The sequence below is a fragment of the Pseudorca crassidens genome, chromosome 12, assembly GCF_039906515.1.
Source record: "Pseudorca crassidens isolate mPseCra1 chromosome 12, mPseCra1.hap1, whole genome shotgun sequence".
Lineage (NCBI taxonomy): Eukaryota > Metazoa > Chordata > Mammalia > Artiodactyla > Delphinidae > Pseudorca > Pseudorca crassidens.
Window position 1 is genome coordinate 67,726,922 of NC_090307.1, and position 69,333 is coordinate 67,796,254.

A 69,333-nucleotide genomic window follows, 5' to 3' on the forward strand; every position below is an offset into this window, starting at 1 on the left:
ATTTTTGATGTTATATCAGGTTATGGCACTTCAGTATGCTTTCTTTAGTGAACTTCATTTTTGTTCTAATTCAGTGACTCTGTTGCATTAGGAGTGGAAATACAAATAATTCTTGCCAGTGAGGAGTTGTTAGAAGCCCTCCCTATCTCCAAGAATCTGTATGCAGAGGGCTGTAAAGGCAGTGGGAGGGAAAGTTTCAGATGTAATCTAGGTGGTGAGGATGGAAGGGAGAGTGAAGGAGGAGGAGGGAGGGAGGAGGGGAGAGAGAGGGAGACCAGGGTATGAGCTGTCACCCCTGGAACTGGTTTAAGAAAGAATGAGCCCCTGCTTAGAAAAAGCTCCTGGGCTTCAGCCTGAAGACCTACAATGAGGACCCCGGGAGTCCCATGGGTGCTGAGTCTTCAAGTGCAGACCACTTGGGAGTGAGCCCTGCCCCCTGGATCCCCCAGGGACAGGAGGAGAGCAGGGGTTTGCTCTCTGCAGATGGAGAATTTTCTGGCGTTGGAAAAGGACCTCTGTCCTTTCAGGTTCCTGACCTCAGCCTGGGTTCTGTTGGAATATCTGTGTGGACCACATTCCCCTGCCCCTGCTGATCCCCAATAGCTTAAAATGCAGGTAAATTAGAGATGAGGTGGTGAGCCTGTGGACGCCAGAGAGAGGAGTGGGGACTCCTGCCATGGGGACCAGGAAGGCAGCTTCTGGGCCTGGCCCTGAAGCCCCACCCACATTCTTTCCTTTCACTGGCAATTTGGGTGAAAGGTTTCTAGCTGAATATCCAATCAGGATAAACTGGTTCAGGGACATGATTGGAGCCCTGTTTGGATGCTAGGGATTGGATTATAATGGGCTTCAAAAGGCATGGAATCTTCTGATTCAGCGTCACTGAGGAGAGCCAGGTAGGAGTTCCAGGAACAGAGGACTCAGGAAGTAGCGCTGGTGAACTTGAGAGAAATCTCTCCTGGATATGGAGACCAGGACGTTCCAGCTTCACCCTTCGCTCGGGCTCAGAGTTCACTGAATCATCTGGACTTCAGGAGCTGGTGAGCTATGGAGTTTGGTATGCTCCATTTTGTTCTCTGAAGCCATGAGTCTGCAAACTTTCTCCGTAAAGGGCTAGATAGTAACTAGGCATTAAGGGCCATGTGGTCTCTTGCAGTGGCTTGACTCTGCCCTAGTAGTGCAAAACAGCCTCCAGCAACAGCAAGTGATCGTGGCTGTGTTCCAGTAAACTTTATTTGTGGACACTGAAATTTGAATATCATGTAATTTTCACATGTCACAAAATATTCCTTTGTTTTTTTTCCCCCAAATTAAAAAAAAAAATTAAATATATTCTTAAAAGTTAAAAAAAAACCTTAAAAAATATAAAAAACATTCTTAGCTTGGTGGCTGGGCAATAAAAAAACAAAAACAAAAACAGGGGGCAAGCCAATTTGCCAATCCCTGTTTAAACCATTTGCCTATAGAATGCAGCTAGCATCCCATTAGTGACTTGTGAAGTCAATTTAGTAGGCTGGATTCAGCTTATGAAAAGAAATAGAATTTTTCATTGAATCTAAGATGCCATCAACTGTAAGATACAACATTATTTCTGATACCACTATAAAATATATATATATATATATATATATATAGCCAAACAAACTTATAAAGTGCTACTGATGAAATGCAAGATAACAGAAATGGTCAAATGTCAACATTAGAATGTCCCTTAGTGTCAATGCATGTGTTAATGGCATGGAAGCTATCAGCAAATCTATTGTAGGGAGAGAACTACGTTACAAAACTTTTATTTCAATAGTCACCCCTCCCCACACCCAACTACATACAGGCTGATTTCCTCCCTTGTATGATGCTGTTAAATCATTAGGATTTGGATTTAATTAAATGCTTGGAAAATCACTTCTCAGCCTTTTGGCTAAGATCAAGTGTAAGTGCTTGGGGAGCCTGGAATTGGTGGGTTCGGGCCTGTTGTACAGGTAAATGATCATATTACTAACAGTTACTTTATATTTATGTAGCAAACATGTAGCATTGACAGCATGCCAGATGTTGCTCTAGAAACAGAATACAGCAGTGAACAAAATACAACTCTCTGCCCTCGTGTGTGTAGCTCATAGTCTAGTGGGTGGAGACAAAAGAAGCAAGATGTATTTTATACTTGTGTGTTAGGCAGGTGATAAACGCTGTTGAAAAATAGCTTCGGAGTTGAATATAGCATGTGAGTTGGGGGAGGTTGTGATTTTTGAAAGTGTGGTCAGGGAAGTCTTGCAGAGAAGCTGTGGACCTGAAGCAGGTCAGGAGCTGGGATGAGGGTACCTGAGAAAGAGCATCCAAATCAGGGGGAGCAACAGAAGTCCTGAGAAAGTACCGTCCTTCCTCGGTATCCGTGGGAGATTGGACTCCCCACCCCGAAGATACCAAAAGCCATGGATGCCCGAGTCCCTTATATAAAATGGTGTAGTATTTGCATATAAACTGAGTAGATCCTCCCATATGCTTTAAATCATCTCTGGATTCATTATAATACCTAATACAATGTTGATGCTGTGTAAATAGTTCTAAGTACAGTGTAATGCTATATATATAGTTGCCAGCACAAGGCAACTTCAAGTTTTGCTTTTAAGATCTTCCTGGAATTTAAAAAAAAAATTTGATCCGAGGCCTTCTCTGATGGTCCAATGGTTAAGACTTCCACTGCAGGAGACGAGGGTTCCGTCCCTGGTCGGTGAACTAAGATCCGGCATGCCACGCAGTGCAACCAAAATAAAAATTTTTTTTTGATCGGTGTACAGGATCTGGTGCCTTCCACACTCACAGAGTGGAGGGAGGGAGGGGCATCCCGGGCGATAGCCTAGGGCTCTTTTGGACCTTTCATGTTGGTTGGCATTTCTGAGTGAGATTGGAGATCTATAAGCAAAAGGGTGCATGCCAGCTCTCCTGCAGAGTTTAATGGGAGCATTGGGGCCGCCCTGGGGAGATAAGGCAAAAGTGGGGGCTGGGGGCCAGAGAGGTAAGTTTACAATTATCATGTTACTTAACTGGGTTTGAGCCTGTTTCCTCACGTATAAAATAAGGCTGTTAATAGTTATCTCAATGTTTCAGCTGATGATTAAATAAGGCACCAATTTTGTCTTTTGAAATAAATACAATAGTCCCCCCTTATCCACGATGGGGAGGGGGGGATGCGTTCCAAGACCCTCAGTGGATGTCTGCTACCATGGATAGTATCAAACCCTATATACACAATGTTTTTTCCTATGCAAACGTACCTACGATGCAGTTTAATTTATAAAAGCACAGTAAGAGGGCTTCCCTGGTGGCTCGGTGGTTGGGAGTCCGCCTGCCGATGCAGGGGACACGGGTTCGTGCCCCGGTCCGGGAGGATCCCACGTGCTGCCGAGCGGCTGGGCCCGTGAGCCATGGCCGCTGAGCCTGCGTGTCCGGAGCCTGTGCTCCACGGCGGGAGAGGCCACAGCAGTGAGAGGCCCGCGTACCGCAAAAAAAAAAAAAAAAAAAAAAAAAAAGCACAGTAAGAGATTGACAACAGTAACTAAGAATAAAATAGAACAATTATAACAATACACTGTTATAAAAGTTTTGTGAATGTGGTCTCTGTGTCAAAAATATTATTGTACTAATTTGATGTTTCTTCCGTCTCAGCTAAGCACTTACCATGCACTGAGGCCATAACTTTTGCAGTTTGAAATGTGACAGCAATACGAGCATAGATTCGTTTCCTTCTTCACAATTTCCCAGATAGAAGATTCATTCTTACCATAGACCTTAGCAACATCAGCGTACAATTTTTTCTTCTGTTTTTTTAATCAAACTGAGAACTTTTGCCTTTTTACCTAAAGGTAGCATTTTATGGATTCTCTCTGTCCTATTTGAATTGCCAGCATCACTCTGCTTGTGCTTTGGGGCCATTATTAAGTAAAATAAGCATGACTTGGACATGAGCACTGTGATACCTTGACAATCTGATAACTGAGTGTCCCAGGTGGGAGGAAGCAGGATGGTGCGAGACTCCCATCACACTCCTCAGAATGGTGTGCAATTTAAAACTTATGAGTTATTTATTTCTGGAATTTTCCATTTAATATTTTCAGTTAACAACCGAGAGTTCACTGAAACCCCAGAGAGTGAAAACTCGGATCTGGGGGGACAACTGTACTGACCGTGTCATGTGGTTGCCTTTAGGTGGGAGTTTGCCAAAAGAAAGCAGTAGAAGAAGGGACCACTTCAAGCAAAAAGCGGTTGTAAAATGGCACACGCCTTTCTGCGTGAGGAAGCACAAGCACCAGAACGACCAGAGAAGAAGATGGGAGGGTCCAGACCCAGAGACGAGGACGATGACAGTGCTGAGGTGATCTTTGTTGGAGTGGAGCATGTCAATGAAGATGCTGAAACCCTCTTTGTCAGAGTGATTTCAAATTCAAAGCCGGTCATTTCTAACATTTTGAACAGAGTGACCAGGGACTCATCCTCAACAAGAAAGAAGGGTCACGTGAGTCAAGATCCGACTTACACATTGCAGCCTTCAAATTGCAGGACCCCGATGTCAAAGGCAGCAGCCATTTCACCGGCTTTTCAATCTGAATGGGGAGACGCAGATAGTCCTATTATTTTTGAGCCTTCGTCTAAACCTGATTATAAAATGAGCTCTCTGCAAGTCGTGCTTCACAATTCCTCAGAGTTGCTCTCTCCATGGCCTCATTGTCTACCTGGAGCTGCATTCTCGGTAGGAGGCAAGGATAAAAGTCCTCGTGATTCAAAGCAACGTCCCACTTCAGATATGGATATATACAGTGGGAATCCCAAAAGACCTAAAGTCAGCCATGGAATCCCAGGGGGACAGGCCTTAGCTGTGGCCTCTCCAGGTATCCTTCCTACAAAGAACACGAGTATGACCCCGGAAGGTGTCCCGACCTCGTCAAGCCATGTTCACAATGGGGCATCATTTCCATGGGCTCATGCATATAACCAGGCACGTTACCATGTTATGGATCCAGATGGAGCACGTAGCTTGGAAAGGCTGGCAAAAACAGACTATTCGAGTCTAGCAACTCAAAACAAGACTGTTGATCCCAAGAAAGGAAATCTGATCATGTTACTTGATGATTTTTACTACGGACGGCATCCAGGAGACAGGCAGCCAGAATGGAAGACCCACGCAGCCTTCAAATGCCTCAGCTGCTTGAAAGTCCTAAAAAATATCAAGTTTATGACCCACGTGAAGAACCATTTGGAATTTGAGAAGCAGAGGGATGACGGCTGGGAAATCCACACCACCTGCCGGCACTGCCACCGCCAGTTTCCCACCCCCTTCCAGCTGCAGTGTCACATTGAAAGTGTCCACACTTCCCAGGAGGCCTCTGTGGTCTGTAAAATCTGTGAATTGTCCTTCGAAACAGATCAGGTTCTCTTACAGCACATGAAGGTCAATCATAAACCTGGCGAAATGCCCTATGTGTGCCAGGTTTGCAATTACAGATCGTCAGCCTTTGCTGATGTGGAAGCACATTTCAGAACATGGCATGAAAACACAAACAGTTTGCTTTGTCTGTTTTGCCTCAAAATTTTCAAAGTGACGACATCCTACGTAAATCATGCTTGGAGGCACTGGAACAAGAGGGTCTTTCAATGTTCCAAGTGCCGGCTACAGTTTTTGACTTTGAAGGAGAAAATGGAGCACCAAACCAAGAATCATCAACCATTTAAAAAACCAGAGCAACTGGAAGGGCTGCCTCCTGAAACAGAGGTCAAGATCCAAACTTCAGTTCAACCAGGACCAAGAGAGGCAGCATCCATGGTTGTGACCAGCACTGAATCCCGAGTGTCACCTGAAAAAACTACCAAGAGGGTGGCTATGAACACGAGATATTCCAGACGTATTGCAGCAGGGGTTCTGGCTAAAAATTATGTTCTACCTACCTCCAGAAATCCCAAAAAGCTGAATTGAGGCTAGGCCAGCTGTACGTAGTGGCTCGTAGATGCCAGCAAGCAGTGTCAGCGCCTGTCTGGCTTTACAGTGACTGAGGTTGTACCTGCTTCATCTCTCCACTGTCAAGTAACTCCGAAGTCTCCATGCTCCTTCCCAGCCACCCTCTCCTTCCCAAAGTAACCACTTTTCTGCCTTCAACCACCAGGGATTAGTTTTTCCTGTTTCTAAATTTTAAGTAAATAGAATCACACAATAGATTCTTTTTGGTCTGGTCTTTGTTTTCTTTTAAATAAGTGAGATACATTCTTGTTGTGTGTCGCTGTGGCACATTCTTTTTCATTGCCGAGTAGAATTCCCTTGAATGAATATGGCACAGTTTATGTATCCATTTTATTGTTCCTGAACTTTGAGGCTCATAATTTTGCTATTTTGCATAAAGCTGCTATGAGCGTGTGTCTGTCTTTCATAGTAATTTCTTTAGGATATCTATATCTATACATCTAAATATAGATATGAGAAGCTCTGAAACTGCATAGATTTAGCTTTCTGGCCAAACACTTTTTCAAAGTGATTGAAACAATGTGTATTTCCACCAACAGTACTGTGAATTCCATTTCTACAGCTCCAACACTTGGTACTGTCAGTCCTTTTCAGTATATAACTGAGCAGGACCCTGCAGGGCCTTCCCAGGGACAGACCCCCCCCCCACCCCCATGTCCCTGCCTCTTATTTGTAGAAAAGCTTTAGGTCCTAGGCCTTCCCCATGTTCCAAAGAGCGAATTTAACTAGAGAAGTGAGAAAATGCAGAAACAAAAGAAAACAATCAAGCAAGCAAGACAAAACAATAATAGTTTAGCCATAAAACAAAGTCAAGGATCTTTAATTTCTCCTCAGGGGCTACAGATAATATCCTGAGCCATATCCTTGAGTTGTTTTGCAGAAACTAAAACCCCCAGAAGACAGAAGAAGTTAACTGTATGCTGCCCACCAGCATGTAGACCCCAGACCAGCTGGAACCAGAAGGTTGATGATGTTGACTCCTGAAATACAACCTTGGTTACCTCACCACCAACCAATGGTCATAATAATTGTGCATGAGCCGATCACACACCCTGCCACCCTCTCCCTCACGTTGTATTTAAAAACCCTTCCCTGAAAGCCATCCCAGAGTTTGGGTCTTTTGAATTTTTTTCACATGCTTATTGTCCACTCGAATATTACTCTCTTTTATTAAGTGCCTATTCAAGTCTTGCTCCTCCTCTTAAAAAACAAAACAAAACTATAGACTGTCAACTGGGAAGGGCATTAGGGAACTTCTGGGACCCTGAAAACGTCCCTTATTTTGGCCTCGATGGTGATTTCATGGGTGTACATATGTACAAAGAGTGGTGCTTCATGGAATGTTCTGTTTAAGAAAATTGTCTGCCAAGGACATATTCCTCTCATGTTTTCTTCTGGAAATTTTACGGTATAGCTTTTCACAGTTAGGTCTGATCTAGCTCAAATGTATTTTTTTTTTATTTATGGTGTGATAAATCAAGGTATCAATGTTAGTTTTTTCATATGTGTATTCAAATGAACCACCATTTACTAAAAAGACCATGCCAGTGTATTGCAGTGGAAGCTCTGTGTAAATCAGGGAGATGGCTGTACATGTATTTCTGGACTCCATTCCATTTGTCCAGTGCTCTAGTCTTGTGCTAATGCCACAATTATTATAGCTCTTAATTACTGGGGTTCTGCCTAAGTTTGTGTGATGGTTAATTTTTTTTATCGACTTGATTGGGCTAAGGGATGCTCAGATAGCTAGTGAAACATTATTTCTGGGTATATCTGTGAGGTGTTTTCAGAAGAGATTAGCATTTGAATCAGTAGAATGAGTAAAAATATAAATCCTCAGCAATGTGGGTTGGCATCATCCAGGAGAATGTGGATGATCCCTAAGATGGGATGTGGGTTCATTGCTAAGAGAACAAAGGGGAAGGAAGGGACATCCATCTCTCCTTTGGACATCAAGGCTCCTGGTTCTTGGGCTTTCAGATTGGGACTGAGTTATATCACTGGCTTTCCTGGTTCTCCAGTTTGCAGGCAGCATATGGTGGGACTTAACATAAGCCAATTCCCGTAACATACATCCTCATGTATATATCCTATTGGTTGCATTTCTCTGGAGAACCCTAACACAGATATCTGGGAGTTTAAGTTCTCCAGCTTTGGTGTTGAAATTATCTTGGCTATTCCAGGTGTTTTGTTGTACTGCAGTGGTTATAGTGAACATTCTTATCTTGTTCTCAAGACACTGTAGTTCATTGTGTACTGTAGTTCATCAATTGTGACATGAGTTATAGGGCTTTTTGTAACTACCCACTGATTGCAGGAAGATTGAGCTGCAAATCAATAACAGAAAGATATGGGAATTCCTGGCAGTCCAGTGGTTAGGACTTGGCACTTTCACTGCTGAGGGCTAGGGTTCAATCCCTGGTCAGGGAACTAAGATCCCAAAAGTCTTGAGGCATGGCCAAAACCAAAACAAAACAACAAACAAAAAAACCAACCAGAAAGATAATTAAGGAAAAAAACCCCAAAATTTTGAAATGAAGCAATATAATGAAGCAAACAGGGCTGGGGCCAGAGTAAGTGTTGCCAGGAGCCCAAAGCGCAAACGTGCCATGCCTGTGTTTCACAAGCCTCTTTAATGTTGTGGTCTGAGGCTCACCCTAGTCCTGGTTCTGATTCTAAATAACTTGTGGCTCCTATGAGAAATCACTATGGAAAAAATGAAAATATTTGAATTGAATGATATTGAAAACAGCAAAATTTATGGGACAGAGCTAAAGCAGTTCTTAGAAGAAATTCATATGTTTAAGTGCATTATGTTTTAAAAGAAGAATGATCTAAGTCAGTGCTGTCCACAGAAGTTTCTGCAGTGATGGAATTTTTTTTAATGTTATTGTTACATTTATTTCCTAAAATGTAATGTAACATTTATTTCCTAATAAGGATGATCAGCTTTTCACATGTATAAATGTGTATTTTTCTCTTCTGTGAGGTGACCTGTTCATATCATTTGCCCATTTTTTGGTTGGAGTATTCATCTTGTAGAATTTTCTTTTTGGCCATGCTGCGAGGCTTGTGGGATCTTAGCTCCCTGACCAGGGATCGAATCTGTACTTCCTGCAGTGGAAGTGTGGAGTCCTAACCACTGGAAATTTCAGATGGAAATGTTCTGTATCTGCTCCGTCCAATATGCCACATGTGACTACGGAGCTGGTGAAATGTAGCTAGTGTGTAGACTGAGATATTAAATTTTTAATTTTATTCAATTTGATTAATTTAAAATTAAAAGGTAAAGCTAGAAGAAACAGATCTTCCTTACAAATGAGTTCCAATTAATTTGTGTACTTGATAATTTGTGTTTCTCATAGATGTTTCCCCTCAATGAGCTTCCTTGCCCCTCCCTAAGTGTAGTTTGGATTTAGTGACTTGTTTCCAATGAATAGAATATGGCTGGGGGAGAAAAGTAACTTTACAGTGGAGAAACTAGTGGTAAGTCATATTGATAGTATGTATTCCTGATGGGAAGTGATGAGAAGGATACCTCACCTCTGCGGTATAGTTCTAAAAACCTATAAACCCGTGTAACCGGGAGAAACACATCAAACTCAAACCGAGAATCATTTGGCAAAATACCCGACACTTAAGGATTCCTGAAAATTGTCAAAAGTCATGAAAAGCAAGGAAAGTTTAAGAAACTGCCATAGACCAGAGTAAGCTAAGGAGGTGCTACAATTAAATGTGATTCGGTATCCTATATGGCAATCTGGAACAGAAAAAGGACATTTGTGGGAAAACTAGTGAAATTTGAATAAAGCCTGGAGCTTAGTTGATGGTAGTTTACTGAAAGGTATTGGAGTAATTGTGAGGCCTAAAGGAGGTCATTTCACATATACACATTTTAGACATTGCAAATATTTTCTCTACATTACATCCTCTTCATTTTGACTATGGTATACTTCACTGAATGGAAATCTTCAAAGGATCAATAATATTTAAACTGTGTGATCTGACCATAATGCAACAAAATGAGAAATTCATAAAGAAACAGCTTTTAAAATCCCATAGATTTGGAAAATAAATATATTAGTATATAATACATAATCCTTGTTTTAAGAAGAGAATATTAGGATATTAGGATATACATGGAAATTAGGATATACTTGGAAGTGAATGATAATGAACAAACACATTATTAAGCAAAAATTGTGGGACACAGTTAAATCTGTACTTTAGTAAATTAAGGTAAATTTATAGCATTACATACAAGAGAAATCAGTTACAAATAAATGAGTTAGGCATTTATCTCAAAAAGTTGTAAAGGAGAGCAACAGAACAAACCTATAGTAATAAGAAGGAAGGAAATAATAAAGAATGGAAAATGAATATAATAGAGAAGAAAATAGCATTATAGATTAAACCAAAAACTTTTTTTTTTTCAAACGATTACTAGGAGATTCCAGCAAAACAGGGCACTTAAAAAAGATTCTGTAGGGGCTTCCCTGGTGGCACAGTGGTTGAGAATCTGCCTGCCAATGCAGTGGACACGGGTGCGAGCCCTGGTCTGGGAAGATCCCATATACCGCGGAGCAACTGGGCCCGTGAGCCACCATTACTGAGCCTGCGCGTCTGGAGCCTGTGCTCCGCAACAAGAGAGGCCGCGATAGTGAGAGGCCCGCGCACCGCGATGAAGAGTGGCCTCCGCTTGCCACAACTAGAGAAAGCCCTCGCACAGAAACGAAGACCCAATACAGCCATAAATAAATTAATTTTCAAAAAAAAGATTCTGTAAAGGACCAAATAATACTTTAGGCTTGCGAATATGATCTCTGGCAATTAATCTACTTTGCAGCCATAGATGATAACTAAAGGAACAAGCAAGTCCCTGTTCCAACTTTAAGGACTCTGATAATTGAATTTCATATAATTTTCACTTGTCACAAAATAATATTCTCTTTGTGGTTTTCCCCAGCCATTAAAAAATGTAAAGCTCTAAAATAAAAAGAATTTTTTTTTATTGTAAAGCTCTTTTTTTAGCTCGCTGCAGGCTGTACAAAAACAGGAGGCAGGCTGCACTGGATTGGCCCCAAATGCAAGTCCAAGAAGACGGGCTTCAACACCCAGTTGCAAAGTTCCTTAAGCAAGGGGCCGGCAGATAGTGCTTTTATGGGAGAGGGATCACACCTGAGGATTGCAAGAGCTGGACTCCCCTGAGGGACTGGGAGCCCGCTCTTTACCCTGAGCCCTGGCGAACTCTGGCGTCTTGCCAGCCCAAGACCTTTGAGACACAGGTTCAGCCTGACCCCGCTCCCAACGGTTGCAACTGCCGGGGCGCTAGAGAGCGCGCATGCGCCCACCCGGACTCGCTGCCAATCAGACCACAGCGCCCGACCTCGCGCCGGCACCTGGCAGCCAATCACAGGTGACAGCGGGCGCGCGAGCTGGGGCGTGGGCGTTGGCGGCGTCTGCGGCGCCCGGGGCCTGAGGAGGCGTAGTCGCCTCAGGCTTCGCCAGGGGAGCGCCTCGGGGCCGGTGAGCCGCCGGACTTTCTGGCCCCTCCGTCGACGGGGACCGTGGCGCGGCCGGAGCGGTCCCTGAGGGCCGAGGGGAGGGTTTCTCGGGTCCTCACGAGCGCCGGGCCTGGCACGGCCCTGGCGGCCTGTGTGGGGCCGCGGGCCCTCAGGAGGGAGGGTGAGGCCCAGGCCCTGACATCCCTTTCACCCTCTCCCTTCCCCAATCTGGGCGGGCGCCGCTCTCCGTCAGCCTCCCTCCCCCAGGGGTGGGCCGAGCTGGCCTCGGGGGAAGGGCGTATCAGGCCCCCGGCCCCCGCCGAGGTCTCCTAATACGTTACAGCACAAAACAACGTCAGGGCAGTTCCGTGACGCAGGCCCGGCGGGGTTCTGGAGAGCCGTGGGTCCAGGCGCTGTCAGGAGGGCGCAGCTAAAAAAAACCAAAAAACAAATCGATCTGGTGGCTTCTCCCCTGCCGCTGCGCCTGGGCCCCCTGTGGCAGCCCCCCTGGGCGCCCGAGGTCCAGGCTTTTGGTTTGGGCAGGTGGCAGATGAGGTGGTTTTTACTGAGAGAGGGGAGGTTGGAGGAGGAGGCTTGTTCGCGATTCTGTTCTCTGGTTCAGTGTGAGACGCCTGGTAAACATGCTCAGGGCAGGACCGGCTAGGGCCTGGGGGATAGGATTATCCTGTAACACGTGACTCACCCTCACCCTTTTCTCTGCTGGTCTCTAGGATGCGACCTGCTCCTGCCTGGAAAATCTCAAGCCCCCAGGTTTTCAGTGCGCGCCTGAGGTAAGGTGACAGACGTCTTTCTAATGAGAACCAGAGTGGTATCTATCTATCTATCTATCTATCTATTTATGGCTGTGTTGGGTCTTTGTTGCTGCACATGGGCCTTCTCTTGTTGTGGCGAGCGAGGGCTACTCTTCGTTATGGTGCGCGGGCTTCTCATTGCGGTGGCCTCTCGTTGTGGAGCACGGGCTCTAGGGTGCACGGGCTTCAGTAGTTGCAGCGCACGGGCTCAGTAGCTGTGGCTTTCGGTCCCTAGAGCACAGACTCAGTAGCTGTGGCGCACGGGCATAGTTGCTCCGTGGCATGTGGGATCTTCCTGGATCGGGGCTCGAACCCGTGTCTCCTGCATTGGCAGGCGGATTCTTAACCACTGCACCACCAGAGAAGCCCCCAGAGTGGTATCTTTTTTACCCTTAGCGTTTTTCTTCTCTCCCGGGCTAACACGTTGCTGCCCAGAGAGCGTTCTCCTGCGCGGGTGGGAGCCGACCCAGAATGTGTGTGACGACTTCAGGGCACTCATTGGTTCAGCTCATTCTGGAGACCTCTAAGTTGCGGCCTTAAAAAGGGGCAGGGGGCTGGGGGCCGGCTTTCACCTGCTGTTTTGAAAGGGAAAAAAGTAAGAGCACCATGGATTTTTAAGTTGTGTAAAGCTGACTTCTACCACGCAGTGAGGCTAATGTGGGCTGATGCACGTGGCCTAAGGTTTCAGCTAATGTATTAAAATAATAAAGTGATGGGAGCCCCCTGGTGGCCTCCGGGTTAGGATTCTGGACTTGCACTGCAGTAGCCCGGGTTCAGTCCCTGTTCGAGGAACTGGGATCCCACAAGCCACGTGGCACGGCCAAATAAATAAATAAATAAAGTGGTTCATTCAGAGTAAATGTGTTGTGATTTAACATGATTCCATGGGATTAGTTTGTTCATTTCTGTACCCTTTTCCTTAAGGGTTTTATTTCATGAAGTAATTGAATGTGACTGGATGGGCGGGGTATCTGTGTTCACTTCATGTCAGTAAACAAGTTTTTATGCCCAGCAACTTGTGCATACAGCTCTGTTGTATAGTTACTTATCTGTCGCTGGTACAACTTTGAGTCCTTGGCTTGACTATACAAGTTTGATTTGACTATACAAGCTTCATGGCATGTCAATTTTGCCATGTTTTGTTTTGTTTTGGCTGCGCCGCGTGGCTTATGGGATTTTAGTTCCCCAACTAGGGATTGAACCTGGGGCGCCAGCAGTCAGAGTGCTAAGTCCTAACCACTGGACTGCCAGGGAATTCCCGTTTTGTTTTTTTCGTTTGCTTGTTTTTTAAATTTTGCTGTACTTATAGGAGAGCTATTCTGTGTATGACAGTTCAGAGTTGCAAGTACGACATGTGAGTGATATGGTAACTTGAAATATCTGTGTTGTACACATTATGTCACAACTTAATAGCTTGAAAAAACATATTATCTCATGGTCTAGAATCCAAGAGTGGCTTAGCTGGGTGGTTTTGCCTCAGGGTCTCTCCATGACTTTTGTTGAATCTAACTTCACTCACTTGGCTGTTAGCAAGGGGCCTCAGTTCCTGCCTCTCTGAGTCTCTCCATGGGGCTGCTCATGTCATGGCTGCTGGCTTCCCCCAGAGCGAGTGATTCAGGAGAGAATTTGCACCCAAGATGAAGTGCAGAGTCTTTTTCAGAAGTTACACACCTTCACTTCTGTCTTTGCTTAGTCTCACAGTCAACCCTGTGATAGTGTGAGGGAGAGCTACACAGGATTGGGAATACCAGGAGGCGGGATTCATTTGGGGCCATCTTGGAGGCTGGCTACCATACTCATTAATCCACCATGCCAGCCTTTCTTCATATGGTCTCAGGTCTGTTACTATGAGTGAATTATTTGGCTTGTGTACACTTCTTGTATACTAGATCCAATCAATTCCTGTTTGTTCAAGGATATTCTAGCAAGTCTCTTCTTCGGATTAAGTTTTCTGTTTATCTGGACGGTTCCCATCAGCAGACAGGCTGATTATAATGTCACCTCTCATTAAAAAATCCATCTTTTGATGGCACATCCCCCTTCTGCTTGTTTTATTTCATACTTGCTAGTTATAGGAAAACTTCTACAGAGTTGGCCATACTTGTTATCTCCAAGTCTCTTGTTTTCTTTTAAATCCACTCTTGTCAAGATCACTAATGAATTCCACAATGTTTAACTCAATGGTCAATTTTTAGTTTTTATTTTATTTGATTTATTGGCAGCATTTATCAAAGTAGTTCATTTCCTCCTCCCTGAAAAAAATTTTCATTTAGATTACAGGATGCTTCTCTTTCTTGATTCTCCTCTACATACAATTCTCTCACATACAATATGTGACCTTTGGTGTCTGGCTTTATTCAATTAGCATGTTTTCAGGTTCATCCATGTCATAGATACACAGCAGTGCTTTGTTTTTATGGCTGAATGGTATTCCATTGTAAGCATACACCACAGTTTTGTTTATCCATTCATCAGTTAGTGGACATTTGGATTGTGTGCTCTTTGTGGCTATTGTGAGGAATGCTGCTGTTAACATTGTTTTTGCGTGGACTTAATGTTTTCAGTTTTTATGGGTATATATCTAAGAGTGAAGTTGCTGGATCATATGGTAACTCTATATTTAATTTTTGAGGTATTGCCAAACTGTTTTCCAAAGTGGTTGTAGCACTTTGTAGCAATTGCACCAGCAATATATGAGGATTCCAATTTCTCCACATCCTCTGCAGCACTTGTTATTGTTTCTCTTTTTGATTATAGCCAATCTAGTGAGTGTGAAGGAGTATCTCATTGTGATTGATTTACATTTTCCTAATCATGTTAAGCAGTATTTCCTGTGCTTATTGGACATTTGTATAGCATCTTCTTTGGTGAAATGTCTCTTCGAATCCTTTGCCTGTTTAAAAAAGGTTTTTTTATTGTTGTAAAAAACATATAACATAAATTTTACCATCTTAACCATTTTTTAAAAATTCATTTATTTTATTTTTGGCTGCGTTGGGTCTTTGTTGCTGGGCACATGCTTTCTCTAGTTGCAGCTAATGGGGCTACTCTTTGTTGTGGTGTGTGGGCTTCTCACTGCAGTGGCTTCTCTTGTTGCGGAGCACGGGCTCTAGGCACGTGGGCTTCAGTAGTTGTGGCTCACGGGCTTTAGAGCGCAGGCTCAGTAGCTGTGGCACACGGGCTTAGTTGCTCTGTGGCATGTGGGATCTTCCCAGATCAGGGCTCGAACCGTGTTTTCTGCATTGGCAGGCAGATTCTTAGCCACTGCACCACCAGGGAAGCCCCATCTTAACCATTTTTAAGTGTTAAGTATATTCACATTGTTTTTTTCTTTTTTGTTTTTTTGTTTTTGCCACGCTGCACGGCTTGCAGGATAGTTCCCGACCAGGGATCGAACCCAGGCTCCCTGCAGTAAAAGTGCCTAACAACTGGACTGTCAGGGAATTCCCCATTTACATTGTTTTGAAATGATCTCTAGACTTTTAGATCTCTAGACTTTTTCATCTTGCAAAATTGAAACTACCCATCCCATTAAACAACAAACTTTTCCCTCTCCTGCTAGACCATAGTATCCACCATTCTCCTTTATGTTTCTTTTCTATTGCTTTGACTACTTTGGATACTTCACATAAGTGGAAGCATGCAGTATTTGTATGTAAGCAAGCTCTGTGATGTCTCTTCTTGGCACTAATCCAGTCATGAGGGCCCTCATGACCTTATCTTTATGACTGGCTATTTCATTTAGCATGATGTATGATGTCTTCAAGGATCATGCGTATTGTAGCATGTGGCAGAATTTCTTTTTTATGGCTAAATAATGTTCCGTTGTATGTGTATATCACATTTTAAAAATTCATTCATCAGTTGATGGACATTTAGGTTGCTTCCACCTCTTAGTTATTGTGAATAGTGCTGCTGTGAGCATGGATGTGCACATACCTCTTAGAGACCCCACTTTCATTTCTTTTGGATCTATATCCAAAAGTGGAATTGCTGGATCATATGGTAGTTCTATTTTTAACTTTTTGAGGAGCGTTTATACTGTTTTCTACAGCATTTGCACTATTTACAATCCATCCATAGCACACAAGGATACAGTTTGTGTACATGCTTGCCAACAGTTTCCCTCCCCTCCCCTCCCCTTCCTTTCTCCTGCCTTCCTTCCCTCCTTCCCTCCCTTTCTTCCTTCCTTCCTTCCTTCCTTCCTTATAGTAGCCATCCTGATGGGTGTTAGGTGATCTTTCACTGTGGTTTACATTCACATTTCTCTGATGATTAGTATGTTGAGCATCTTTTCATATACTTGCTAGCCATTTTATATCATCTTTGGAGAATTATCTATTCAGGTCCTCTGCTGATTTTTTAATTGAGTTGTTTTTTTATTCTTCTGTTATAAAAGATCTTTATATATTCTTTTATCACATATGTTAGTATCTATATGTGTCCCTTGTAACATATCAATGTATATGTATCATATATATATGTGTTCCTAGTCACATATATGATTTACAGATATTTTTCTCCCATTCTGTGAGTTATCTTTTTACTTTCATGACGGTGTCCTTTGAAGTCCAAAAGTTGTCAATTTGATGAAGTCCTGTTATTTTTTCCTTTGTCATTTATTCTTTTGGTGTCTTCTCTAAGAAACCATTTACTCCAATTTTCTTTAAAGAGTTTTTTTTAGTTTTAGCTGTACTTTTAGTTTCACAATCCATTTTGAGTTATTTTTTATATGTATGGTGTGAGCAGGGGCCCAACTTCATTCATTCTTTGACATATGGATGTCCAGTTGTTCCATCAACATTTGTTGAAAAGATTTATCTGTTCCCCACTGATTATTTTGGTAATCTTGCTGAAAATCAGTTCACCATTAATGCATGGGTTTTTTTCTGGACTCTTGAATTCTATTCCATTGATCTATTCCATTGATCTGTTTCTATCCTTATGCCAGTGCCACATTTCTTGATTACTATAGCTTTGTAGTAAGTTTTGAAATCAGAAAGTCTGAATCTTTCAGTTTTTTCTTTTTCAAGATTGTTTTGGTTATTCTGAGTTCCTTGAATTTTCATATGAGTTTCAATTCTGTGAGAAGGCTAGCCAAGATTTTGATAGATCAGTTGTGGGAGTCTTGCCATTTTAACAATATTAAATCTTCTGATCCATGAATGTGGGATGTCTTTACATTTATTTAGGTCTTTAATTGCTTGAACAATGTATTTAGTATAATTCAATGTTTTCAGAATAAAAAGGTGCTGCATTTCTATTAAATTTATTCCTAAGTATTCTTTTTTCAAAAATTTATTTTATTGAAGTATAGTTGATCTACAGTGTTGTGTTAATTTCCTCTGTACAGCAGAGTGATTCAGTTGTACATATACATTCTTTTTCATATTCTTTTCCATTATGGTTTATCACAAGATATTGAATATAGTTCCCTGTGCTATACAGTAGGATCTTGTTGTTTATCCGTTCTATATGTAATAGTTTGCATCTGCTAATCCCAAACTCCCAATCCATCCCTCCCCACAATCCTTGGCAACCACAAGTCTGTTTTCTGTGTCTGTGAGTCTGTTTCTGTTTCATAGATAAGTTCAATTGTGTCTTTTTTAGATTCCACATATAAGTAATATCATAATGATATTTGTCTTTCTCTTTCTGATAAGTATTCTTTGTAACTGTGTAAATGGAAGTGTTTATTTACGTTCATTTTCAGAACATTTATTGCTACTATATAGAAACATAATTGATTTTTTTATATTGATCTTGTATTCTGCAACCTTTTAATTCTAATACTTGTTATGTGGATTCCTCAGGATTTTGTATATACAAAATCATGTCATCTCCAATATAGTTTTACTTTTTCCTTTTCCATTCTGAATGCTGCTACTTCTTTTTTTTTTTTTTTTTTAACTCCTTTTTCTTGCCTGATTGTCCTGGTTATAGAACTTCAGGTATAATATTGATTCAAAGTGCAGTAGTAGACATCCTTGTCTTGTTCCCAATCTTAGAGGGAAAGCTTTCAGTCTTTCACGACTAAGTATGATGCTAGCTGTGGGTGTTTTACAGGTACCCTTTGCTTGAGAAAGTTCTCTTCTGTTCCTAATTGTTGAGGGTTTTTTGTTTGTTTGTTTTTCATCATGAAAAAGTGCTAGATTTAGTCAAATGCTTTTTCTGCAGGCAGGTGTCTTTTTTTTTTTTTTTTTTTTTTTTTTTGCGGTACACGGGCCTCTCACTGTTGTGGCCTCTCCCGTTGCGGAGCACAGGCTCCGGACGCGCAGGCTCAGCGGCCATGGCTCACGGGCCCAGCCACTCCATGGCACGTGGGATCTTCCTGGACTGGGGCACGAACCCGTGTCCCCTGCATCAACAGGCGGACTCTCAACCACTGCGCCAACAGGGAAGCCCCATTTTTTTTTTAAGGTGTCTTTTTTGTGGTCCTCCACAGCCCCTCTCTTTATATCATTCTCCACTCACCTGATACTTCCAAACCCTCTCCAAATTCTTAGTCTTAGTGAAAGGAATTGCCTCAGAACTAACAGGCCACTTTTAGGTTGAACTCCTACCCTGCTCATATCTCCTTTGTGGATTCTTCTAAGATGCTGCTCTTGGGAGGAAAGGAAGGAAAAGGGAAAGTGGCTGAATTTCTCTCCTGCCTGCCTGGGTGAAATGTAGTACTCTAACCATACTGTTCTAAGAAAAGGCTTCCCCAAACTGTTGGTCCCCATGATGAGATCTGGCCAGTCATCCTCCTGAATCCCAGGATTGCAGGGCTCTCACATTTGGTATAACAGTGCACCTCAGTGGCTCCCAGACTTGAAGAAAATTGGTTATATCCCAAGTTTGAACATTTCCTACCTTTTCCATCACCCTACCTTCTTTTGTTGAATTATTTTTATCCCCTGCGAGATAATTATTTTCTTTTAATGAATATTTGAGTGCTTATTGTATGCCAGGACTGCTTTTGGCCCTTGGGAGAAATCAGTGAACAAAACAGACAAAAACAAACTAAAAAACAAAACAGAATTTCTCCCGTGGAAGGAACTAACAGTTCAGTGGAAGAAGAAAGATAGTATTATAAATATGTACATTCTCTTGTGAAATAAAAGGTGATGTTATGAAATTAGGAAAAATATAATAGAGTAGGGTCATAGGATTGAATGTTGGGTAGGTAGGAGTGTTGTGATTTTAGATAAGGTGGTCAGAGTAAGTCTCTTGGAATAGGTAGGTTTGGACATGGACTTGAAGGAGGTAGAAGTGTTAGCCATGGGGATATCTGGAAGACAAGAATTTCAGGTGGAGACTTCGAAGGGAGCAGCAAGGAAGCCACTGTAGCTGGATTGGAGTGAATGAATGTTAGAGTAGAGAGAGGAGAGGTCAGAGAGGTAGCAAGAGTGGAAATGGTGGGACTTCCCTGGTGGCACAGTGGTTAAGTAATCCACCTGCCAATGCAGGGGACACGGGTTCGAACTCTGGTTCGGGAAGATCCCACATGCCACGGAGCAACTAAGCCTGTGCGCCACAACTACTGAGCCTGTGCTCTAGAGCCCGTGAGCCACAACTCCTGAGCCCGCATGCCACAACTACTGAAGCCCGCGCTCCTAGAGCCCATGCTCCGCAACAAGAGAAGCTACCGCAATGAAGAGCATGTGCACCGCAACGAAGAGTAGCCCCCGCTCACGGCAACTAGAGAAAGCCTGTGTGCAGCAATGAAGACCCAACACAGCCATAAATAAATAAAATTTTTGAAAGAGAGAAGCCCTCAGGCGAAGGAAGGGGTTTATGTCAGGGCGACCTCAAAAATAAAGTAAAAAAAGAAGAGTGGAAGTGGTGGTGAGGGTCTGTAAATCCTTACTTTTTCTCTCAGTCCATTCTATAGAAATAGTCTTGTTTTTTTGACCATGAACAACCTTGGCTTAATAGTTGTTCTCCTCCTCGACTCCCAGGCTAGATTAGACTCTATTTTTGCATTCCTTTATCATCCTGAGCTTATTTGTGAAAAAATATTTGTTAAAAAATATTTATGAAAAAATTACTTTTGTTTTGCTCAGTTGCCCTAGGATAGAATCCAAATGTTTATGGCAGTTTTAAGGATCCTGTGAAACCCCCATTTCCCCCAAGGGTCTGTGTTTAATGGATGTTAAATTCTAAGGCAGCAACTGTGTGGGGTTAATGGAGTAGCGGGAAGAAGGAGTGGTGGAGAAGGGACTTGAGTGCTGTGGTGGAGAGAGAGTGACAGGGTTGGGACAAGAATCTGGAGGAGCAGTAATGGGTGAAAAGAGTCACGGGCAAGGGAAAATGGTGAGGATAGGTACCAGAGGAGTCCTAGTGGTGTAATCTCAGGAAGTTACTTAAGAGGGACTGATGCCTGAAAAAATCTGTTGTGTGGCTATAACAAAACCCATTTAAAGGGCCGTTGTTGAAATGCACAGGAATAACCTGGGAGGTGGGTCATCACCCACTGTTCTCTCAGCTATTTTTGGAGTGAAACCTCTCATTGGCTCCTTGGACAGCCCTTGGCAACTTTGTTGGTGGGGGAAATGAAGTGATTTTTGAGGACTCATCCCTTAGATCTAGCAGGTCTTGGCATGTCCAACCTCCCTACCCCGAATTCTCAAGTTTCTGGTAATTGTAGAAAATAAGGACACTAGAGGAGAAGTGATAAGAAAATTCCCATGGTCTGTTGTTACTCTTGTTCTAAATGAACGCATTCATTAACTTGTTTTTTTTATGTATCATTCTTTCTCCACTCTTAATTAACTTTTCATCTCGGATGATTGGTTGGATGAAAAGTTAATCAGTATGGTCAACAGCTAAAAATTCTACGAAGATCAGTTAGGTGAAAGTTCAACAATGTTATTGGAACCCAGTTTATTTTTATTTTTTAAAAACAACAAATTTATTCCCACAGTTTTGAAGGCTGGAAAGTCCAAGATCAAGGTGCTGGCTGATTTGGTTGCCCACTGAGGGCTCTCTTTCACCTTCTTCCTGTGTCTTCACATTTGGGGGGGTGTTGGGGGAAATAGAGAGGAAGCAAGCTCTGTGATGTCTCTTCTAGGCACTAGTCCAGTCATGAGGGCCCTCATGACCTTATCTAAACCTAATTATCCCCCAAAGACCCCATCTTCAAATACCATCACATTGGGGGTTAGGGCTTCAACACGTGAATTTCTGATTCAGACAAGGTTCTCAGAGTAAATTGATAGAAAACATGGAATTAATGGAGCACACTCTGCTCTACAAATAAAGGTTCATATTGATGAGAGTTACTATTTATTAATTCATTTAACAAATTCTGTATTTGTTGAGCTCCCATGCTATGCTAGGCAATGTTCTTTGTGCTGGTGATCCAGCAGTCAACAAAAGACAATTCCTGCCCTTTGGAGTTTACATTTTACTGGATAGACAATAGAAAATAATCAAGATAAATAATGTTTATAATATATTAGGTGGTGATAAATGCTTATAGGTGGAAGAGAAGGGAAGAGAAATTGGGAATGTGAATTAGAGGTTGGTTGGAGTATTTGAGAACCTCTCTGAGAAGAAGGCTTGGAACAGAGCCCTGAAGGTGGTGAGGGGCCAGCCATGTAGGTATCTGAATGATGAGCATTCATATTAGAGGGACAACAAATATAAAGACTCTAAGTAAGGTAAAGTGTTTAGTTTGTTCAAGAAATAGCAAGGAGGTTAGTGTGGTTAAAGTGAAGTGGATGGGGGAGAGGAGTATGAGATAATTGCAGGGGACAGTATGTAGGGTTGGAAGTGTGGTCTTACAGGCATTGGAAGGACTTGGCCTTTTACTGAGTGAACCAGAAAGGCATTGGAAGGTTTTGAGCTGAGCAGTGATGCAGTCTAATTTGTTTGAACAGCATTACTTTGCCTGCTATGTGAAGAGACAGGTGGAGTGAGGCACAAAGCACTGTTGGATTTAAGTTTAGTAGGGAAGTCAGGATTAGAGGAAGAAATTTAGGAGACATCAGTGTTGAGTTGGGGTGAAATTATCAAGAGAGTTCATTCCCAATTTGCTAGGCCTGTGCTAAGCGCTTGACATTGAATTATGCTATTTGTTGACCATATGTAGATACTCTTATTCTATTCTTTGAAGTTGACACTTCTTTTCTATATTAACATATATGAAATCAGTATGTGTGAATCAATTTATATATGTGCATTTAATATAAATTTTCTTCCAATTCTAGTACAAAACAAGATGCCATTGAATATTTGATGCTTTTTCTTTTTTTAAAATTTATTTATTTATTTTTTGGCTACGTTGGGTCCTTGTTGTTGTGCGGCTTTCTCTAGTTGCGTCAAGGGGGGCTACTCTTTGTTGCGGTGTGCAGGCTTCTCAATGAGGTAACTTCTCTTGTTGCAGAGCATAGGCTCTAGGCACACGGGCTTCAGTAGTTGTGACACGTGGGTTCAGTAGTTGTGGCTCACGGGCTCTAGAGCACAGGCTCAGTAGTTGTGGCACACAGGCTTAGTTGCTCCGCGGCATGTGGGATCTTCGGGAACCAGGGCTTGAACCCGTGTCCCCTGCGTTGGCAGGCGGATTCTTAACCACTGCGCCACCAGGGAAGTCCCGATGCTTTTTAAAAAGAGCTGTTACTTTAAGTCTAAGAAATAAGGATTTTTGCCTTTAAGATACAGAAACACATTTAAAAGTTATAAATTTTCCAAAAAAGATGTAGCTGGGCTTCCCTGGTGGCGCAGTGGTTGAGAGTCCACCTGACGATGCAGGGGACACGGGTTCATGCCCCGGTCCGGGAAGATCCCACATGCCGCGGAGCGGCTGGGCCCGTGAGCCATGGCCGCTGAGCCTGCGCGTCCGGAGCCTGTGCTCCGCAACGGGAGAGGCCACAACAGTGAGAGGCCCGCGTACCGCAAAAAAAAAAAATGTAGCTGGTTAGAATTCCAGCTTAATCTTCTTTGACTCCGGACCCCATGTTTCTAAACACTGCACAATGGTGCTTTTGTAAAAATACTCATACTTTACATGTGATTTCACCTAGTGATTTGTTGTTGGAGTTTTGGGTTTTCTTTTTTTAATAGGAGAGATCAAAATCAGCATAGGGCAAAGCTATGATTCTAGAGTCGTACAGACTTGTAATCATAGGTTTTTAAGCTGTCATTTATCCTCTTTAACTCTCAGTGTCCTTATCTGTAAAATAAGGATGTTTATAAATACCCTAGAGTTTTGGAGAGAAATAAGTAACGTATTTTTCTGTACTTAACTGATGTGTGGTATGTTTATACTTAGGTGGCAGTTTATATAAAGGAAGCACTGGGACCTGTGGCCACACCCTTCAAGAATAAAAAAATTTAGAAAATGGAACCACCATGTATGTTATGTGAAGAACAAGAGTCAGAACCGCAGAAAAGCATACAAGAAACCAAACAAGTAGACGATGAAGATGCTGAACTGATCTTCGTTGGGGTGGAACATGTAAATGAAGATGCTGAGCTGATCTTTGTTGGGATGACCTCAAATTCAAAACCAGTCGTTTCAAACATACTGAATAGAGTTACCCCAGGTTCGTGTTCAAGGAGAAGACAGTCTGGTCACGTCAGAAAAGATAATGCTCACAAATTGCGGCCTGTAAGTCATGTGATGCCTACATCAGAAGCAATGACTGTCTTACCAGTTTCTGACTCTGAGTCAAGATCAACAGATAGTCCTATTATTATTGAGCCTTTGTCTAAACCTGATTATAAAAATAATTTACTACAAGTCGTGCCTATTAGCTCTTCAGAGTCATGTTCTCCTCCTTTGATTACCTTCACAAGTTCATTGCAGCATCCAGTAGGAGCAGCACTTTCTATAGGAGGTACGAATAAAAGTCCTCGTGTAACAAAACGACTTTCCACTTCTGAAACAAATAGCATAAATCCCCAAAGGCCTAAACTCAGTAATGGAATCATAGGGGGACACTCTTTAGCTCTGGCCCCTTCAGGTATCTTTCATACAATGACAGCTCAGCAAAGCACACCCTCAGACAGTGTTCATACCTCATTAAGCCATGTTCAGAATGGAGAACCTTGTCCAACAGCTTTTCCAAAGGACAGTGTTCATTGCAAGCCTATAAGTCCTTTTGGGGAAAATGGACTGGCAAAAACAGACTTTTCGAGTCCAACAAGTCAAAACAAGACTGTTGATCCCACGAAAGGAAATCTGATCGTGTTACTTCATGACTTTTACTATGGACAGCATACAGGAGATGGGCAGCCAGAACAGAAGACTCACACAGCCTTTAAATGCCTCAGCTGCTTGAAAGTTCTAAAAAATGTCAAGTTTATGAATCACATGAAGCACCATTTGGAACTTGAAAAGCAGAGGGGTGACAGCTGGAAAAACCATACTACCTGCCAGCACTGCCACCGCCAGTTTCCCACTCCCTTCCAGCTGCAGTGTCACATTGAAAGTGTCCATACTTTCCAGGAGCCCTCTGCAGTCTGTAAAATCTGTGAGTTGTCTTTTGAAACAGATCAGGTTCTCTTACAGCACATGAAGGACAATCATAAGCCTGGCGAAATGCCCTATGTGTGCCAGGTCTGCAATTACAGATCGTCAGCCTTTGCTGATGTGGAAGCACATTTCAGAACATACCACAAAAACACTAAGAATTTGCTTTGCCCATTTTGTCTCAAAATTTTCAAAACTGCAACACCATACATGTGTCATTATAGAGGACACTGGGAAAAGAATGTTCACCAGTGTTCCAAATGCCGGCTACAGTTTTTAACTTTCAAGGAGAAAATGGAGCACAAGACCCAGTGTCATCAAATGTTTAAGAAGCCTAAGCAACTAGAAGGATTGCCTCCTGAAACAAAAGTTGTTATCCAGGTGTCACTGGGACCTCTTAAACCAGGATCAGTGGAATTAGCATCCATTACTGTGAACACATCTGATTCTGAACCTTCACCCCCCAGGTCTAAAAGTAGAATTTCAAAAAGACCCCATTAATTCTACTTTCAGTAAATCTGAAGCAAATACTTCAAAGTTAAAAACCCCACTAAAAACAAAAAATCCAAATCATAACATTATTCAATAACATCAAATATAGTGAAACCAATGGATCATTTATGAGGTTTTTCTAAAAACTCATGAAGTACAATATTGTTTGAGCTGAATTTTGAGATATTATTAAAAAATATATTACCTGATTTTCATATAACTATCTGGCTTACATAAAAGGTATGTGTGTGTGTGTGAATGGGGGGAAGAGAGAGAAAGAGAAAAGTGAAAACCTCTATTATTTTGGTATTTCGTGTTATTTGTAAGTTTGAAAGCTCTGCTATACATATAATCTGTAGAATTTTTTAACAACTTAATTTTATTTTCAACTTTTTCCATGCCTTGAATATTTCAATATTAACTATAGCCAGACTGAAATGGCTTTGTTATGGCATGGTCCCGTTTGCTGCTGAACTCTCAGAAGTGCCTCTGTTGTGCTGATCTAAAATAACCTGGCTCTGAAAGCCTTGGTGTGGAGAAGTTGACGGAGACCCTGTGGTGTGAATGGGGACCAGAAACAGGGAATTCAGTCAATGGAGAGCAGTGGCTTGTCCCAGTTGAGGAAGGGGCACACATTCACTCCAGGCTTGGAGCCAAGGCAGAAGGAACACTGTCTCGGACTGTCCTTACCTAGCCCAAGGACATCCAAGGAAGCCAAACCATTAAAATAAAATGCCTGTGTTTAGTGAGGGGCCCCTGCAGGCATCAAGCAGGTACTGTGTATCATTGGCTTCAGATGGGGAAGTAGAGATAATTAATAGAATGGGACCTGGTGCCAGGGGGCCTCCTTTTGACTGATCAAAAGGGGAATTTGTTCTCTCACCTCTCCCATCTGGCTGGCCTTTAGTCAGAATGAACTAGCCATATCTCTCTCAGTCACAGCAGTAAAGCAAGTTAACGTTCCCAAGGAAAAAAATCCCTGACATCCATAGTTTGATCTGTACTGGACCCATAGTTTTAACTGAAAAGGGCCAAACACATGGAATCTGTCCAGTTTATGAATTGAGCTAAGTTTAGTTCTCTTACCCTTAAGCTGGAATGGGGTTGTCCAAGAAAAGTAGGAATAGTGGATAAAAATAGTTAAGAGTGATTAAACCCATTATAGGACTTTTCCTAACATTTCCAATTACATATGTCTTACCCTAATTGAACATGTGAAGTTTGCAATTTTGTATCTTGCCTTGGACATGAATGTATTACAGTTAACAGTTAATTCTTTGTGTGTATAATTTCCCATTTTTTAAACTAATACTGAGTTTGGGTCTTACTTGACACACTCCAATGTGCCAGAAATGTCTCATTTATTTCAGTAATTATCAGGTCATAGGGTTATTATCCTTCATTTGATCTATCAACTGTCTAATCTGTGATTATACTTGCCGGAACCTTTTTCCTTGCCATCTCCAAGGGCTCTTTCACAGAACTGGGGTACCCTCTAAGTATTGGTTCCTGAACATCAGCAGCCTTGGTTACCTCTTTGGGCTCCTGGAGTTGAGTCTCTCTAGGCATGTTTAAGTGCCATCCCTTCTCACTCCACCTCCAGCCCAGGTACCTAGCAGCCTCTGTGCACCACTCAAGGAATCTGGGATCCTGGCTGTAGACCTGTTCCAGGAGAAATCTCTCCCTTTTTCTGTTGCTTTCTGCTCCTCTTTAAAGGTACTTTATCTCTCCCCACTCCTTTTGCCCCCTCCTCAATCTAGTTAAATTTTCTAAGCCTTCTCAAAATGCTGGAAAGGTATAATCATCAAGGGGTTAGCATCCCTCTTAGAATTGAGGAGGAAGGACTACAGATAACAAAGTTGTTGTGAGTATATCATCCATATTTTAATTTCCTGAGTGTAGATTCTGTTGTATTTATTTGCTCAATGCTTGATTGATTGATTTGCACTTTGAATATTTTACTAGGCCTTTCCAGTTAGTTTGCTTGGGCCAAAGCACTTTGGTAAAATTTCAGGTTGAACCCCTTTCGTTAGGTGTAGAAAGAGAGAGAGAGTGTGTGTGTGTGTGTGTGTGTGTGTGTGTGTGTGTGTGTGTGTGTGTGTGTGTGTGTGTGTGTGTGTGTGTGTTCTGGTCTCAGGTGGAAACTTCTATATATAAATAAATGTGCATACTTTTGCATACTTATCTCCCTTATTCTGTTTCTGTGGTAAAAATATGAAATGTTTTAGTTCTTTGTGTTTGTGGTTGCTCAGTGTTATCAACCCTGTTACTGTTGTTTGCTCTAAAGTATACTCCTAAGGAGTACAAGTTGTTATTTATTGCCAACTAAGGTTCTGGTGATATGGCCCCTGACTACCTCCTCTCTTCCATTCTCTGTCGTGCTACTCTGCTATTTTCCCCACTGGTGCACTATTTTTGACACACTGGCCTTGCTTTTCCTCAAGCAAATTCCATTTCTTCTCGATCCAAAGACTTGTAACTGCTGTTCTCCTTCTTGGAATGCTCTTCCCCTAGGCCTGCATGGCTTGCTACCTCGCTTAATTGTTTGACACTTCCTTTGGTATATTGAGCTTCACCAGTGTTGTTACAATCACACAGTGAAGTCTCCAACCCACCCCCCTTTTTTTCCTCCTCTTAAACGCACTTTAAGTCTCCACACTCTTCTTCCCTATCAGTCTAAATTTCCTAGGTTTTCACAAAAAGCTGGGAAGAGATAATTATCAAGGGCTTTGCTTCTCTCTTAGAATTGAGTTTGCTTGAGTCAGTTTCTGTGCCTGCAAATAGAAGACAATTAATAGTGAGTTGAGTTCTTTCAAGAACTTTCTCTGTTTTTCTATTGATACCTCTATATTTTTTTAAGGAATGTCACTTTGTTTTGTTTACAAATATATTGAATATCTGTCAAGATTACTATTTTGTTATTGCCCTTTGTGAATTTCCTTGTCTATTTTGCTTGTTCTTTCAGATAAAATTTATTATTTTATTAATGTTGCCAAAAATTGTAAGTAAAATTAGCAATTATAGAAATAAAATGTTTTTTTGAAAAAGTGTTTTCACTATGTTGTCTTTTCACCAGTAATGTGGCATATTTTTAGTTTTATTTGTAATCTTATTGCATTGGCCAGGACTTCTAAACAATGATGTGTAAATGGGCTTTCTTCTTCTTGGTTTAATTAGAAATGCTTTACCATCAGAGGTAATGAGTATATGGCTTAATGAATTTCTATTTCTATCTTTAAAGAGAATTGTTTTATTGGATAGTTTACAACATCCGTTGAGACAGTCATTTTCCTTCCTTCCTTCCCTCCCCTCCCCTCCCCTTCCCTTCCCTTCCCTTCTTTTCCTTTCCTTCCCTGCCTTTCTTTCCTTCCCTTTCTTTCCTTTCTTTCACTAACCCAAGGTTTTGCTTGGCTGGATTCACAACTTTTCTATTAGAAACTTTCTTTCATGAAACAAAAATAATTCCACTTGGGGTTGAATATTATCCTCTCAGAATCTCATTCCATTTCTCATTTCTAGTATTGGAATTAATTTCCTCTTCCCCTTACTAGATTTGCCACAGTTTTATCAATGTTTCTGATTTACTTTTTCCAAGAAGCAACCCTTGCTTTAGTATCCCAACAAGTTTTATCTGTAATCTATTTTTGTCTCAATTCATTATATACCTTCTACTTTCTTTATGATTGTTCTTTTTTATAACCTTGCATTTTAAAAGCTTTCTTTTTTTCTTTTTAAAAATTTTTATGAAAATTGATTTACAATGTTGTGTTCCAGGTGTACATCAAAGTGATTCAGTTATGCGTATATATCCTTTTTTAGTTTTCCATTATAGGTTATTACAAGATATTGAGTATTTTTTTATTTAATAAAGGATTAGGACTTTACCTTCCTTTATTTAAATAACAGTTTTGTCTGAATCCCAAATATTTTGATGCATATATATTTTTTTTATTAAAATTTTCATTCTCTGTATGTTTTTTGTAAGTTAATTCCAAAGATTTCAGAATTTGCAGGCTGAATGTTTTAGTCTTAATTTATAGTTTACTGAGAATTAAGTTTTCCTTGGAGCTCTGAGTGTTTGTGTGTATGTACACTGACATGTCTATATACACATCCTTTTCAGATTACTATATGGGTTATTTTTTAAAAAGATATTTTCTGTTTGGTAAAAACGTGAAATGTTTTAATTCTAGAAATCTATTCCCCCTAAATGAATATAGTATAAAAGGTAAAGGCATGAAAATATTCATTTGAGAGTAATTCCTAGTAACAAAACTTGGAAATGTTAAAAATTATTCATAACCCCTATTAAAGGTGGTAAGAAAACCTTTATTCAAGGGAAGACTACTACAATGGGGTTTTGTAATAGGGGAGAGAGATTGAGCTTAACTCTGACTCCAGCAAGGACAAAGTTGGGATTTATAGCCAAGGATCAGAGTGGGTGTCAGTGCATGGAAACTTGCTGAGAGGAAGCATCAGGGGTAAGGGTGGATTCTAGCTAAACCCACTGATGGGATCATTGCTGAGGCCAGGCCAGGGTGATGAGATATTTAGGTGAGGGGAGAGGAATTTGATATCAAGGGTGGTCAGATCAAGGGTGGGGGATTTTTCCTGGACTAACTCAGCAGGATTCTTGCTAAAATTGGACTAAATGGGCAGAGCCCCTGGATAAAGACATAGCCCAAAGTTGGCAGTGTATTAATTAACTATTGGTGCATAAGAGATTACTACAAAACTAACAGCTTAAAAACTATTATCTCACACTGGTTCTGAGAGTTGTGAATCCAGGAGCAATTCAGCTGGGAGGTTCTGGCTCAGGGTTTCATGAGGTTGCAGTCATCTGAAGGCTTGACAGGGGCTGGTGGCTTTCCCTCCAAGATGGCTTACTTACATAGCTGTTGAAACTCCAGTTTCCTTGCTGGCTGTTGGGAGAAAGCCTCCATAATTTCATGTGCACCTCTCTACTGGGCTACCTGGGTGTTCTCAAGATATGAGTAAGCTGGCTTCTAGAGAGAGTGAGCAAGGAGGCTGCAATGCCTTTTATGACCTAGTCTCAGACATTTCACTGTCATTTCTACAATATTCTATTCATTAGAAGTGAGCCACTAAATCCAGCCCACCCTTGAAGGAAAGAATTTGTGGACATAATTTAAAACCACCAGGGTACACACTTGGCCACAAATTGTTTACATACCTCCTATGTGCAAAATCCATTTTCCCCCCAAAGACTCCAACTTGAAGTCCAAAATCTTATCTAAATCAGGTCCAGATATGGATCAGGGTCCAGTTGTGCAGCATCTCAAGTATAGTTCCTTTAGATCTGAAGACCTGTGAACAAAAGAGGTGAGTTAATCTGTCCACTTCCACAGCCAACATACAGTGGTGGGATGGCATAGATAACCTTCATAGATACTCCTGTTCCAAAAGGGGAGGGGAGATGGGAGTCAATAGTCAGTAGCAATTCTGAAATCCCACCAGGTACATGTTGGCAGTTCATTGACTAGGATTCAAGACCTGGAAACTTTCTGGGCTTCAATCTCTGGATTCTTGATTCTGCCCTCTGACATGCTTCCATTTTATGAAAGGTAGGTAATACATGGTTACAGTGAAATAGTCTTTGCCTAGCCTGGTTCCTGCTTGTAGAAGGCAGAAGTCCAAAGCTCTCTACTTTGTACTATTTCTGGTCCTTTCAGTACAAGCTAGAGGCATTTCTTAAATATATTCTCTTAAAAACTTGGTGTTTCTCCTGTTAATCTTATTGGTGTTCATGCCAAAGAACTCCACTCCAAAGCCACAGCCACACATCTCTTCAAGATAAGGCCTACTCTATCTTAGTTTTCTGCTGAGATAGCTGAGGGATAACACCCTTAAGCTTTGTAGAAGTCGTATTGTGTGATTGAGATGACTGCTGAGTCACACCCCTAACTCTTTGGAGGGCCTTGGCCTGACTAAATGATGCTGTGAAGCATCACCTTCAATCTTTCTGAGGCTTAACAAAGAATTTTAGAATCCACCTTTTCCCTTGAACCTCTGTTCCAGCCATCTGCTTCTCCTTCCATTCCTCCAAGAAGGCCAGGCTCCCTTTCCTCTGGTTAAAAGCTATTTTTGGGCTTCCCTGGTGGTGCAGTGGTTAAGAAACCTCCTGCCAATGCAGGGGACACGGGTTCAATCCCTGGTCCTGGAAGATCTCACATGCTGCTGAGCAACTAAGCCCATGCGCCACAACTACTGAAGCCCATGTGCCGCAACTACTGAAGCCCGTGCACCTAGAGCCCGTGCTCTGCAACAAGAGAAGCCACCGCAATGAGAAGCCTGTGCACCGCAACGAAGAGTAGCCCCCACTCTCCACAACTAGAGAAAGCCCGCGTGCAGCAACGAAGACCTAAAACAACCCAAATGTGAGCAGTGGGAAGTGAAGCCAGCAGGAGCCTGGATACCCAGGTTCCAAGTCTGCCTCTAGCTCAGGGCAGGTCAGTCCCTTCTCTGAGCATCAGTTTCTCCATCTGCCAAGTAGGATCCAAAATAAATAAAATAAATTTAAAAAAAATTTTACAGTCACACTCATCTTTAGGCCACCTTTTTAAAAAATTTTTAAATTTAAAAAATTTGAAGTATAGTTGATGTACAATATTATATTTAGACCACCTTTCTTCAGGGCCCTGGATATGATCTTTGCTTGGTAGCCATTAATTTTAGCATCTTTTGCCATCTTAAAAGACTGGAACATTTCAAAATCAGCAAGTTCTGTCTCCTTTTTTGTTTAATAGTCTTTCCCTTAGCTTTTTTATTTCCCTTCATATTATACTATAGTCAGCAAGAAACCAGGCAGCACTTTCAGCCGTTTGGCTGGAAATCTCCTTAGCTAGATGACTCACTTAATTAGGTACAATTTCTCCTTTCAGCTCAGTAGGTACATTTTCTACTTGTCATAGAACTGTATGTGTAGTGTTACTAAACTTTCTGCTGCTATATACCCCCTTTCTCAGTTTTCTAATAACATGTCCCTCACTTCCTTTTAACCCATGCCTTCTCAAAGTCCAGGGGTTTTTGTTCGGTTTTTGTTTTTTTACTAAGGCTTGCACTAACACTCTCCTCAAAGTCCTTCCAGCTTTTGTCCGCTGCCCAGTTTGAAAGCCACTCTCATATTTTAGGTATTTGTTACAGCAGTGCTCCCCTTCCAAGTAACCTATTGCTGTATAAAATTTTACCCCAAACTTATCAGTTTAAAACAACAAACATTTATTATCTTATGGTTTCCAAGAGTCAGGAATTTGGAATTAGCTTAGTTGAGTGGTTCTGGCTCAGCTTCTTTCATAAGGTCACAGTTAAGATATTAAAATGGAGCTCCAGTCATCTGAAGGCTTGACTGGGGCTGAGGATCAGTGCTGTGGTCTAAGTGTTTTGTCCCCCCAGATTCATGTTGAAATCCTATCTCCCAGAAGTGATAGTGTTGAGTAGGTGGGGGCTTTGAAAGGTGATTAGGTTGTGAGGGGGAAGCCCTCAGGAGAGGGATTAATGCTCTTATAAAAGAGTTCCTACAGAGTTCCCTAGCTCCTTCCACCATGTAAGGATACAACAAGAAGTCTGTGACCTGGGAGAAGGCCCTAACTTGACCATGCTGGCACCCTGATCTTGGACTTCCAACCTCCAGAGCAATAAATTTCTGTTGTTTACAAGCTACCAAGTCTGTGGTGTTTTGTTATAATAGCTTGAACAGAATAAAACAATCAACTTCTAAATTTACATGGCTGTTGGCAGGAGGCCTCAGTTCCTTGTCGTGTGCTCCTTGTGTCATGTCAGCTGGCTGTGGCAGAGTGACTAATCCAAGAGAGAGCATGGGAGAAGCTGTAATCTCGCCTTAGAGGTGAAATACCACCACTTCTGTTGTTTACTGTCGGTGACACAGACCAAACTTGATATAATATGGAAGTTGACCATATATGGGCAGGAATGCCAGAGGGTGGGGAATCCTTGCAGGCCATCTTGAGGCTACCACAGGGAGAATGGAACATAGAAATATATATGACACAGAATCTACAAGGAATGCAGATAAAAATGAGTTAATGGTCATGCTGTTACTTTCCCACTCTCCAGTTTGCCATTGTGGCTGACACTGGTCAATCTGAGATGAGATTTTCTTTTAGAAGTACGTACATTATTTTTAAAACTTGGAATACATAATATATTCACATTGTTCAAACATCAAAAACTATAACTACCATTCTCAGGTTCTTTTTTAGCCTTCTATATAATTTCTAGTGTTTTTCTCTCTCTTTTTAATATAACTGATTTATATTACAAGTTTTCTGCACCTTCATTCTGTCCCATCTCCGTACCCTTCAGTGTTCCTGCTGGGGAGGCTGACTAAGTCAGTGACAACCAATTTTATCAAATGTTCGCTCGGCCGCACCCTTAGTGTTCTCTGGAGTATGCTTTCTCATTTTTTGCAACATAGATAGACTGAGAATTATCCAAATCTTTAAGTTCTGTTTCCTTTTTGCTTAACAATTCTTTGTTCAATTATTTCTCTTTCCATGGCTTCCCTGGTGGTCCAGTGGTTAAGACACTGCAGGGTGTGCGGGTTTCATCCCTGGTCACGGAACTAAGATCCCGCATGCAACATGGTGTGGCCAAAAGAAAAGAAATTATTTCTCTTTTCTCTCATTTTACCTTAAGTAGTCAGGAGGAGCCAAGCCACTTCTTCAATACTCTGCTTGGAAATCTCCTCAGCTAAATATCCAATTTCATCACTTGCAAGTTTTATCTTCCACAAAATACTGGAACACAAACACAATTCAGCCAGGTTTTTTGGCACTTGATAACAAGGATTATCTTTTCTCCATTGTCCACTAACATGTTCCTCATTTTCCCCTGAGACCTCATCAGAATGACCTTTACTGTCATATTTCTACCAACATTCTGTATATGGCTATTTATGTATTTTCTAAGAAGATGGAAGCCTCCTCTATAGCTGCTGTATTTTTTTTTCTGAGCCCTCACTAAAGGGGCTTCATGTCCCTTCATGTCAATATTTGTTTCATCTAGCATGCATTTTAAAACTCTTCCAGCCTCTACTCATAACCTAGTTCCAAAGCTACGTACACATTTTTAGATCTTTGTTAGAGCAGCACCCACTTCTTGGTACCAATTTCTGTCTTAACTTGGGCTGCTTATAACAGATTACCATAGAATGAGTGATTTAAACAACAGACATTTATTTCTCATAGTTCTGGTGGTTAGGAATTCCAAGATCAAGGTGCCAGCAGATTTGGTTCTTGGTGAGGGCACTCTTCCTTGCTTACAGATGGCTGCCTGCCTCACATGGCTGGATCCTCTCACAGGCAGAGGGAGCGAGAGAGAGCACTTGCTCTAGTCACTTTCTCTTCTTATAAGAACACTAATCCCATCATAGGGATTCTACCCTCATCTAAGCCTAATTATTTACTGAAGGCCCCATCTCCGAACACCACCACATTAGGGGTTAGGGTTCAACATAGGAATTTTTGGAGCGATACATTCTATAGCCATCACACAGTCCCTCTGCTGAAGATTCCCTTACTCTCTCGACATTCACCTACCCATCCTCTTCTAAGACCCTGCGTACATGTCTTACCTAAGTGGACTCTTCTTTGATTTGTCCAGAAAAAGGGTAGTTGCTTTATCAGTTGAGTTTCAAAGATCCTAGCTAATTCTCTGTAATAGTAATTAGCATATGAGTTTATAATTTATTTCTAATATCTTTGAGGGTAATCTTCTTCACAGAAGGAAACCTGTCTTATTTGTCTTTGTATTTACACCCTCCCAGACCAACCTAATACATTGTTTAGCCCTTATAAGGAGTAGCCCTTAATAAATGGTTGAGTAAATGAATTGATGCATGGGCAGATGAATAGATGGATGAAAGTTTGAGCCCAAGACATATATTTGTAAAATGAGGGTATTAGATTAAACAATTATTAATTTTCCCCTAATACTTTGTGGTTAAAATATTTAAAGATAGGGGCTTCATGTGATAATGAGATCTAGAACTCAAAAGCAAAAGGAAATGAGATAAGAAAGCAAATAAATAGGAGGCATCTTTAAAATTTGGCAAAATAGCAGAATAAGAGGAGAGAAAACATATGCAATGTTTGTGAATTATTCATTTCTTTCTTTTGCTCTTAAAGTTTTCCTTTTTATAACAGTTCAACTCTCACCTATAATTTTCTTCAATCTTCTTTGACTGATAGAACTTTGGAGAATAATATACATTTTTAATCTTTAAAATTTAAATTGTATTCAATATTTTAGTTATACTATACATATGGTATTTCCATACCTGTCTATTGGAAGAGTTTATACTGATACCTCCTGTTTAATTCCAGCACTCCTAGATTCAGTCTAGACTACTTTTCCATATTATATCTCCCTTCTGTTTTAGTGAGAACACTAGCTCCTATTAACTACAATATATTTTCTTATTTGCTCAGTTCTAGAAAGCACATTACATAGATTCAGAATTGTTAACTCATACTACTTATAATAAAAAACCTACTAACTAGTACAGCCATCAGTAGTATTCAACCTCATCCATAGGCTGGGACCGCGAGAGGGTGAGGGCAGCTTTGCCCCCGCGGAGGGAGCCTGAGAACCGGGTGGGAATCTATGTTTGTTGTTTGTGTCCTAAATCAGCGTTCTGGGAACTTGGCCAGGTTTCGGCTGGAACCAGAATGGATAGTGACCACCGGGGACCACTCCAGTGCTGGAGGCACAGGTGAGAGTGACTGTCCAGAGTGAGGGCTCCTGAGTCACCAGAGGCTGAGAACTAGCCCCTGAAACCAAAAACAGACCCATTTTAGGAATGAGGAACAAAAGCAGAGGAATCACTCCAAAGACCAGTCTCTGAAATCTCCACGAACCTGGGTAGCGAGTGAGCAGTGGGAGGAGAGGGGTCCAGGCCGTGGTGCAGATGCTCCAAGGATCTGCTGGCTCCACAGCTGATGCTGAGCTCTCTGTTGGCTCTTTAGTTCCTGTGTGTGGTGCATTGTGCAAATCTGCTCCCTTTACTCTCCTCCCAACCGTGTCCTCAGCTCTCAAAGCAGCTCCCTTGCCAGGAGACAAGTTTGTCTGGTGAAGCAAGTGGGTCCAGAGCCCCTTAAATTTGAAGTGTTGAGTTTGTTTCGGGCTGTGCTCACCTCTGAGGGAATGCATAGTGCCTCGTGGGGGCTTCTTCAAGAGAATGTGAATGGTAATGGGAGATTAGTGAGAATGAGTGATCATCCATTCATTCAACTAACAAATATTATTTTAATTCCTTTGATTTTTTCCTACAACTTGTAGCTTGCCTTTCACATTCTTACTGGTATCTTTTGATGAGTAGAAGCTTTTACATTATATGAAGTCCAATTTATCAATTTTTTTCTTGTATTCTTGGTATTTTTGTGCCTTTTCTATGCAAATATTATAGAAATATTATATTATTAATTTTTATTCTCTTATTGCTATTTTTTCTAGAAGCTTTATTGTTTTGGTTTCACTGATTCTATAACCATCTTTTTTTTAAATTTAATTAATTAATTAATTTATGGCTGTGTTGGGTCTTCGTTTCTGTGCGAGGGCTTTCTCTAGTTGTGGCAAGCGGGGGCCACTCTTCATCGCGGTGCGCGGGCCTCTCCTTATCACTGCCTCTCTTGTTGCGGAGCACAGGCTCCAGACGCGCAGGCTCAGTAATTGTGGCTCACGGGCCCAGTTGCTCCGCGGCAAGTGGGATCTTCCCGGACTGGGGCACGAACCCGTGTCCCTGCATTGGCAGGCAGATTCTCAACCACTGCGCCACCAGGGAAGCCCAAATAGAGCTTTTTTTTTTTGCAGTACGCGGGCCTCTCACCGCCGCCGCCCCTCCCATTGCGGAGCACAGGCTCCGGCTGCACAGCCCCAGCAGCCATGGCCCACGGGCCCAGCCGCTCCAAGGCATGTGAGATCCTCCCGGACTGGGGCATGAACCCGTGTCCGCTGCATTGGCAGGCGGACTCTCAACCACTGCGCCACCAGGGAAGCCCTATAACCATCTTGAATTAATTTTGTGTGTGGTGTGAGGTAGGGAGTCAGAGCTCTCCCCCAATATAAATATTAAGTTGTCCTAGTACCATTTATCAAAAGCACTTTTTCCTCTATTGATTTTCATTGGTACCTTTGCTGAAAATCAAATGACTATAAATGTGTTTGGTTTTTTTTCCAGCTTTAGTGAGGTATAATTGACAAAATTGTATATATTTAAAACATACAAAAACAAAAAAATAAAGAAAATAAATTGTACAGTATTCATGATGACTTGCTGTATGTATACACTGTGAAATGATTACCGGAATTAAGTTCATTAACACATCCATCATCTCACATAGTGTCCTTTGTGTGTGTGTGTGTGTGTGTGTGTGTGTGTGTGTTGAAAATACTTATCTACTCTCTTAGAAAATTTAAAATATACAGTATAAAATGTTGGTTTATTTTTGAACTGTTTATTATATTCCACTGATTTATTTTTCTATCCTTACACCAGTACCACATGGTCTTAATTACTGTGGCTTTGTAGAAAGTTTCAAGATTACTAGGGCTATTCTAGGTGCATTACATTTCTAAGTAACTTTAAATCATTTAGTAATTTCTGCCAACCCACTGGAATTTTGATTGGGATTGGTTTGAATGTCTATACTAATTTGGAAATATTTAATATCTTAAAAGCATTGAGACAGTTTTTATTTCTTCCTTTCCAATTTTTTATACTCCCTCCCCCTATTTTTTGGAACCAAAATTAAATCTCTGATTTAATTCAGGATTTAACTTGAGGAATATTAGGTGAAATTAGTCCCTTACATAAAAATATTTCATAGATTTTCCTTGGTAACATGTTAATGGTTTTTCAAGATGGAAGTTTCTAGTAACATAAATTTTACTTTTTATGTAGCAATAAGTCATTAAACTGTGACAACAGAAGCTGGCACTTTCTGGGAGAGCATATATAAATACATTTCTGTTGAATAGTAGGTATATGTTAGGGCATATGTCTTAGACATGTACAAGCTCTGAAAATGAAAACTATTCTTTATGTTTCAGTAAAAACTTCATGAATTTTTTATGTTCAGGGAAACATAAAGGATCCTGAAAGTATGCTTATCATGTTGTTCCTTGACATAGAGCCTATTCCAGTTGGAATGAACATGAGTTGAGCACATTTCAGTGGTACCTCCAAGTACCATGAAAGCATAATTCCTATATTATTGAAAACTAATTATCATATAAATAGTGGCACATGCCAAATTTAAGTATCCCATTAAACCAGGTTCCCAAGAAACCAGGCTGGCAAAGCTGATTCAATAAGGATGTAAAGAAGTAGGATTTATGTAGTCAGCTATCTTATGTTGAAATAAGATAGGTAAAGTAGATTGCTAAATTAAGTACAAAGCTGGTTAAAAATTCTAAAATTATAATCCTTGGGCCTATCTTTTCTACTTACTTCTAATCTGTTTTCTACATGTTAACCTAAATTCACCCATTATAAAATATCTGGACCGGAATCAATTCTTAGACAAACAAAGTCACAAATTCTGATAAGGTCAGATGGGACTATTTAAAAAAATCTCTAGTGTGATGTTCCAGGATCATCCAATTATATTTTGTTGTATTTCCAAATTTTGGATTATATTTTCCTGAAAAATACTTATTTAAAAATTATTTTAAAACAACCAGACTCACAGGAAGTTGCAAAACTAGTACATACAGTCCTGTGTACCCTTCATCCAGCTTCCCACAATGGTGACCTCTTATATCTATAGAACAATATCAAAATTGATACAGTATTGTTAACTAGACTACAGACCTTATCCAGTTTTCACTCTATTTTACATGCATTCATTTGTGTGTGTGTGTGTGTATGCATGTGTATAGTTCTATGCAATTTTATCCCATGTCTACATTTGTGTAACCATCCCCACTGTCAAGATACTGTTCTGGCATAACAAGGGGATCACCTCATGCTACCCCTTTATATTTGCCCACCCCTCCCATCCTTGTCCCCTGGCAACCCTAATGTGCTCTCCATCTCTGTTTTGACAAAAAGTTTTGTCAAAAAATTTTTATCACCATGAAAGAAATTGCTGACACTGTTATTGCTGACAGTGACAGAAATACAGAAAGATTAAAGGAATGAAATAAACACTTGGAACTACTCATGGGCCCTGACTACTGTCATGTCTGATAAGGCCTTCTTAAGACTTGGTTGGTGTAAGATGTTTTGAGTGTGGCACAAAACGAATATTCTTCCCTAGGCCCAGAATTCACACACCTAGTCCTGGACTCTTTCTTCACCCTCGTGGGCAGAACTGCCCACTGAAATGGAACAATTGATGGGTATACCCTGAGGGCGGAACCAGCCGGTCAAGCAGATGTTCATGCCTGAGGCCACTCACTCCATGAAAACTCCTCAGCTGTGTCGGAGGCATCCTTCCAGGTGCCAGGGAGGATGCATCAGACCAGAATGGCAGCAGAGCCTTCCATGACCGGGTTCACTGTCGAGCAGCACAACCGCCCGCCTCTGCATATCTCTGAGACGAGAGGTTATGATTGTGTGGATTTTCCTGGGGTACCTCAGGGTGATTCCAGGTATGGAGATGCCGATTTGATAGAGCCTTTGGAAACTAAAGGATTTAAATATTCATTCATCTATACATTCAACTTTATAAAATTATTTTTACTTATCAAACACAAGATGAATTGAAAACATTCTACCCTCTTAGAATTTACAGTCTATTTGAAAAAAGAGACTTGAAAAAATATATATAGGTCAGAAAATATGTTAATGTAACACATGAGTGAGCGGGGGGGGGGGGCGTAAATCTGCCTGGAGAGGTCAAGGAAAGCTTTCCAGGGGACAGAATATCTGAAATTTGACCTTTGAGAAAGACCAGGATGGAGTTAGACATAGTGGGGATGCTGGGAGGGAAGTTGGTCAGACGGTGCTTTCTGGACGAGAGATCATCCTACATAAAAGATTAGAGACAAGAAAGAAGAGTGTTGTCTGATACCTAAAAGTAACTTGACTTGACTGGGCCGCAGGGTGGGGCTGAGAATTTGGGTCACCGAGACTGAAAGGGCTGAGAATGTGTCAGTTAGGAGTTTGGACTTGATGTTTTAGATGGTATGTGTGACTTCTGAAGGGGAAAGGGTCAGGAGCATACTTGTAGTTTAGGAAAACACTCTAGATGACATAGGATTGGAGGGGCCTGGAAAGAAGGAAAGGCAAAGGAAAGTGGAGCCCATAGTTCAGGGAGAAATGGGGGAGAGGCCTCTCATGGGACTTAATGAAAAGATATTTTCAAGAAGGAAGACGTCAGTACTTTGAACTAATGGGGAGGGGAAAGTTATTTGAAAAGTACTGTGCACCTATGAAGCTGTCAATTGGAAGATCCTTCCTGACATTAAGCAGAGCACCTCAGGAGGTGATGGAAAGGGAAGTCCTCCTGCAGAACTGGAGGGGCTAATGGGAGAGCCCGGCTTAGGGCAGCAAACCACACCCCCAGCTCATCCGTGGAAGATCCTCCGAGGAGAGAGGCAAGCAACTGATCTGTGCAAATTATGTTTAAAATAAAGGGAATGGGGGGCTTCCCTGGTGGCGCAGTGGTTGAGAGTCCGCCTGCCGATACAGGGGACACGGGTTCGTGCCCTGGTCCGGGAAGATCCCACATGCCGCGGAGCGGCTGGGCCCGTGAGCCATGGCCGCTGAGCCTGCGCGTCCGGAGCCTGTGCTCCGCAGCGGGAGAGGCCACAACAGTGAGAGGCCCGCGTACCGCAAAAAAAAAAAAAAGGGAAGCGGGGCCAGGTGGGGAAGCAGCACAGAAGAGACCTTGTTTATGTGTGGAAAGCAGCATCCTGGGACAGAGGGCTAGAGTCTTCTTTGTGAGGCCAGAGTTGGCAAAAGAGCTTTTGAGTTTGGCTCTTTCCTCTCTCCCTTGCTGCCCTGGCTGTATTGCTGCCTGTGCTATCACCACTGAGAGACTGAAAAACAAAACTAAACAAACCTAGCTCACGCCAAACTGAATTTTGCAGTCTAACATTAGGGCAGCAGGGATCAACAGCACAGCAGGCCACTGCGGGAGTGTTTCTTCACTCCTCAACCCCCTCTAGGCCCTAAATTTACAGGACAAAAAAGATAAAATCAATCTTAGGAGGAGATAAAGTGGTGGGGCTGTAGTCACCTAGCAGGGGGAAAGCAACAGAAGAGCAGGGACTCAACCGCATTTATAAAGCCTGGGCAGATCACACCTCTCCATTTAAATTCAGTGGGAGTAACACAGGTTAAGCCTCAGAGTTTAATGCCCTCTCCTTGGTGCTTTCTAGCCTGAATAGCTGATACACCAGTGGGATGGTAACAAAGTGAACAGGTACCCATAGAGAAGCGCACTGTAAGAAGGCATCAACTCAACGTTATAGCCACAGGAATTAGAATCAACGAGACAGAACATGAATATTTACATAAGTGTAATGTTATCAAAGATATAAAGAAGAATAATGGTATTGGGTTGGCCAAAAAGTGCCTTTGTCTTTTAAGTAAAAATAAAAGACACATTTTTCATTTTCACCAAGAACTTTATTGAACAACGTATTCACTGTTTTGTTCCACTATCTTCTGCCATTTTTCAGGCAACTTCATAATTCCATCTTCCCAAAACTTTTTATCTTTTTGAGCAAAGAACTGTTCCAGGTGCCTTTTACAGTCTTCCAGGGAATTGAAATTTTTTCCATTAAGAGAATTTAGTAAAGACCGAAATAAATGGAAGTCTGACGGTGCAATATCTGGTGAATACAGCGGATGAATCAGAACTTCCCAGCCAAGCTGTAACACTTTTTGCCTGGTCATCAAAGAAACATGCGGTCTGGCGTTATCCTGCTGGAAGATTATGCATTTCCTGTTGACTAATTCTGGACTCTTTTCGTCAAGTGCCACTTCCAGCTGGTCTAATTGGGAGCAGTACGTGTTGGAATTAATCATTTGGTTTTCCAGAAGGAGCTCATAATAGAGGACTCCCTTCCAATCCCACCATATACACATCACATTCTTTGGATGAAGACCAGCCTTTGGTGTGGTTGATGGTGGTTCATTTCACTTGCCCCACGATCTCTTCTGTTCCATATTATTGTACAGTATCCACTTTTCATTGCCCGTCACAATTTGTTTTAAAAACGGAACGTTTTCATTACATTTCAGTAGAGAATCACATGTGGAAATATGGTCAAGAAGGTTTTTTTCACTTAACTTATGTGGAACCCAAACATCAAAGTGATTCATGTAACCAGGCTGGTGCAAATGATTTTCAGTGCTTGATTTGGATATTTTGAGTATGTCAGCTATCTCCCACGTGGTATAACGTTGATTGTTCTCAATTAATGTCTCAGTTTGATCACTATCAACTTCAACTGGTCTACCTGAACGTGGAGCATCGTCCAGCGAGAAAACCCCAGCACGAAACTTCGCAAACCACTTTGGACACATTTGATCAGTCACAGCACCTTCTCCATACACCGCACAAATCTTTTTGTGCATTTCAGTTGCATTTTTACCTTTCTTGAAATAATAAAGCATAATATGCCAAAAGTGTTGCTTTTTCCCTTCCATCTTCAGTATTAAAATGGCTACACAAAAATTCACCGATTTTGATGTCTTTTTTTAAATGCACGCTGATATGACAGCTGTCACATACAGTCTAACAAAATTGTTTCAAGTGAAGTTAAAGACAACGAAGTGCTACTAGAGCCATTGTACGGAAAAAACCGAACGAACCTTTTGGCCAACCCAGTAATAAACTATTAAGAGAATTTTTTGCACCAAACGAGTTACAGTCGTCCTCAGTGCCCTGCATAGCTTGCTCCCTCACCTCCTCAAATATTTGCACAAATATCATCTTCATGTGGCCAACAGACTAGATAATTTAAAATTGTATCCCCATGCCAATCCTTATTCCTACTCTCTGCTTTATTTTTATCCACAGCACTTATCACCTAACACACTACACAATTTATCTTTCTAGTCTGTTTCTCCCACTTACAGTGAGTTCTCTGTGAGGTCATTTGTCTGTATCCTCAGCACCTAGAATGAGGCCTAACTCTTAGTGGGTATTGAATCAATCAATACTTGTTGAACTAGATCAATAAATGAAGAAGTGCAAGAGATATGGGAATTACGGATAAGGAATTAACCTATAGATTTATTATATAAAGAAGCAAGGACAAACAGTAAAAAGGAAGGAAGGAGGAGAGAGAGGAAAGGAAGAAGGAAAGGAGGGAAGAAAGGAAGAATAAAATAACATATTCGTATCAACTTGGACTTAAAATAATAAATGATATTGATGGAGTGAGGATGCTGGGGAGTGGGCACTGGGAGTGGGACCAAAAAGGATTGAGAGCTTGCTACAGCGCTTAGTGTTTAGTTGCAGGTGAGCTGTCTGTAAGGGGCTACATACACCTGAAGGCTTGGTTGGAGCAGCCTTGGTTTCTCACCACGTGGGCCTCTCTGTGGGGTTGTATTAGGCTCCCCCAGGGTCAGCGATCCAAGAGAAAACAAGAGAGGGCAACCAAGACAGACCCCTGTCTTTCTGTAACCTAGTATCAGAGCTGACGTCCATCATTTCTGTGTTCTACTTGCTAGAATCCAGTTGTTATACATAGTGGTTAAAGACGGCCTCTGTATATTGGTCCCTGCGTTGTTTACTTCTTCACGGAAGCCTGTAGCCATGAGCTTAAGCCTGCCTGCACCAAAATAAAATTTTCACCTGCCCATTTCCTTTAAATATAGACCCAATAAGCATATGTATAGCCATTTAGAGCCTGCCTGCTTTGCATACCCCATGACATTGCACTTAATATTTGCTTGTCATAACTGAGAGAAGTCCTTGGGCTATAAAGGATCACAAACTGCTCTGCCCTTTGTAGCTGTCTGACCAGGAGATTCCTGGCTGTGCTGCTGAATGATTCATCCTAGATCTGTAAGTCCCTCTCTGATTCCTTTCCTACCTGGGAGTTCTTTGCCCTCTTCTAGTTTTGGCCCTGCACCACCGTTTCTGGACGGTTTACTGTTTCTGAAAGGTCCACCTCTCTGTGTCGCCCAAACAGAGCTCTCTATGTGTTACTGCCATCTTGTAACCATACTTTTTGTCTTTTTCCTTGATCAGCCTGAAATCCTCAAACTCACTGCCCAGTACTTGGTACGCCCCCACTTGAGGGAGGGGATCACACAGGGCAGGAATACCAGGAAGTGGGGATCACTGCAGCCATCTCAGTGGATGCCCCCCACAGTCTGCCCTCTGGCCGCCAAAGATTCACGTCCCTCTCACACACCAGACACATTTCCCGTGTTCAGCTTTGCACACAGCAGAGGGTGAGGCTGAGCCTGGGGGTTTATGTCTCCCTTCCCCACCTGCATCTGTCACTGTGGAAATGGTTGCTGAACCACAGAACACAGTAATACTCAGCCTTATCCTTGGACTGGGCCTCCGAGATGGTGAGGGCGGCCTTGTCTCCAAGCAGGGAGCTGGAGAATTGGGCAGGGACCCCCGGAACCCGGGTGCTGCTACCACCTATTAGACCCTAGGGGGCCTGACACGGCTTCTGTTAGACCCGGCTGGCATAGTTATCGGTGGTGATGGCCCCAGAACTTGAACCACAAATGAGTGTGACTGTCCCTCCAGGAGTTGTGGACAGTGAAGTTTCCCGAGTCACCACCTGGGAAGTGGCCCCTGAAAAGAGGTGAGAGACCAAAAGTCAGGAGAGGGGACAGGGGCATGGAGGTGAACCCCCACCCCTGTAAGGTCCGTTGGCCCGGGTGAAAGGAGGCCCCGGGGGTAAGAGAAAACATCGACCAGTATGAGGTAGGAGAGGCATTGGGACATAACGACCTCACCTGTTCTGGGAATCAACAAGAGACTCTAACTTCCTGCCCAGAAAACAATGGGGCTGATGGGAAGGGAAAATGGGCTTACGCCCCACAACAGACCAACCAACACCTGGCCCTGCTGTATCCTCACCAAATAAGGAATTACCCTGTATAGCAAACCACCCCCTCCCCTTGCAAGCCGCCTTCTGCTTTTACCCCAATAAAAATCCCCCTCATCCAGTACTGGGCGCGACTTCTCTGGCCCCTTTCTCTCGGACCAGTGAACCTCGCCCGGGAGCGCTCCCTAATAAAGCTCACTTGAAGCTTTCCTTTGTTTCGCGGTGCCGTTTGTTAAGATCCGACCTTACAACCCCCTCCTCCAAGCCCAATGTCCTCCTGACCTGTGCAGTGAGCCAGAAGTGTGAACAGGAGAGGAGCCCAGGCCATGGTGTAAATGCCCCGGGCTGTGCTTCTCCAGCGCCCTCAGCAGAGTCAGCCTCCACAGCTCTTGTTATAACTCCCACCAGCCTGTGGGGCGGGGCCTTCGTGCAGATGCACTTTCTTCCTGCGAACAGTCCGCAAGGCGGCCAGCTCACAGCTGCTGATCTGCTCCTCACCTGTGACCATGAGTTAGTGGGAGCCTGGAGGACCGGTTCACAGCCGTCGGCTTTCCCAGGCTCTGGATCACAGCCCCCTCTAGTGGCCATATTGAAAATATCACTGACGGATGCGCTCCTCTCCGCAACCCCTCTTCCCTCAGGTCTGGAGTTTTTAGGTCTCTTTGAGGTCAGTGCCTGGGATGCCCCAGGCAGGAACTGGATGGAGGAATTTCAGGAAGAGGAGGCCTGAATGAATCACCACCTCTATTTCTTCTTTACTCCAATTCACACATTAGACTTGCTTGTGGAGTACAGGAGCCGAGGTCCTGGATTCTCCTGCTATCTCAGCTCCTCAGGGACCCACTCAGGAACGTGGGTACATAGGCAGCTGACTGTCCCGTGGTCAGATGCTTGGTTTCTACCAGGGCCTGGTAGCATTTCAGAACTGATTTCTTTCTTTCTTCTTTCTTTCTTTCTCTTACCAGAATTTTCAATTTCTTTTTAAAATTATTTTTTAATTTAAAATCTTAAAAATTGAGGTAGAGTTGACAGGATTGATTTCTGAATGGTGTTTAGTTCTCTGCTGCTTCAGAAAACTGGACGGCTACATTATGATTTTTCTTTTAGGCTTGCCAAATACTTTGTGTGTTTGGGGTCGAGGGGCTGGGTCACAGGACTCGAATGGCAGGGCTGTGTGCCTCATAGCTTCAGAGCATTTGTCTGCTCTGGGCCACCTTAAACCTAGTAGCCTCTGTATAACCCGGTAAGCTGATGGAGCAGTATTCCCAACAGTGGAATATAGACTTCCAGAAGCTGAAGTGACCAACTAAGTGTGTACTTCTCTTTTAAGGGTGGCAACTGTGAGATGCAGTAATTGGTCTTACTCTGGAGGGCATGTCCTGTCATGTCACAGACTAATGCTCCCCTAGGAAGCTCATCGATAATGATGGGCCTCTAAAATGTACAGGGTTTGTCTAGAGCAGTTATTATACCAAGGTTTTTACTGTATTTGCCATATCTTATACCATGTCTTCAATAGAACGGATTGACCTGATGGTCTGTGGAATGTCCAGATGGCCCAGGTCCCTTGGGATACTTAAAGTAGAAGAATTAGTGTAGCTCTGGACAAAACATCAATGTTATACTGTTAGTCCATCCTATGACTATGGATTGCTTTCAATCTTTTTTCTTGATAGAAATGGAAAAGTATGCATTCACCAGATCAATGGCAATGTAAAATGTACCTCTTCTATGGTGGCTTCCTCAGGAAAATATCTGTGAGCTGAAGGTTCTCCTGCAGGGTTTTATTGTAAGTGACCTATAAAGGAGTGAGGGAAGGGGATGGCACAGCAGAAGAAACCGATCTGCACTGGAGTAGCAGTAGAGGCCTCAACTGGTGCCGTGCGGATTTGTGTAGGTGGGAGGGTCCTTCAGACTTATTGCAAATTGTGGCAGGTGACTGGGCCTCTGTGCTCCTGCAAAAAGCAATCATTTGATGTGGGTGCCCCTGGGTGAGGGGTGTAATTTCATGCAGGTCAGCTCATTTAATGCCAGGGAATTACCAGAGAGAGACGTAGCTGTTAGCTATCAGCAGCAAGTACTCCTGGAAGTTGGAGGGAAGAGAGTCTTGGTTCTGAAGGAGGGCACTGGGTGACACATTTTCAAGCCCATACATCAGGTTCCTGGAGGAAAAGCACAAGGCAGAGCTTTTTTCCTTCCAAGTACAAGGGCACTTGGGGACAGGCAGGATCCATAAAAGAATGAGTATCAGAAAATGGGAGCTCCTTGCAAATTTTGTATGTGTAGATGGACCCCGCTCCTCTCCACGAGGAAGGCTGTGGTAGATCTCTTGGTCCCCATGGCGTGGGAGGAACCACCAGAGGTGGGGCTGAGCCTGTCACCCCTCTGAGGCTCTTTGAGCTTCTGCATGTGCAGCAGAGGAGTCCAGGTGGTCCAGAGGCTTCTGCCTGGGCTCAACAGGGCACTGCCTGACAGCTCATTCACTGCTGACCCCCAGGGTCAGGAATCCTGGACCTCCCACCATGCTCAAAATGGCCATTGCTCAAGAGCCCCAGGTCTGGAAAGTGAGTCACTAGTAGACAGAAGAGTAGCTCCACATCTCAGGGGCTCCTGCAGCCAGAGGCGGAAGGACCAACAGGGTATCTGGAGGAGATGGGGCAGAGCATCAGAGCTGCTGGAGGACAGATTGTAACTAGGTAAAAACAAGAAGGGGCTATAGGGAAATTCTACAATGCACGGAGGTCCTCTTATAATTAAGGAACATTATTTCATTTGATGTAATTATAATAGCTTCTTGAAAATTTTTGTTTGCTAATTCCAACCTCTGGGTCATCTCAAGATTTATCTCCTGAGTATCTTGTCTCATAGGAAATAGGCACATTTTCACATTTCTTTGCTGCTAAATAATTTGAGATTGTATTTGGAACTTTATGAATATTATATCATATTGATTTGGGGTTCCATTATATTTCTCCTAGTAATTTTGATTTTTTAAAGCAGGCAGTAATTTTGCTGGGTTCACATTGGAAACCCTGCCTCTTGGAGAGTAAGTAGTTCAAATCCAGTCAATCCCTTTGTTATTCTTTAGGCTTCTTGGGAACTGCCTACCACATGCCTGGTTCAGATATGAGTCAGAGAGTTAGGCAGAAATTATACAAAAATTTCAGGTTTCCCCTCCGTGGCTCTTCTGTTTTTAGGATTTCCTCCTTCTTTCCCAGTGGCTGTGGTTTCTCCGGACTCTGTGGATTATGTCTTCAAGAAAGGCAGGCTGTGGGTTTTCTTTAGGGGCTTAACCATGGCAATTCCTGCTGACTCTAGTCTAAAAGCCATAAAAATTGGGAAACTGTTTCACCATACCCTTCTTCAAAGTATCAGTTTCCAACCAGAATCTTCCTGCTTTTCTTCACTGTCCATGTCGTTCAGATAGTTGCTTTTCAATACTTTGTCCAGAATATGTAGTTGATATCTGCATAGGGTTCTGTTCAGTAGGAGCTTATACAGATATACCCAAAGCAGAGCTATCCTGTCTTTTCAAAGAAGACTTCCAGAAGTCCTGCAACAGAGTTTAGATTATATGTTGTTTACTAGGGCTTTGTTCCATGCCCACCAAGAGCTCGGGATAGGGAAAGGCAGCCACAGGTCTGTGTGTCAAAGCTTTACTGAACTTTCCTTGCTAAGGAAGGAGGGAGAAATAATGTTGGAAGAGAATAGTGCTTGCAACCCAGAGAGAGAAAGGAAGTGGGACACCGTTCTCCCTGTTCAGCAGTTATAGCCTTGAAGCTCAAACACTAAGTGTGACCCACTTCTTTTGAGGCATGATCATTGACCATCCTGAGGCCCCAAACCAAGAACCAGCCTCTGAACTAAGAAGAAGGAAGGGGCTCGGGGCAGGGCGCTGAGCTGAGCCAGGAGGTTCGAGTGTCACTTTTCTGTTGAGCTGTCACGGTGGTGGTAATCCGTGAACCAGGCTGCACAGTGGTGAAGTACTTCATCTTCAGGCTGGGCTCTTGTGATGGTAAGCGCAGACTTGCCTCCAAGGAAGGCACCGGAGAACAGCTTGAGGACACTTGGGTCTCTGTGAGTGTGGTCACCAATCAGACGACCCTGGTAAGGCTTCCGTTGGACCCAATCTGCATAGTTACTGGTGGTGACAACCCCAGCACTGGAGCCACAGATGAGTGTGACCTTCTCACCAACGATTGTGGTCAGTGAGGTTTCCTGAATCACCTCAGCCTGGAAAGTGAGTCCCTCAAGCAGTGACAGAGACGGAAATGTCAGGGAGCAGTCATGGGCCACGATGCGACAGGAACTACCTCCATGGTCCTCTGCTAGCAAAGCTCAGAGGGTCTCCCTCTGACCTGTGAGTGAGCGACGGGTGTGAAGAGGAGCAAAGTTGTCTGGACCATGGGATATACACCCCAAGAGGTGTGTCTTCTGGAGCCCTGACACCTCTCTGGCCGGCCAGGGATTGCCAGTCCCTAAACCCTACAGGAGAAATTATGCAAATAATCTCCCCAGGCCAGTACATTTAGTTACTTGAAAAGGAAATGGCTACTGGGATGTCAGACAAGTGACCATAGGCCTGGGGCATATCTGCTCTGCGCCTATGGGCCTGGGCAGGAGCTGGAGGGGAGTGCAGGTGAGAAGAGGTCTTTTCATGTGTGTTTGCTTGGCATTTTTCCGTAATCCTCATAACTCATCAGTTCTTGATGTCAGAGACCTCTCTTAGGTTCTCATCTGCCAACAATTCTTTTTCTTTTAGTTTTTATTTATTTATTTCTTTTTAAATTTTTTGGCTGTGTTGGGTCTTCGTTGCTATGCGCGGGCTTTCTCTAGCTTCAGTGAGTGGGGGCTACTCTTTGTTGCAGTGCGTGGGCTTCTCATTGCAGTGGCTTCTCTTGTTGCGGAACTCGGGCTCTAGGCACGCAGGCTTCAGTAGTTGCAGCACGCGGGATCAGTAGTCATGGCACGCGGGCCCTAGAGCACGTGGGCTCAGTAGTTGTGGTGCGTGGGCTCTAGAGCACAGGCTCAGTAGTTGTGGCACACAGGCTTAGTTGCTCCATGGCATGTGGGATCTTCCCAGATTAGGGATAGAACCCGTGTTACAGGGTTTGTTTTGGTTCCTCCTTTGGGTCTGTCACTGCGGCGAGCACCACTGTATACCAGCCAACAGCAGTATTCAGCCTCGTCCTTGGATTGAGCCCCCGAAAGGGTGAGGGCAGTTCCCAAGGAAGGAACCGGAGAACCGGGCTGGGGTCCAAGAGAGTTACTGCTTGTGTCCTAAATCAGTGTCCTGGGGGCTTGGCCAGGTTTCTGCTGGAACCGGCATGGATAGCGACTGTTGGTCACTGCTCCAGTGCTGGAGCCACAGGTGAGAGTGACTGTCCCTCCTGAGGACACGATCACTGAGGGCTCCTGAGTCGCCACAGCCTGGGACCCTGAAACCAAAAACAGACACATGTTAGGAGTGAGGAACAAAGGCAGAGGGATCCCTCCAAAGGCTGGTCTCTGCATCTGTGTGGACCTGGGCAGTGAGTGAGGAGAAGGAGGAAGAAAGGAATCCAGGCCATGGTGCAGACATTGGAAGGATCCCTGCCCCAGAGCGGGCGCTGGACTCTGATGGTTCCTTATCCCCTACTGAGCTTCCTGCATGAAGCGGGTGTGTTTGAGTGGTGCATTATGCAAATCTGAGCCCTCTACCAGCTCTCCACTACCCAGGTCCTCAGCCCTGAGAGCAGCTGCACCATCAGGGGTAGCCTGGGGTGGCTGTGTGCTGTGGATTTACCCTGTGAGAGGAAACAGCTGCTCTAAGATATTCCCCGGGCCAGTGAACAATTGGTTCAGGGTCCCATTAAATCTGAACCACTGGGGGACTTCCCTGGTGGTGCAGTGGTTAAGAATCCTCCTGCCAATGCAGGGGACACGGGCTCAAGCCCTGGTCCGGGAAGATCCCACATGCCGCGGAGCAGCTAAGTCTATTCGCCACAACTACTGAGGCTGCGCTCTAGAGCCCGCAAGCCATAACTACTGAGCCCGTGTGCCACAACTACTGAAGCCCGCACGCTTAGAGCCTGTGCTCTGCAACAAGAGAATCCACTGCAATGAGAAGCCCGCGCACCACAACAAAGAGTAGCCCCCGCCTGCCGGAACTAGAGAAAGCCCGCGCGCAGCAACGAGGACCCGACGCAGCCAAAAATAGATAAACAAAATAAATAAATAAATTTTAAAAAATGTTTTTTAAAAAAATCTGAATCACTGGGGTTTTCTCAAGTCCTCTGAGAAGACTCACAGCGCCTCCCAGTGGCCTCCCCATGCTGAGGGCATGTGGTCTCCTTTAACAAGTACTAGTAACTGTTGATTTATATTTTTGACATTGCAACTGTATTTCCCAGGCCAATCCACATTCATTGCTTGTCTCTTCTTTGCTCGGTCCTGTTTGTAAATACTTCTTTTTTCTAGCTGTTGTTGAAATCCCACCCCAGCGTCTGTAATTTAATTTTAGCGTTACGCGATCTTAATTTCTTATCTAAGTGTTTTGAATGACTAAACGAATTGTTTCATGAACAACTCACTCTATTGGAGTTATTAATTTAGAATCTCAAGTTGAATAAACAGCTGGCTTAAATCAGAATTATTTTAATAATTTACTTTAGAGAATTTTTAAAAATGACCAAAACCTGAGGGTTATACGTTTTTCTGCCAGTTCAGTGGAGACTAAAGCCAACAAAGTATACTTGACCAACCCCCCAAAAAGCTCTGGACACCAGGCTTGGGTGAGCTTTCCTGGTCTGCAGTCCTCCCTGCACAGGACCACACACTGGTGCTGGGAGAAGCCAGCACTGTCTCTGACTCCCCTGGGAGAAGATAACTGGAAGCTTGAACTTGGAATTCTCTTGGACCCTGCCCAAGTGCCTCTTCCTTTGATGGAGTTTAATCTGTACCCTTTTGATGTAATAAACCATATTTATGAATACAAATATGAGTTTGAGTGAGTTATGCTAGGGAATTATCAAAACTGAACTTGCAATTGGTGTCAGAATTGAGGGTGTTCTTAGGTACCCTCAGACTCTGCAGGATCCCAACTCACATCAGTTTATCACATTGACGGCATCATTCTGAGTCACCTGTAATGAGGCAACTCCAAGTCTCTTGGCCTGTTAAGGTGCCACAGGGCCAGCATAAATGGAAGGATATCCTGGATACTTATGCACACCTTCCCAGTCCTGTATTCTTCCACTGCTCTTGGAAACTGCACACAATAGAAACCTTCCTCATTTTTTATTGTGGTAAAATATTCATAACATAAAATTTACCATTTTAATCATTTCTAAGTGCACAGTTCAGTGGCATTGAGTAAATTCACATTATTGAACAACCATTACTACCACCCATCTCCAGAACCTTCTTTTTTTCCAAACTGCAGCTCCATACCCACTAAACAGTAACTGCCCATTGTCCCCTCACCCAGCACCTGGAAAACGTCATTCTACTTTGTGTGTCTATGAATTTGACTGCTTTAGGTACCTCTTTTAGGGGAATCATACAAGATTTTTCTTTTGGGGACCATCTTATTTCACGTAGAAGAATGTCTTCAAGGTTCATCCACATTGTAGGATGTGTCAGAACTTCCTACCTTTTTAAGGCTGAATAATATTCCATTGTTTGTATATACGACGTTTTGTTTATACATCCATCCGTTGATGGGTACTTGGTTGCTTCCACCCTTTAGTTATTGTAAATAATGCTGCTATTAACATAGGTGCACAAATATTTCAGCTAATCAGCTGTAGGCACGGGGCAAAGGTGGGAATCTGGGGGAAAGGGTAGGGTCCTCTGCAGAGAGGGAAGGGGAGGGGCTCTGGCACTAAGGAAGCCTGAGGGTCCCAGCCTCTAGGGGCTTCCCCAGGGCCAGCCCTACCCTCCCGCGGAGGCTCAGATCAAGGGGCCAGGAGCTGAGTCTCCCGCAGCCCCCTCTGGTTTTTCCAGGAGCCTGAGTTCCCAGCTCCAGGGCTCTGGGATGGCAGGGGAAACTGAAGCCAGAGAGAGCCCATGGGTCCTGCCACCACTTCTCACTGTGGCGTGATCTTGGCAGCCTCAGCTCAAATAAGGGCAGTGAGGTCCTGGTTGATGAGGAAGATGAATCACAGGCTGGCAGTCTCCACCACAGAGTTGTCTCTAAGGCGCCATTTAGAGCCACACAGCACAGGCCGTCCATCAATGTAGACGGGTCGCCGGCCCTCACTGACAATGAAGAAATTACCGTTGTTCTTCAGCTTGATGACACCTTGCAGAAACAAGAATCTAATTTGTTGGTGTACAGTTGTTCATAGAACTCTCATGTAACCCTTTTTATTTCTGTTTAATTGGCAGTAATGCTTACTCTTTACAGTTTTAGTTATATGAGTCATCTATATTTTTTCTTAGTCAATTTGACTAAAGGTTTGTCTAATTTTTAAAAAAATCTTTTCAGGGAACCTACTCAGTTTTGTTTTGATTTTCTATTGTTTTTGTATTCTCTATTTGGTTTTTCTCTGCTCTAAAATTTATTATTTCCTTCCTTCTGTTAGCTTTGGGTTTAGTTTGTTCTTTTTTTTTCTAATCCATAACTCTCCTGTCTCTAAGGGCTGAGCCCTCTGAGCATATGAGGATTTTTTTTCACACTTCCCCATGGATATAAATCACTACATTAACATACTACCCACATATAGAGCACAATAATACTTGTTCTTGGGCTGGACCCCCGTGATGGTGAGGGCAGCTTTATTCCCAATGATGGATCCAGAGAAGTGACCAGGACCCCAGAGGAGTGGCTGTTTGTGTTGTAGATAACAGTTTGGGGAGCCTGGCCTGGGGTCTGCTGGTACCAGCTGGGGTGGTAACTGGTAGAGACTGACCCAGAGCTATGGCCACAGGTGAGGGTGACTGTTCCTCCTGGAGACACTGAAAGTGACGGCTCCTGGACCACAGTCTGAGAATCCACCCCTAAAACTGACAGGAGAGAGACAGGGCTTGTTATGGAGACAAGCCCCTACTTGTAGGTGTCCCCAAGGATGCATAGCCCTGGCCCCTGACCTGAGCTGTAAGTGAGGAGCCCGAGCAGAAACATCATCCAGACCATAGTGGGGACACTCCCAGGACGCCAGCTCTTCAGCCTCCTGGGAGAGTCTGAGAGCTAAAGGAGGAGATGTCGTGTCCTCACGTCCTGCCCAGAATCTAGTCCATCCCAAATCTCACCCCATTCCTGGGTCATTTCTTCCTTCCTCAGTGAAACCCCTGCTTGTCTTCTTTGGAGGAGCTTAGCAGTCACTCCTCCTCCAGTAGTGAGTCCACTGTGACATCACAGAGCCCATGTCTGGGGTGTGAGGGGACAGGGGACTCCCTTGACTCAGCCCTGGACCCTGTCCTAGCAGCAGCGGTGTGGGGACCAGGGCTGGGAGGGCCAACACGTAGAGCTGCACAGCCAGGTTTGGGATGACAGCCTCCTTTTTTGAAGAAGCATATATTATATGACATCCCTTCAATGTAACTACCAACTTTAGGAGAAAAATTCACAATGTCACATAGAAATTAAGATAACTCACAACATCATAGAAAACAGAGTTGAAATACATGTCACGTAACCAGAACTAAAAATAACGCTGTGTGTGAACAAGTATGTGTGAGCATCGTGGGATGTTTTAAAACTCCCGTCCCTTTACATTCTGCTGTGGAGCCAAAGGACTAGGAAGGGTGGAGAAGCGATTTGGGATGTAAAGAGGATGAACAGGGAGTTCAAATTTCTTAAGTATTTGGGGAAGAGAATGTAAAAATCATGTTTAACTCACTGTTAATAAAATTATTATTTGGTATTCGTATTAGGATTGCTGGTAAATTAGCTGTTTAATAAAATTCACATGATTCGTTTTCACATGTGTTTGAGAACCTCAACTCATAGAGGAGAAAAATATTCATACTAAATTATCTTGCTATTATACCAATGTATTGATGATAGCGTAGGGAAAGTAGGCAATTCATATCTATCATGTTTTTTAAAAGAGACGGAGTATTAACACAAAAGAAAAACAAAGAATTAGGAACAAAAACACAAATAGTTTCAGTTTCCAAAATTCACTTAAGATGTTGAAAATAACACAACAGTGAAAAAATGAAAAAAAAACATAAATAGTGACAAAGGGCCCCTGCGTTCATCACACTTTTGCCGTGAACACCCTGGGGGTCATGTTGTCACGGAGACAGTTCCCCCCCGAGGGGTCTCTTAGCCTCTGTCCAGGTATCACTGGAGGTCAAGTTTATTTTGTTGTGTGACTGTCCGTCTGTCTTTGCCTGAACGGCAGGTCTGGGCACTGACCGCATGACGGAGGAGGAGGAAATAAGAGGCCAGCGTGTCACTCAGAGCTGAGAGCCCTCATGTCCCCTTGGGGCCCAGGTGCAAGAAAGTCACCCTCCAGTGAGGACACTGCTGCCCACATGGGCAAGAGCCAGTGGAGGGTGTTCCCAGCCTGCCTGGCCCAGGACCCTGAGCTCTCAGGACCAGGCCCGCAGTGCCCGCTGCTGGACTCAGACCCACATCCTCCCCAGTTCACACATGCAGCCTCCTGGAAGGACTTTCTGACACTGGCAGCTGGATCTTTCTGATGTCACCATTCAGGGCAGTAGAATGCGTCCCCTCTGTGTAGTTTGGGGCTGAGATATTAATTTCTCCAGGTCACTAATGACCTCCATACCCCTAAATGGCATGCTGATGTGCCAGGAATTTCAGGATTCCCTGATGTCTGAGTTTGATCTGACCTGCTCCCGGATTCATTACCAGAACATAACCACCTTGAACCAAGTGTCAGGCTTAAAATTCCCAGAGTACCCGTGGGTCATACCTGGTCATGATTCTGTCTGAGTCACCTTCCCAGGTTGATATGCGGTTGCTGTTGTGTTTGTAAGGTCTCCAGGTAGCGTCCCAGCCCTGATTGCACGTCTCTGTTCTCATTTCTGCCTTTGCTGTGAGAATATGATGTTCTCGCGGAAAACGTGTCTTTTTCTTGATTACTTCCATGGGTCTCATTAACCGCTGAATGATACTGACAGTATTTATTTGCGACTCTGATGTATTTAAGATATTTTTAGTCTAGTTTCATAATCTTTCTCAGTAAAATGTTTGATATAAAGATTGTGAATATAGGGCTTCCCTGGTGGCACAGTGGTTGAGAGTCCGCCTGCCAATGCAGGGGACGTGGGTTCGTGCCCCGGTCCGGGAAGATCCCACATGCCGTGGAGCGGCTGGGCCCGTGAGCCATGGCCGCTGAGCCTGTGCGTCCGGAGCCTGTGCTCCGCAGCGGGAGAGGCCACAGCAGTGAGAGGCCCGTGTACCACAAAAAAAACAAAAAAAGATTGTGACTATAAATGGCACTCTCATCCTTTCCAGGGCTTCCCCCTGCATTGCTGGACTTAGAAACCCTTATGTCCTGTTACCTGAACTTATTGGATCCGGGTCAAGTTCATTTGTTAAACTCCGTAGATTTAATAGGGGTGGGTATATAAGGTCTGTGTCCAAAATAGTGATATTTATCCAATATCACCCCAAACAAAGGACCAGAGGGGGAAAGGTATGATAGGTCATGAAGCGAAAGAGGAGAAAGTAAGCAAGTGACGGGTCTGAAAGCCGTGTCCTTAATGGGGAGGGTCTCCCAGGACCTGGAGACGAGGAGCTCCTCAGAGTGAAAGCTCCAGGAAAGGGGGGAACCCAGCTTGCTTAGGTGTCAGGGTTCAGGGCAGGAGCACAGAGCCTGGACCAGGAGAGGGACATGCAGGGGGTTGGCAGAGGCCCCCTGGGTCTCCCAGGGCACAGATGCTGGACCTCTGCTTCCTCGTCATCCTGCCCCGTACCTGTGGTGGATCATTCGTATCTGGGCCCACAGTCGTTGTGTTTGTACTGAGAGACCAGTAAGGAATAGAGACATTTTCACTGACGCCATAAAGATGGACCAGAATGAAAGCATGAGTCTCGGGATTCAACAGCACAAGTGACAGCAGAGGCCAAAGGTGAGCTGGCGTCGGTCACAGTCAGGGTCAGACAGGGGTGTGGAGGGCAGATTTTTATCTCACTTCCCCAGAGCACAGGAGTCCCTTGTGGTGGTGGGTAGTGATTAGATATGTGATAACCAGCCTCCTCATCAGGGCGGGGCCCAGAGGTGACCAAGGAGGCCGTGCGGACAAGCCAGGAGCCAGAGAATAGCGCTGAACCCCCAACGTCACTCACCTGTGTCCTGGGTCACAAAGGTAGGGGCTCTGTCTGGGATCTCTTGCCACCGTTGCCATGATAACCCCCATGTCCCTGCTGCTCCCTGTGCAGGAGAAGGTGCTCTCGGATCTGGGCTCATCAGGAGCGTCACAGGGGGAGGGGCACAGGCATGTATTGGGGAGTCCCTGCTCCTGATGGTCCCCAGCCCCACCCCCACCCTGCAGTGTTGGAAATCCTCCAGTGGGGTAGAGAGGAGAGGAGGACACAGCCAGCACCTGTCGGCTCAAGAGGACCCACTCCCGGGAGTCCCCTGGGTCCTGACAGGTGTCAGCTGTACCCCTGACACCTCAAGTTCTCTGCTCTGACCCTCAAGGAGCAGAGTCCACGCTTTAGTGGACGGTCCACCTGCTGGGCTGGTCCCCGGGCTCTGCTGAAGATAAAACGAGGAATGACTCATTTCTTTATAGTAAGAAGAAAGGCCAGATCTACCTCTCTGGTTGCTTACACATGGATAAGCAGGCAGTATTTCAGTGCCATCATGAATTATTTTGTTTTATTTTTGTTCTAAGTTTTCAGGAAACTAAGAAGGGTTGAATTAAGAATTGGGAGTAGATCCATTACAAACCAGAATGTACTTCCAAGTACACTTTGTATATATACAATTTAATGTGAAATTTAAAAGTTGTCATGAAAAAGGTTCTCACAGGCTAAGTTTCTTGTTCCACTTTCCCATCTGCCTGCACCTCTGTGAGGAGCACTGTTGTACCAGATTGCACAGTAATGGTCAGCCTCGTCCTTGGGCTGCAGCCGAGATGAGCAGAAGCCCTGCATTGGCTGAGGCCTCTTTGGATCCAGAGAAGTGGCTGGGGACCCTGGAGCCCTGGTCCTTAATGGAGTCTGAGTTGTAGGACAGGAGGTACCAGGGAGACCTCCCTGGCTTCTGCTGGTACTAGGTTATAACATAGCTGGCAACACTGTACCCACTGCTCAGGGTGCAGGTGAGTCTGGCTGATGCTCCCAAAGATGCAGAGAGGGAGGGAGGCTGAGTCAGCACAGGCTGGGAGACGGCACCTGCAGACACAGACACAGGGGGGAGATGGGGCAGGAGCTGGAGGAAAGATTCCAGGGGTCTGAGCCACATGGGCTGATGCAGGCTGGGGACTGAGACCTGGTCCCCGCGGCCTGGCCCTCCCTGTGCAGTGAGAGAGGAACACGAGCAGGAGAGGAGTCCAGGCCATGGTGCTCACAGCCTCCTGGTCCCCACAGTGGGGCTGGGCTGCCCCAGGCCTCCTTTTCTCCCCCAACCTCTGCCAGAGGAGGGGCTCCCGTGCAAATGGGTGTCCACCCAGGGCCCACCCAGCCCCTCCCTGAGCCCTGGTGCTGGAGCTCAGCTCACAGCCCAGACTCAAGGGGATGGAGGGTGGCTTCCCCCTTGGGACCCCCTGGGAGGAAGCACCTGCTGAGACCACGCAGGTCCCTGCTCAGGGGCCTCTGCCAGCCAGAGAGTACACACTGCTGAGTCCTCAACAGGGAGCACAGGTCCCGCCCCCAGACCCAGCTCCTGGAGTGAACGATCCTCCCTGAGCAGCTGTGCAGGGATCCAGGGCAGTCCCACAGCTCACCCTGCTGGTTTTATGTGGGAAAAAGAATCCCAGAAAATGTATAGTAAAAACACCTCTAAAATGTGTCATTGCCTAGTAAGGTACAACATTGTCTGCATCAGATATAACATGAGTAACAGACCGATTTCCTTAGAAAATAGAAAATTTTATGGAACTGCTCCAAAGAATGACATAAGATACAGATAGTTTCACAGGAAACATTGAACAGAACTTCAGAGATCAGATGGTTCCGACTTATTTGCTTCATATTTTTTCACAAAGTTTGAAAAAATATACAATTTCCTAGTTCTTATAGAAAACATATAACAGTGATGAAAGCACCTGACTCCTTACACAAAACTATTACAGAATAGTAACATTAAATATTGATGAAAATGTTCTAAATAAAATATGAACAGAGATTTCTTACTAGATTAATAAATTGATACTTTTACTCCCATGATACAAGTTGGGTTCCCTATTATGAAATACTTTAATATAATACCAATAATAATACAATATATTATTGTCTTAAATGATCACGAAAGAAACTTTGACCCTAACAGCAATTCCTTAAAAAATCCACATAAAAATACAAACAGACAGATACCTTTATAATATGATAATACACACTATCTCACACACACACAGATAACTAGTCCTTAAGCCAGGATTTTAGGGTGGTTAAAGATCAGGAACAGGCGAAGGTGACCTTTAGCTCCATTATTATTCAATTATTCTGCAAGTAGTAGAAAGTCAGTGAATGAAATGATGTCAATGGTGAGGACGTAGCATTGATGGGAAGGACCAGCAGTTCTTCCTAAAGATCCAAAAGGACATTTCAGCCTCAGACAGGCCGGTGCTGGCGCAGAAGTGATGGCAGAGGTCTCCCCACTGAGGGACTAGCTGCAGACTGTGACTAGTACAGGTAACAGCTGGTGACCAAGTAGAGATGGTGGAGCCAGGGGGGCAGAGGGGAGTCTGGGCCACCTGCCCAGGGTGAAGAGAGCCTTGGAAGGTGAGAAGCATAGTTTGCCTCCCACTCAGGCTGCATCCTGAGTCACGTCAATCCTCACTTTATGGGGGATCCTCAAGGGGGAAGAGAATGAGAACATCTCTGCAGACGCAGAAAAGCGAGGACCCCAGAAGAGGCATCTGGTGTGATGGGCCCAGGGGGGCTATGGACGGGGGCGCTGGGGAGAGGCTGGGGACTCACTCCGCCCCGTGCAGGACTCTGGACCCTGGAGACAAGGTCTGTGACACACAGCAGACGACTTGTCTTGAGCCAACGTCTTGCTGCTGAAACTCGGCCTCTGTTCACCAGTGACAAATAGAAACGCGGAGACAGAGTTTTGGGTGAAGTAAAAAAGAGTCGCTTTGATTGCTTTGCCAGGCAAGGAGGCCACAGCGGGCTAATGCCCTCAAGACTGTGTGACCCACCCTGGAGGGGGTAGTGAGGAGTTTTATAGTGTTCAAGGATCAGGGCATAATCAGCTCGTGGACAATGCTCGGATAGGTTGGCCTCAAGGTGACGCTTCAAGCATCATCAACCTTCTGGTTCCAACCAGTCTAGGGTCTCTGTGCTTGTGGTCAGCAGTTTCCACCTGGTGGGGCTCTGCTTCCCGTACAAACAACAGGAATGTGTGTCAGGCCTTTATCCACCTTCCTCTTTCAGGGACCTGGGATTTCGGTGATTCTGCAGGAACTGGGAGTTTGGTGATTCTGCGATGTGGCAGAATTATAGTCTGAATTGATACCCGTTCCCCAGCCCAACAGCTATTCTTTGTCTCTCCATCTTCATGTTTCCCAATCATTCACTCCTGAGTCAGCATTTTACTTCAAAAGACGTGGACACGGGGGCTTGTACACGGTTTCAGTCTCAGGACTAACCTGGAATCAGATCAGCCAACAAGAGCACCTGAGGGCCTGAAGGATGCCTGTGGTGGAGAAATAGACAGTGAAAGAGGGGTCCGTGTCAGACCTGGTGTATGAGACTGGTCCCCACCTCTGTCTATGAGCAGAGGGAGCGGGGAAAGGAAGTCAGCCTCTCAAGATTGGATAGTTCAGCCAACCAAACATGCAGGTGGCAAATCAGCACAGGAAAGGAGGCTCAGCATCGTTTCTCATTAGGGAATGTGTATTACAACAACAATGAAATGCCCCTACGTATCTATTGGTGTGGCTAAAATGAAATTCTAGTAAGTGAAAAAAATACCCGACGGGTAATTTCCCATGGTGATGTTGGTATGAAAATAAACAAATACTGAATCCATTTCCCTCCATGGGTCGTACATCTACACTGGTGAATTGTTTGAAACAAAATGGGAGTCAGAATGTGAAACTGCAGTAACAGATTGAAAGATGCACGTTCAGTGAGCATCTTTTTGACAGTTGGCTAGAGCCACGCTGTGGGTCACTGCATCATGACGTTTATATACTGATTATTGAAGGAAAATCACTTCAAAAAGGGTGAAATGGCCACGCAAACTCTCTCACCTTTAAATTCAACACAAGGGAAGATTCTGGAATTACTAAGCTGGAAAACTTTTAAAAGGAGTGTAACATTTCAAGCACATTTTATGGTACCGAGAAATTTTATAAAACTTTATTCTTCTCCCGTTCTAAGGTTTTTGGCACAGTTTATTTTGAAATTAACATCATGATTCAGAAAGCTCTCATAAGGGACAAGGAGACTTATTTTGGGATCCATAGTGATGCAATGTCCAAAAAAAGCCTCTTAAAAATCCTTCTACTATTTCTTTACAAGAAATACATACATTTCCAACTGGGGTGAACCATCAGAATTCTGTTACCAACATGGATACTTTGCTGGACTCTGAAAAAATGAAGGAATACAACACTTAAAAAAATGTCTGAGTGCCCGTCTACAGAGGTCCCAAGGCTACATCCATGTTTGACCCATTGATGCCATTTTATTTTCAAAGCCACACATTCACACCACGCAGTCTCTACATTCAGGTTCATTGCTGGTTCCTGCCGCGCTGACACTGATCTCTGGTGAAATCTCACTCTTGCTGTAGAGACATGTAAACGCCTTATGTTTGCAGTTGGCCTTCTCATTTGGAGGCTGAAAGCACAGCCTGGGGGCCAGGATGAGCACGGGGTTACTCTCTGTCTCTCTCTGTCTCTCTCTGTCTCTGTCTCTCTGTCTCTCTCTACACACACACACACACACACACACACACACACACACACGCACACACGCACATCTTTCCTAGGAAATGTGTGGTACCATGGATTGCCCTCTGGATGGGTTTCACCTTCTGTTCCATTGCTCTTTACTATTGGAAACATGTCCTGAATTCTGCATGTAAGTGACTGTCATTTTTCAATTATCAGTTTTGGTATAAATTTTAGTATGTTCATTTAAACTTTCTAGAGTTGTCACGGACATTTTCCATAGACAGTAGAGAGTTCTAGTGTGGCACCGGTCTACATCAGAAATGTTCTGTTGATCTTATCAGTAAAGCTATTAACTACCTCAATAAACGTGTCAAAGCTTGGAAACGAGGGGCCCAGGGTTTTTGTCCCATTCGCCATCTGTCTCTGTCACGGTGCTCAGCACCACTTGTATACACTTGACAGTAAGAGTCAGCCTCGTCCTCGGGCTGCAGCCCAGAGATGAGCAGGAGCCCTGCGTTGGCCGAGGCATCTTTGGACCCAGAGAAGCATCTGGGGACCCTGGTGCTTATCAGAGTCTGACTTGAACCTCAGGAGGTACCGGGGAGAGCTCCCTGGCTTCTGCTGGTACCAGAATATGTGGTAGCCGTCAACAATGTACCCACTGCTCAGGGTGCAGGTGAGGCTGGCTGATGCTCCCAGAGATGCAGAGAGGGAGGGCAGCTGAGTCAGCACAGGCTGGGAGAGGCACCCTGCAGACACAGACACATCAGATGAGGAGAAGGGACAGGAGGCAGCTACTCGGCGACCTGAGCCAGAAGGAATTCCTCAGGCTGGGATGGGCCCTGGTCTCTGAGGCCTGTCTTACCTGTGCAGAGAGAGGGGAGCATGAGGAGGGCAGGGGTCCAGGCCATGGTGATCACAGCCACTGCTCACGACACAGAGCTGGGGCTGGGCTGCCCAACTCCTCTCTTATGCCTCCCCACTGGCGCCACAGAGGAGGGGCTGTCACGCAAATGTGTCCCCACCCACTGCCTCTCCCCCATGACACCTGACAGGTCTGGGGCCCTTGGACCCAGGGAACCTGCCTGATGCACTAGTTTCCCCCATGAGTCGGGGCGGGGAGGAGGCAGCTTCCAGGACCACACACGGGCCACGTGCAGGGGACTCGGCCAGGCCCAGAGAGGACACAGCTGCCCCCTCCCCAAAGGAAGCAGAGGGCCCTGCCCTGGGCCTCCGGCAGAGGACGTCTGCCCAGCTGGGCGCCCCTGTCCTGCCCAATCCACCAGAGATGGCCGCACAGCGCCCCCTGCTGGTCCCAGGGCCAACCTCTCCTCCTCTCGCTCTGGTCCACAATCTCACGGTCACCTGTGTCCCTGACCCCTGCGTTTCCCACACGTGACTCCTCCCTACGGGGCACGAGGCAGGTGTGGTCCTGGTGTAGCCTCACTGATTCGGGTCCCTGCTCTGCGGGCGGCGGTCTAGCGGGAGGCACACGCGACATCCTGATCCAGGAGGGCGTGGGAACAGCTGCGGAGCTGAGGACCGGACTCAGGGAACAGGGAGCACAGCAGATCTGCCCACGCGGGGGCTCAGAGGAGGCGGGCTGGCCCTGGTGCTGTGAGCAGGAGCTCCAGGGGACAAGGACGCTCACAGAGGAGGACCCAGAAGGAGGGGACGCTGGTCCTTCCAGAGCAAGTCAAGGAGGAGACTGCACACACCCTGGGGCGCAGGGTTGGGGATGGAGCAGGGCCTGGGCACCCAGCAGGGACCCCCTCGGGCCGTCCTGCCACCTCCCCGTGTGCTGGGAGATCTTCAATCCCGGCGGTGCTGGTCCTCAGTGGGGCCAGATAGAGACCGAGCTCTGAGTAAAACTCTAGGACAGAACTTGGGACAGAGAGACCCAGCCAGGGGACATTTGGGGAGACTGGACGAACAGGACACAGAGGAAACAGGAAGGGGTGACATGGCACGTGGCCTGAGGAGGGACACAGGGTGGTGACCAGCTGACCCCAGGCCGTGGGACAGAAACGGGTGGTCCAGATGTCAGGTGGATGCCCGACTGACACAGGTGAGGGCAGCTGCAAGGGCAGGGGTTGGGACTGGGGGGTGGGTGTGTGCACATTTGTCACATAGAGACCCATGGTAGGAAAGCCTGGAAACATGTTAGTAAAACTCAGGACAAGGGACTCATGTCCTCCACTAGAGGAAGGACACAGGGGCTGTAAGTCACCACCCGATGGGGGACTTAGCTGCATCATTCATTCATCCAGCCAGCCAGCCATTCATTCTCTAGAGGATATTTAAGGACTGTCTCCCATGTACCAGACACAGGGGGAGGATGGGGATCGAGGACAGGGGCCGGGTCCCTGGAGCGGGGGAGCCAGGCCAGCAGGGGTGAAGGTGATCCCGGAGGACACGCTAGGGTCTGAACCCCGGGGCCCCGCAAAGACCCTGAGATGTCAGAGTGTTAAGGAAGCACAGGTCAGAGACTCCAAGATCTCCCAACGTTCATGACGCCTAGAGTACATCACCCCACAGGACAGGCCACATCCCCGAGTGTCCGCGGACATATGATGGGGTTGCTTTGAACGCGCAGATCAACTGGGCAGGATTGATCGACACCTTCACAGTAAGAAGTCATCCAATCTATGAACACGGGTCTCCTTTCCCTTATCTTCATCTGCTTTAATTTTTCTCTGCAAAAAGAAAAATTGCAAGGGCCCCAGACCCTGTCAGGGGTCATGGGGGAGAGGCAGTGGGTGGGGACACATTTGCGTGACAGCCCCTCCTCTGTGGCGCCAGTGGGGAGGCATAAGAGAGGAGTGGGGCAGCCCAGCCCCAGCTCTGTGTCGTGAGCAGCGGCTGTGAGCACCATGGCCTGGACCCCTGCTCTTCTCATGCTCCTCTCTCTGCACAGGTAAGACAGGCCTCAGAGACCAGGGCCCATCCCAGCCTGAGGAACTCCTTCTGGCTCAGTTTGTAAGCTTCTCACCTACTCGGCTAATCCTAGTCCTAAGTAGTTTATTCTTTTTGATGCCCTCATGAATGGCATTTTTAAAAATATCCTTTGTGCTTCTTCATTTTTAGTAACTAGAAAACCAAGAAATTTTTGTAGGTCATTACTCCTCATAACACTGTGGAAGATCCTAGTTAGAGCCCGGTATGGGGTTGTGATAAGAGTTGTTTTTCCTGTTTGTAAGGCAGGTAACAAGCAATGGAGCAGGTGGGAATATTGAGGTGGGGTCTGCCGTCCGTAGACAGTAAGATGAGCCACACAAAAGGGCGGCCCTGGTGTGACCATCTAAGGAACTGAAATGGCCCAGCGCTGCTTCCACTAATTATGGGGGAAAGGAAAAGCATAAAACACTTTTTCTTTTCAGTTTGAGAAAAACATCATGAATGTATCAAGAACTTATGTAGTGATTTGTGAAACATACATGGTAAGAGCACCCACTGTCCTCTGATTGGGCCTGATGATGATAAGTTGTGGAAACGCCACAAATCAGGAGCAGCCAATGTGACTTTTAGCTCCATTATTATTCAGCACCGTTCAGCAAGTGTTAGACACCGCAATTAAACAGGAAGAATCAATGGTTGGATCACTGAGGGGCATGGAGAGGTAGTTGTTCCAAAAGACCCAAATGTGTGATGCACCTTAGATGCTCCGGTGTCAGTGCAAAAGTGTCCGAAGAAATCTCCCCTGTGAGCAAAGCACAGCCGTTCATCCTGAGGGCTGATGAGAGGGGGTCATAGCCCTAGAAACTCCTGGGAATTGGCAGATGACCCCAATGATGGAGGCTCAGGGTTCCTGAGTCAGAGTTCAGGTCGGAGATGACCTCCACCGACCCCCCACTTCAGCCCCTGAGCTTCAGGGCAAAGAATGCTGCATCCCCAGCGATGGGCACATGGCCTTTCTGTTTCCTTTGAGACCCCTCCTAGGAATGGGCTGCTGAAGGGACTTTGAGGACAGAGGGGAAAGAGGAGGCTCCACACCCCAGCAGGCCCCCAGGGATGAACGTGGACCCAGGGCGGCAGCAGAAGCAGCAACAGAAGCTCCAGCCAGAGCCTGAGCAGGAAGCTGCTGGTGGCCCCACCTCCCGCAGATGAGAAAAGAGTCCTGGTCTCGGTTACTGCTCACCTGGAGCTCTGGGTGAGCCTGAGAGGCTGTCACAGGAAAGGCGGGAGAAGCAGGCTGGTATCAGCTCAGCCCAGTGATGGCTAAGGAGGCCAAATGCCAGACTCGGGACCAGGGAACTGATCAGGGACCACTGTCTGTCCCCCACTAGCATCAGAGATGAGGAGCTTGGGGCCCAATCCTGGGAGCTGCTGGTCCCAGGATACATACTGGACAGTCTGATGTGTCCTGATTCAGACACAGCTGGACTCTGGCCCCTGGTTCTGACCTAACCCATCATGGACTCTGTCGCCAGGGCACCTTACCCTGGCATCCAGGGATTCTGCTCAATTTGAGAAAAATTGGACAGTTTTGCTGCCTAGGAAAAGCCTGGGCGGCAGAGGGGGCAGGGTACAGAATTAAGATGTAAACAGATTTTCTGGACCAAGTTCCCTGGTGTGGGTCTCAGACCCCAGTTTTAGGCCAAACAAACAACGGAAGCAGCTGACTTGGTAGAGGATGGTTCTGCCCCGGGAGCCCCAGTGCTGGGGGGACAGCAGGTTTTTGTCTCACTTCCCCCCTGGCTTGCACACTTTGTGACCATCCAGGCTGTCATCATAAGACTGGCAGTAATAATCAGCCTCGTCCTCAGCCTGGAGCCCAGTGATGGTCAGGGAGCCCGAGTTGCCAGACTTGGAGCCAGAGAAGCGATCAGGGATCCCTGAGGGTCGTTTATTGTCATCATAAATCAAGGTTTTGGGGGCCGAGCCTGGGAGTTGTTGGTACCAGCTCACATAATTGCTCCCGATGTTGCTGCTGCTTCCAGTGCAAGAGATGGTGACCCTCTGGCCCAGGGCCCCAGACACAGAGCGCGGCTGAGTCAGCACAGCCTGGGCCCAGGATCCTGCAAGTGGAAGAGACAGAGATGGTGATTCTGGGGTCCAGACACAAGAGCAGGAAGCAGGGCCCATGGTCTTCCCGGGGTCCCTTCCCCTGTCCCCGCATCCAGTCACCTGTGCAGTGAGCGACCAGGGTGAGGAGCAGAGGGGACCAGGCCATGGTGGACATGGTAACGGGGTCCTGCCTTCTGTGTCCCCACAGCTGAAGCAGAGCGTCCCCAAGTCTCTCCTTCCCCTCTTCATACTCTGAGAGAGGGAGTGTCCATTCATGCAAATGGCACCCCCCCCACCAGCTCTCTGGTCCCTCCCTGGGCCCTGGGTCAGGTCCCCGTGCTGAGTGTGGCCAGGGGGTGGGCAGGGGCGGGGCTGGGTGGGGCCCAGGGGTGGGAGGTCACAGCAGGAAGCCCTGAGCAGAGACCACCAGGCAGTGCTGGGGGGCTGGTCCCAGCTCTCAGACCCTCAGGAATGGCCCCCGCGCGCCCCTTGGTGTCCAGGCCCTGAAACACACACCGTGTGCCCTGGTGACCAGAGCCCCTCAGGGTCAGCTCCTGCCCCCTGCTCTGTGCACTGTCCCCACCTTAGGGCCATTCCAGGTGCCCCTTCAGTGTCCCCCGTGACCTCAGAGCCATCTGTGGGCTCCCCTCAGACCCCTCAGGGTGAGTCTGTCCACAGCGCCCTTGGCTGCCCAGGGGTCAGGATTGAGGGGGCGTCTGTGACCCAAATTCCTCTTAGATCAGGATCAAGTGAGAGCAGTGCTGGCCCCGTGGAGGCCCATCCCCTTCTGTGCAGGACAGCAGGTCCCCTCCTCTGTGTGACTTGTCCCTGGTGGCCAGAGCCCCCCTTCCTCTGTGTGTCCCCTCAGCCCTGAGGAGGAGGGAGCTCCTCTCTGTGGAGGGGGTGAGGGTGTGGGGAGAGCCTAAACGCCTCATTCTTTATTGTGTGTGAAGCTCTCCACACACGAGACCCACCGTCCCCCGTGTCGTGTCTTACGAAGTGACTTCCTCCTGGGAATCTCTCTTGCAGGCACACGTCACAGGCTGCAGTGAACAGGGCCTAGTGATGTTCTTGGCAGTTTTTATTGAGACTCTGAAGGGCTTTGAGCAGCATCTGTTCCCAGGGAGCCTGATACGTGGGGCTGTTAGGATCAACAGAGCCCCAATAGTGGGTTTGAAAAGACATAGTTAGGGGAGTGTTTGGTTGGAAGAGAACAGCCTGACTGAAGTTTGCCCAGCACTGCGTGTGTGTGTTACACAGATGGTGTGTGACTGTGAGATTTTCAATTTACCAAAATGCGTTGCCAAAATGTAAGGTCATTACTTAAAATTAGTGCAAGATTTTTTTTTTTTTTTTTTTTTGCTGTACGCGGGCCTCTCACTGCTGTGGTCTCTCCCATTGCGGAGCACAGGCTCCGGACGTGCAGGCTCAGCGGCCATGGCTCACGGGCCTAGCCGCTCCGCGGCATGTGGGACCGGGGCATGAACCCGTGTCCCCTCAATCGGCAGGTGGACTCAACCACTGCACCACCAGGGAAGCCCTAGTGCATGAATTTAACTGAAGGAAAACCTGTGTTCTATTTTAATTTTGCATTGACAAGTGTAACATTTCTGAAATACTATATTTATCTTTGTAAATACTGTATTTTTATCAAGGACATTTTAATAAAATGACACAACAGGTATCCTATGAAATTTTATTTATTATCAAGTGAAAAAGGAGTCTGAGTGAGGCAGGGCCAGAACCAACCTCTCTCTGCCACTCATAACATCTCCACTGGAAGATTTTTTTTTTTTTTTTGGCTGCATTGGGTCTTCGTTGTTGGGTCTTCGTTGCTGCGCGTGGGCTTTCTCTAGTTGTGGCAAGCGGGGGCTACTCTTCATTGCGGTGCACGGGCTTCTCATTGCGGTGGCTTCTCTTGTTGCGGAGCATGGGCTCTAGGCACGTGGGCCTCAGTAGTTGTGGCCCGTGGGCTCAGTAGTTGTGGCTCACAGGCTCTAAAGCACAGGCTCAATAGTTGTGGCACACGGGCTTAGTTGCTCCATGGCATGTGGGATC

At 44.8% G+C, this 69,333-nt stretch overlaps 3 protein-coding genes and 1 gene segment (V, D, J or C); 2 read left to right on the forward strand and 2 right to left on the reverse strand.

Moving 5' to 3' along the window:
• Positions 1–753: 753 nt before the first annotated feature.
• On the forward strand, positions 754–6,400 carry LOC137204155 (zinc finger protein 280A-like). 2 transcript variants are annotated; one of them, XM_067701433.1, is made up of 2 exons: positions 754–1,057; positions 4,204–6,400. In XM_067701433.1, exon 2 carries the CDS (start codon positions 4,268–4,270, stop codon positions 5,963–5,965), a length of 1,698 nt encoding a protein of 565 aa, XP_067557534.1. In that variant the 5' UTR covers positions 754–1,057; positions 4,204–4,267; the 3' UTR covers positions 5,966–6,400. The 2 variants fall into 2 exon arrangements, with proteins under 2 accessions (XP_067557534.1, XP_067557535.1); XM_067701434.1 differs by having other exon boundaries at positions 754–1,040.
• A 4,950-nt stretch (positions 6,401–11,350) lies between these two features.
• Positions 11,351–28,322, forward strand: ZNF280B (zinc finger protein 280B). 5 transcript variants are annotated; one of them, XM_067700126.1, is made up of 3 exons: positions 11,351–11,423; positions 12,243–12,302; positions 23,581–28,322. In XM_067700126.1, the coding sequence occupies exon 3, from the start codon at positions 23,650–23,652 to the stop codon at positions 25,282–25,284; it is 1,635 nt and encodes a 544-aa protein (XP_067556227.1). In that variant the 5' UTR covers positions 11,351–11,423; positions 12,243–12,302; positions 23,581–23,649; the 3' UTR covers positions 25,285–28,322. The 5 variants fall into 5 exon arrangements, with proteins under 5 accessions (XP_067556227.1, XP_067556226.1, XP_067556228.1 ...); XM_067700125.1 differs by lacking the exon at positions 11,351–11,423 and adding an exon at positions 11,441–11,533; XM_067700127.1 differs by lacking the exon at positions 11,351–11,423 and adding an exon at positions 11,561–11,692.
• A 20,890-nt stretch (positions 28,323–49,212) lies between these two features.
• On the reverse strand, positions 49,213–50,861 carry LOC137204061 (immunoglobulin lambda variable 7-46-like). The segment is given in 3 exon segments: positions 49,213–49,524; positions 50,398–50,734; positions 50,815–50,861. Coding segments are annotated over 3 exon segments (696 nt in total).
• Positions 50,862–62,077: 11,216 nt separating this feature from the next.
• LOC137204062 (uncharacterized) overlaps positions 62,078–69,333 on the reverse strand; it is an 8,104-nt gene continuing 848 nt past the window's right edge. The window contains exons 3-7 of the mRNA XM_067701387.1: positions 67,396–67,525; positions 66,956–67,286; positions 63,595–63,746; positions 62,867–63,017; positions 62,078–62,225 (exon numbers count right to left, since the gene is read on the reverse strand). Of these exons, the coding sequence (XP_067557488.1) occupies positions 62,078–62,225; positions 62,867–63,017; positions 63,595–63,746; positions 66,956–67,286; positions 67,396–67,525 (912 nt within the window). The remainder of the gene's footprint in view (positions 62,226–62,866; positions 63,018–63,594; positions 63,747–66,955; positions 67,287–67,395; positions 67,526–69,333) is intronic.

Excerpts from the sequence above, each read along its gene's own strand:
- LOC137204155 (XM_067701433.1), top strand. The coding sequence starts at position 4,268 with ATGGCACACGCCTTTCTGCGTGAGGAAGCACAAGCACCAGAACGACCA.
- ZNF280B (XM_067700126.1), top strand. The coding sequence starts at position 23,650 with ATGGAACCACCATGTATGTTATGTGAAGAACAAGAGTCAGAACCGCAG.